The sequence below is a fragment of the Cajanus cajan genome, chromosome 5, assembly GCF_000230855.2.
Source record: "Cajanus cajan strain Asha chromosome 5, NIPB_CcT2T_4, whole genome shotgun sequence".
Lineage (NCBI taxonomy): Eukaryota > Viridiplantae > Streptophyta > Magnoliopsida > Fabales > Fabaceae > Cajanus > Cajanus cajan.
Genome location: NC_138521.1, coordinates 15,062,690 through 15,134,778, shown reverse-complemented (window position 1 = coordinate 15,134,778; position 72,089 = coordinate 15,062,690). Strand labels below are relative to the sequence as shown.

Sequence of the window (72,089 nt, the reverse complement as noted above, 5' to 3'; positions counted from 1 at the left end):
CAATCTCTCTAAAGAATATCTAATATTAATAAGGGTAAAGTGAGCCACCTTGGTGAGTTTATCCACTATAACCCAAAAAGAATAAAATTTCTTAAGCATCTTAAGGCAAAACTACAACTAAGTTCATAGATACAGAGTCTCACTTCCAAAATGGGACGTCCAAAGGCTGCAAAATTTCTAAAGACTTCTAGCATACTAAACACGAGTACAGAAATTACTCTACTCCTCTCTTCACCTTAGGCCACTACGCTTCCCTTGCTCCACTCTGATACATCTTAGTAGCTCCTAAATGAATGCTAAGAGTACTCTTACGTCCTTCCTCTAAGATCATCTTCCTTAATTTGGGATTACTAGGCACATAGATTCTATCCTTGAACCCCCAAAACACCATCAACTTCCACTCGTAAGGCTTGTAGACACCCAAATTCGTCCGGGGGCATACAAACAAGGAAATGGACCTCTGTTATGGAGGGAAGGAGCTCCTGAAGCATGCAAACAACAAGACAGGACTTTAGAAGGCCCAAAACCCAAACAAGCTGATTTTAGAAAACTAGAACGGGCTGTTCCAAAATCGGAACGGGCCGTTCCCAAATTGGAACGGGCCATTCCAAGTTTCTAAAATGGCCATAAACCCTAAATTGGAACGGGCCGTTCCAAGATTGGAACGGGCCATTCCAAGATCGGAACAGGCCGTTCCAAGCTTATAAAAAGTGGGTTAAAACCTTTACTGGAACGGGCCGTTCCCAAACTGGAACGGGCCATTCCAGGTTAAGAAAAAGGCCTAAAAACCCTTCTTTGGAATGGCTGTTCCAGTCTACCAAAGGATGTGTTAATTTTATCCCTGGAACGGGCCGTTCCAATTTTAGAACAGGTCGTTCCAGTTACAAAATTAACACAGAACGACCATATCCAGAACGAGCCGTTCTGATTTTGGAACGGGCCGTTCTAGACCCCTTTTGAAGTCTATAAATAGACAGCTTGGGCTCATTTCTCAAGACTCCAAAATTTTGTCCAAACTCCTTAGAGCTCGAAATTTCTCTCTTTTTCTCTCTCTCTCCCTCTTTTGTATTTTTTGAGATTTTGTGAGGCATTGTAGTGTGAAAGGTTGCCACAAAGCACCTAAATTCTTCCTATGTTGAAGATTCAATAGAGCTCATTCAAGAGGTATTTCAGTTAATCTCTTTCTCTCTTTTTTATTTCTTATCTATAATAAATATTGTTATAATAAAAATAATCATGTAGACATTTTAGGGTTCATTGTATAATTTAAATTTCAAGCATGTAAATAATTATTAATAAAAGGGGATTTAATATTTCTATTATTATAATTTATAATGCTAACTTCATCATCGGGTACCGATTAAGGGCGTTGTAGGGGTGCTTAATACCTTCCCTACACGTAACCGACCCCCGAACCCAATTCTGGTTATCAAGGCCATTATTGGACTTTCAAAAACCTTTCCTTTTTCCAATGTTTTGAGTAAAATATTGGTGGCGACTCCATGAACTCATTTTTCAAAACTATTAGTTAAGGATTAGTCTGGTGTCCGGGCATTCCTTAATTGATGAGACTTTCAAAAGGATGTCTAAGCCATAGGTCGCGAGATCGAAAATTTTCAGGTTGCGACAGATGGCGACTCCACAGGGGACGTTTTAAGAGGGTCAGACCCATTTAATTGATGAAGTTAATAAAATAAAAATAATAATTTAAATATTTTTCCCCTTTACTTTAATAAAGATCTTATTTGTTTGGTTTGAATATCTGTTTGTTTGTTTAAATTCTGCACCTGTTTGAATAAAATTGTACACAATCCTTTGCACACAACAGTTCCCCCTACACCCGGGGGCATGAGGGTAATAAACATAGGGAGTGGTTGACGTACAACGGCCCAAGTTTGGCCTTGGAGCTTGCGAGCCTTGTCGGAAATCACACTCAAGGTGATAACCGGTTATTCTAGCCCGAAATACTGCGACAGACCTTAGAGTTTGCCAGGTGACGGCGACAGAGATACTGGGTCCCTATAATGGGGGCACCTTGGGGGCCTTAAGACCAGTGAGATTAGAACTTTCCTATACAATGCACTTTTCTTGCAGGGACCACAGACCAAGGATTTAAATGTAACTGTTCACGGGTGTACATTTGTTTGAGCATATGTGTTGCATTTGTTTGTGTTTATTTATTTCAAATGGATAAGAATTACAAACAAATAGATATTAATAAATAAAAAAAATGATAAAAAAAATTTAACTCCCTTCTATATACCCAAACCTCAAAGCATCATATAGGATAGTTTATTTCAAAAAATAAAAAATAAAAAAATATATAGCAAAAATCATGCATCATTCCCCTTTAGTAAAAAAAATGATAAAATTTAGGCAGAAAACAAATATCATGCATCTTTTAGTTTAGCATATACATTCATTAGAAAATGGAAGGCACATAGTATGCAAAGATTTTTGAGAAATGAGAACATTCTAAAGTACAAGAATTGTGTGCCCTTATACTAAGGAGGCCTACTAGACTTTGGACTCTCGTCATCCTTTCAACAGAAGGCAAAGTCTACATCTTCTCAGACTTCTTCCAATCTAGAAAGACATCATTCCTCAAATCAAATAGGAGATTATTTGAAATTTCGAAAAGGAGGCACGCAAAAAAGGAAATTAAAGCAAAAAAAAAAGAGAAAAAGAATTTGCTTCAAAAGAACATAGTTTGGGAAGCTAAAGAAAACTTCGCTGATGAACGAGAAATCATGAACCTAGGGAGCCTAAAAAAATTTGATAATAAGCTCCCTTACACCTCCAATTCATTATCAAATCACTCCAAACTGCATATTTCTTCTCTGACTCATCAACCTTGTCAATAAAGATGAAAATTTTGGCAATCACCAAAATAGTGTGGAACTCGAAGATCCTATTGACGGTTACTTCTGATGGGAATAGCAAGAAAAGAATCTGAGAAGAAACGAAGACCAATTGCAAATCAACAAATGAGCAAGCATGTCTATTGGGACATCATTCAAGCATGAGCTTCTATAGCCTGCAACAACATCATCAAAGTGCACCGAAAGATCTTGTACAAAGAATGTTCTCCAAATAAACAAATCAATGAGAATGATATTTGTTGAATTTCTCAATTACCTTTGCATTCTATTTTGCACTTCATATAGATAATATGTTTTCCTTGTAAATAATAAATAAGAATAAAAAAAGGAAACCTAACTTGTGCGTGTTAATCAAATAATGAGATCACTGGTAATCAAGTGCAAACTCGATACATCAAATCGGAAGCACTTAAAAACCAGTAATTGTGCAAGAAGACTGGGGACCATAACACGCCCAAATTGACGATTCAAACATCGAGAGTTTCCCATGCAAAAATGACAACTGTTGGGATAAGAGGAATGATCAAGAATGAATGAATCCTTGCTTCTAGGGAATTACGACAAAACTTAATTGAAGAATAAAGGCATTGCATGACAAAAACCCGCTAGGACGAAAACCCGTAAAGGGCGTCCTAGGCAAAAATTAGGGTAAAAAAAATAAAAATCCCGATAAGATACGTCCTATGCAAAAGTTAGGGATATATAAAAATATGAAATGTCTATCTGAGTTGAAACCGAAAGGTGACTCGAGTATTCCCTTTGAAAGCAAGAATTCATAAAGGTTTCATTCCGAAGTCGAAACACCCACATTCAAGCAAATGGGAATGTGTTCCTAACGTAGTTCAACCAATCGTCAACCATGCCTCTCTAGGGGGCAACCTTGGTTAATCTCTCTGTGTACGAATCACGAACTCGGGGCATGCCCAGGCCTTTGAGCTTTGCTAAAAGGGCACGTGTAAATTGGAAATACTGTTTTAAATGCCATAACATTCTTTCGTTTCTCTTCTCCATTTAAATATTCACTCTAGGCCTCATCCATCAACCCTTAATAAACAAAATGTATTTGCGACAAAGATTTTACTCAATAATAGCATGAAAAGAATAACAAAGGAACAATCAGGAGTCCAATCATGACTGGGTGTCCCATACAAATGTTGCAAAAATGAAAGCCAGGTAGAAACCCACTAAGGGGGGCTACGCAAAATTAGGGCAAGATCCGCTAGGGGCTCACATTCGAAAAGGGCAATCTAGGCAAAAGTAAAAAAAAATGTCTGCTAGGAAACACATCCAAAATGACCTAGGCAAAAGTTATGACGTTAAAGCAGCAACCTGAGTTGAAAACTGAAAGGCGGCTCAGGAGGGATCATTTAATCAGAGCACGACCCCAAGTCATCACTCCATTTTCCAAAAAGGCTAAAACACAATGATAGCTTCTTTGTAGCAAATATGCTTTGTTTAATAACCCTAAACACCAAAGCCCTCCTTGGCCAGCCATTCTTCTAAAAAATTCTTTTGGAAAAAGCATCCATTCTAACAACCCTTCTAAAAAAAAATACAAACATCCATTATTCTAAAAAACCCTTTTGGGAAAAACATCCATTCTAACAACCCTTTTGAAAAAATACAAACATCCCTTCTTTCTTTTCTCTTAGCCCTTATGGCATTAAAATGGTACTGAAAATATACACGGAGAATGCACAGTGAATACTCACAGAGGAAAGATCGAGATGTCCTCGAACGGAGTTGGGAGACACTTGACTACACATTGACTAAATAATCAAGGAGTCACTGAAACCTTGAGTTCAAAAGAACATATCCCGACGATAATCACAAACGGCATGGATAGAAATGAATCGTCAACATTAACCTTAACGCGCACAGGTTAATTTCCTGACATTAAAAAAAAATTGAATTGCATGTTTAGGACTAAACACATGAGCATAAACTACATCACATGCATATGACGTAGGGGCATATGGAAGGGCGTTACACAAAAAAAATGAATCATGCCTGTCTTGCATTTTCATTGCATCCATGCATCCATGCATGCTACTTGCTATGGGTCAGAAGAAATCATCAGGACGAAGCACAAGCTAAATAGCCAACCATGAGCCAAGTAGTGACAAACGGCAACACCAAGTGATTCTATGTGCCCACTAAGCAAAGACATATCAACAGTGGAATAGGATAGAATCAACCAAACAAGCAAGTTTGTAAGCATGAAGAGGCCATCGCACCCTGCTCTTCACCAAATGAAGGATAATCCAAGAGAATGCCAAGATTAGGAATGGTTTCCTCACCAAAGCTAGGAGTGGCTTCCAAAATAATACTCATCAATAAAGATTCAGCAAATAGCATCATCATGGAATAGATCCCTCCACCAATGATGACAATAAAAAAGCAAAAACAACATGAGAAAGAGGCAAGCTTCGTAAATGTTGAAAAAGCCGAAGCATTAAAAAAAATAGTAGCAAAAAAAAGGCAAGCTTCAAACATGAAAGAGCCGAAGCTAAATAAAAATGAAATTCAAAAAAAAAAATCTACCAAAAGCAGGCACCTGGAGAGGCATCACAATACTCAAGCGGTATAGGCAACATTGAAATCTCTGCCAACCATCCACTTCTTTGCCCACCAACACAGGGGCACATCAAACATCTCCTGCCCATTCACCTGGGGGCAGTCTTTCATCTCACAACACCAACAAAAAGATATCAAGTACAAGATCAAAGTGAGTTACCTAACCTTAGAGGAGGCCGGCTGAAGCCTTAGAATATCAGTCCAGCTTGGAGAGGCTGAGCTACGAAACTACTTCAACAACAAAGTGGGTTGCCTGACCTTAGCAAAAGGGTTGCTAGATCCCCAAAACTAGTACAAAGTGGGTTACCTGACCTTAGTGAAAGGGTTGCTAGATCCTCAAAACTAGTACAAATTAGGTTACCTGACCTTAGAGGAGGCCGACTGAAGCCTTAAAATATTAGTCCAGCTTGGAGAGGCTGAGCTACGAAACTACTTCAACAACAAAATGGGTTACCTGACCTTAGAGGAGGCCGGCTGAAGCCTTAAAATATCAGTCCAGCTTGGAGAGGCTGAGCTACGAAACTACTTCAACAACAAAATGGGTTACCTGACCTTAGAGGAGGCCGGCTGAAGCCTTAAAATATCAGTCCAGCTTGGAGAGGCTGAGCTACGAAACTACTTCAACGACAAAGTGGGTTACCTGACCTTAGTAAAAGGGTTGCTAGATCCCCAAAACTAGTACAAAGTGGGTTACCTGACCTTAGTGAAAGGGTTACCTAACCTCAGAGTGAAAGAAGCTACAAATAAAGCTACACATTATCACAAGGGAAACACCGCAGAAGCACCAAAGAGACGAAGAGAAGACCCGGACGAAATGTCTACGCCTGTCCTTACCTTTGGAAAAGCAACACATTAGTATTCCAAAGGACAAGTAAAGAGGGGCAGCTGTAGACACCCAATTTCGTCCAGGGGCATACAAACAAGGAAATGGACCTCTGTTATGGAGGGAAGGAGCTCCCGAAACATGTAAACAACAAGACAGGACTTTAGAAGGCCCAAAGCCCAAACAAGCTGATTTTAGAAGACTGGAACGGGTTATTCCAAAACTGGAACGGGCCGTTCCAAGTTTCTAAAATGGCCAAAAACCCTAAATTGGAATGGGTCGTTCCTAAATTGGAACGGGCCGTTCCAAGATTGGAACAGGCCATTCCAAGATCGGAACAGGCCGTTCCAAGCTTATAAAAAGTGGGTTAAAACCTTTACTGGAATGGGCCCTTCCCAAACTGGAACGAGCCGTTCCAGGTTAAGAAAAAGGCCTAAAAACCCTTCATTAGAACGACCGTTCCAGTCTACCAAAAGATGTGTTAATTTTATCCCTGGAACGGGCCGTTCCAATTTCAGAACAGGCCGTTCCAGTTACAAAATTAACACAGAACGGCCATATCCAGAACGGGCCGTTTCGATTTTGGAACGGGCCGTTCTGGACCCCTTTTGAAGTCTATAAATAGACAGCTTGGGCTCATTTCTCAAGACTCCAAAATTTTGTCCAGACTCCTTAGAACTCGAAATTTCTCTCTTTTTCTCTCTCTCTCTCTCCCTCTTTTGTATTTTTTGAGATTTTGTGAGGCATTGTAGTGTGAAAGGTTGTCACAAAGCACCTAAGTTCTTCCTATGTTGAAGATTCAATAAAGCTCATTCAAGAGGTATTTCAGTTAATCTCTTTCTCTCTTTTTTATTTCTTATCTATAATAAATATTGTTATAATAAAAATAATCATGTAGACATTTTAGGGTTAATTGTATAATTTAAATTTCAAGCATGTAAATAATTATTAATAAAAGGGGATTTAATATTTCTATTATTATAATTTATAATGCTAACTTCATCATAGGGTACTGATTAAGGGCGTTGTAGGGGTGCTTAATACCTTCCCTACACGTAACCGACCCCCGAACCCAATACTGGTTATCAAGGCCATTATTGGACTTTCAAAAACCTTTCCTTTTTCCAATGTTTTGAGTAAAATATTAGTGGCGACTCCATGAACTCATTTTTCAAAACCATTAATTAAGGATTAGTCTGATGTCTGGGCATTCCTTAATTGATGAGACTTTCAAAAGAATGTCTAAACCATAGGTCACGAGATCGAAAATTTTTGGGTTGCGACAAGGCTATCTATACCTCTACCAATCCTCTCCACTTGGTTCACTAAGAAAGGATCTAACTCCTGGGCTTCTCTAATCTCATCCATTAATCTATTAGTCCTTTTCAACATACTCAATCCAATGCTCTTAAGGGTGAGCTCACACATCACGCTTAAGTCTCTAACCTCCTCAATTAAACCCAACCCTTAAATCATCAAAGATGATAGGTGAATGGTCATCCTAATTAAGGCATCTGCCACAATATTAGTTTTACTTCTATGACTCTCTCCAAAAATCAAGTGCTTAAGCATAAGTTCACTAGTTACACATACTCGGTCTCAAAGTCTTACCACTCCATCTATACTTAAGGCAACTCTTATCCATTACCATGTCCTATAGCCTCATATCTTGTCACCAAAATGAATCAACTAATTATACTTCTCCAATTTCTTTCAACGATCCACTTGTTACTCGAGTCATACCTAGTTTCACATTACTAAGAGTAATCTCACAAGTCTAACTTAAATCCTTAGATCGAGCCAAAAGGTTCAACTTTTTAATCATAAAGGAAGATAAATGTAGACGTTTCCTACTCAAAACATCAACCACCACATTAGCTTTGCCTAAATAACAAATAAGATCAAAATCTTATTCCTTAAGAAATTTCAACTATCTCCTTTGTCTCATATTCAACTCCTCTGGTCAAAAGATATTTAAGACTCTTATGATCACGAAATACCTTAAGCTTTGAACCATACAAATAATGTCTCCAAATCTTAAGTGTAAATATTACAACCGCTAACTCAATTCCTCTCATGAATTTTCAATTTCCTAAAAACATAAGCTACTATCTTTTCTTCTTGCATCAACACTCCACCCAAACCCATCTTAGAAACATCAACATATACCATAAAAGACTTACTAAAATTCGGTAATATTAACCTTGACACACTAGTCAATCTTTCCTTAAAAGTTTGGAAACTACTCTCACACTTACTATCCCACATAAAGGCAATTCTGTCTTCCTGGTCAATCCAGTCAAAGGTAATGTTATCTTAGAAATTTCCTCAATAAATCTCCAATAACAAAAAACTAACCCAAGAAAACTCTTAACCTCACTAATTGACTTAAGTATCTCCCACTTAAGCACAACTTCTACCATAGGTAGATCTACGTTATACCTCCGCTAAAAATTATAGGGCCTAGAAAGCTAATCTCATACAATAAAAAATCACACATAGATAACTTAGCATAAAGTTGTCTTGGATATATTTTCACCCTCAACTCCAATATGATGATATCACATCCTAAGGTCAATCTCACTAAACACACAAACATTCACTAATTGATATATATAAGGTCATTTATCCTCACATCAACATACATGCATATCAAATCATATTAGAATACCTACTTTAAACCTTCATATATACCATCCCTAAGCATGTACGAATCAATCATCGTTTACTCCATATAGCATGTACATGAACCAACTTTACCACATAGCATCATACAACCTTAAACAACCTTTCAATTCATATGACAAGGCCTCAGAATATCATATCCAAATCAGTTTTTATCCTTGCATTGCCTAACAACTCAAAACATCATGACATAGTACATATCCCATAAACAATTGGTAAAGAAAATGATACCTAGAGAGTTATACTCATCCGAATAATCTCAACCCTATCTCAAAAGAAAGCTAAGAGAATAAGCTATAACTCTTATGAAGACATGAGATTCTAAAAAGATCATCTTCTTAGCTAAAAATTAAAAAATCACAACAAATATATTCAGCGCTTACAACTAGACTTCTGATCACTAAAGCAACTATAACTGAAGTTCTAGACCTTCGTTTTACCTGATTCTAGTTCCAGTAGAAAGATAACGTCCAAGGCTACAACTTTTATAAAGACCACAAAATCTAATTCTGTCAATATAACACTTGTACTGGAAAAGTAAAACTACAGTGCAAACATCCCCTACATCAGACAGCAATAGTGTATCAACACCTAAGCCCACGAAAATATCTCAATCCTTCCAAACCCACTCCTTTCCACCTCAAACTCATATCCAAGCTTTCCACTACAATCCTAAACCAAAACAACTCACATATTCATCACAAAAGACTTAGAAAATAAAACTCACATGCTACCTAAACCATAAAAGGTTAACGTGCAAACACAAACACTCAAGGAAATTACCAACGTTCCAATCTCTCATCAAGAGTACCAAAACTTCAATTCTCAACATACAACCTCCTTGGATTCAATCGCTACAACTATAGATTTCAAAAACTCCACCAATCGTAAACTCTTAATACACTTGACAAATCAATGTCTCACCCACATCCAAGGTTCTAATAGTTCTAGTTGGTTAGCACAAGGCTTCGTCCACTACTACTGGCACATATGCTCGCAACACGAGCGATACCACTCAACCACTACTTCTTACGTAAACAAAAAGTATCAAAACAAATAAGCAATCATGAATAGCATCAACTAAGCTATATCATGTCTTTCAACCAAATTATGAGAAAATAATACACAAGTAAGCACAACACTAACAAAACAAGGGAAACATCATCATCATCATCATTATCCTCATCATTGTAGACACCCAATTTTGTCCGGGGGGCATACAAACAAGGACATGGACCTCTGTTACGAAGGGAAGGAGCTCCCGAAGCATGCCAACAAGAAGATAGGACTTTAGAGGGCCCAAAAGCACAAATTCAATATTTGTGCTGGCCCGGAACGGGTCGTTCCAGAATCGGAACGAGCCGTTCCAAGGTCCAGAACGGGCCGTTCCGAGGCTCCCAAAAGGCCAAAAACCCTCATTTGGAACGGGCTATTCTGAAATTAGAACAGGCCGTTCCAAGATTGGAACGGGCCGTTCCAAACTCCTCAAAAAGGGCTCAAATGGTTAATTGGAACGGGGCTGGAACGGGCCGTTCCTAAACCGGAACGGGTCGTTCCCAAATCTGGAATGGGCCGTTCCAAGGCCGTTCCGGTGTAAGAAATCACATGTTATTCTCACTACTGGAACGGGCCGTTCCGATTTCAGAACGGGCCGTTCCAGTATACGAATTTTACATGCAACGGCCATATCCAGAACGGCCGTTCCGATTTTGGAACGGGCCGTTCTGGACCCCCTTCCCGAAGTCTATAAATAGACAGCTGGGGCTCATTTTTCCGGACCCCCAAAATTTCGTCCAGACTCCTTAGAACACGAAATTTCTCTCTTTTTCTCTCTCCCCTCTCTTTTGTATTTCTTGAGATTTTTGTGAGGCATTGTAGTGTGAAGGGTTGCCACAAAGCACCTAAAATCTTCCTGTTTTGAAGATTCAATAGAGCTCATTCAAGAGGTATTTCAGTTAATCTTTTTCTCCCTTTTTTATTTATTTCTTCTCTATAATAAATATTATTATAATAAAAATAATCATGTAGACATTTTAAGATTAATTGTATAATTTAAATTTCAAGCATGTAAATAATTACTAATAAAAGGGGATTCAATATTTATATTATTATCCTTTATAATGTTATCTTCATCATAGGGTACCGATTTAGGGCGTTGTAGGGGTGCTTAATACCTTCCCTACACGTAACTGACCCCCGAACCCAATTTTGGTTATCAAGACCATTATTGGACTTTTAAAAACCTTTTCTTTTTCCAATGTTTTGAGTAAAATATTGGTGGCGACTCCATGAACTCATTTTTCAAAACCATTAATTAAGGATTAGTCTAGCATCCGGGCATTCCTTAATTGATGAGATTTTTAAAAGGATGTCTAAACCATTAGTCGCTAGATCGGAAATTTTCGGGTTGCGACAATCATAAAGCAAAACATTGTTAGAGTACACACAATTAAATAACAACAAACATAATCAATCATCATACTAGCATATTAATAAGTTCCACAATCAATTCATTCCATCAGCCATCTACCAAACAAGCATAGTAGACTCATAACTCACGGTCAATTGGACCGATGTGCTCTGATACCACTAAATGTGACACTCTTACTACCCCAACACATATATTATAATAATGTAAATAAACTAAGGAAATAAATTTTTCAACTCGATAAAAGGGTTCACATAAAAACCTTTAGAAACATTCTTCAATATCCAAAATATTTTAAAAATGAAACTTGGAAAATAAAACATAAGAGGTTACAAAATGTTTTCAAAATAATAAGTACAACTCCATATACAAATAAAATCCATGTCCTAGAAATCCTCTGCCTCGATGTCACAATATCAGAGCATACCCATAATTCAACTGTTGGCATTCTAGATGCTGCTCATAGCCGGATCTTCCTCACTTAAAACAACCAAAAATTATACGGTGAGAAAATAAAACATCTATATGTAAAGCACATAAGGAAAAACACAACATAATTTCATCATAACTCATCAATTAATGAAGTCTTTACAAGCATATCCATACATTCTAATTCTATCAATCATGCATCATATTCATATCACAATTTCACAATCACACCAATCTATCACAAATCTTGTAGTTAACATTATGCCAATGGTCACGCCACCTCAAGGTCGTGCCACTCTAGACATAAGTGATACGTATTAATGTCGCCACCGGCCCGAAACGGGCTTTCGGCATTCGCGAAGGATGGTTGGACTCTTTTATTTGTTTAAAAATATGGATTGCTAGAGTGACTTATTCTCAAACTGAGACCTTGTCAAACGAGCAATTTTATTAAAAGGCTCACCAATCCATGTTAATCCCAAGCGGGACCCTCCATGGATTAGCGGTTTTCATAAAAAGGAAGGGTTCATGGAGTCGCCACCAATGTTTTACTCAAAACATTGGAAAAAGAAGTTTAAGGCAATCGATTCAAAAATCGACTTCGGCCATTACAACCAGAGTCGGGTAAGGGAGTCGGTTACGCGTGGGGAAGGTGTTAGCACCCCACAGCGCCCCTTTCGGGTTCCCTATGACAGATTATTTAAAAATAATAGTGCGAAATTACTAAATTACCCCTATTTATTCTAAGCAATTATAAATTAACTATCTACATGATGACAGTTTAAATATGTACACACAGAAAGCGGTAAAAGAAAGGACTTTAAAGAGATAAACCTTTGAAGCGTGCTTTCTTATATATCTTGACAGAAATTGGGAAGCGTTTTGGCGTTCCCTCCCTCTACAAGACCGCTCGCTCCCTCCTATAAAATTTTAACTATGGAAATCCGGAGGATTTCCCTTCGACTAGGTTCGAGACTCAAGCAAATGGCTCGTGACTCAAGAACTTCGTCGGATCAACTCTCCGAGTGATTTCTAGGCAGAGCACTGCTCAAAAAAAACCCAGAATACTCAAGAAGAGGGTTAAAACTCAGTGAAAAAGTGTAGAATGACGTCCAATTGACGTCATATTTATAGGGATGAGGCGCAATACGGCCTCTGGGGGTCAATACGGTCCGTATTGAAGTTTTGAACTACAATACGGCCGTATTGAATTCAATACGGCCGTATTGAAGTTCAAAAAACCTCAATACGGCCGTATTGAAGTTCAGTGCAGCCGTATTGAAGTTCAGTGCAGCCGTATTGAATTCAATGCAGCCGTATTGAAGTTCAGAAACTTCAATACGGCCGTATTGAGTTCAGTGCGGCCGTATTGTAGTTTAAAATGTTCAATACGGCCGTACTGAACTTTTGGGAGGCCGTATTGGGCTTCATTCCCTCCACTTTCTTATTTTTTGCTACTCTAAGACCTCTAAACCTACAGATTGTCATCCTAGGGTCTTCCAGGGTCTTCCAGGAGTCCTTCCGGCTGACTTTCCTTTGGTCTTCGAGAGTCTTCAAGCTTTATTTCCGACCCGGACAATTTTAGGGGTCTACAGCTGCCCCCCCTTTACTTAGTCAAACGGCCTTTTGGTGTACCGTTTGATAAGTAAAGGAGTTGACCCAATTGTCCGGGGAATGTGCCATCCTTCTGACTTGTAGTGTCTTCAGGTGGGAAAATTGTTGAGTAGCCTCTCCAGGTTAGTGCATACCTCCGCGCTTCTAGTCACTTTGGTAGCATGAGTCTTGCCCTCTTCAGGGTGAGTTTGCCCTCTCCAGGGTGGCTGAGTTTGCCCTCTCCAGGGTGAGTTTGCCCTCTCCAGGGTGGCTGAGTTTGCCCTCTCCAGGGTGGCTGAGTTTGCCCTCTCCAGGGTGGCTGAGTTTGCCCTCTCTAGGGTGAGTTTGCCCTCTCCAGGGTCTGCGGTTTGCCCTCCCGAGGGTGAGTTTGCCCTCTCCAGGGTCTGCGATTTGCCCTCCCCAGGGTGAGTTTGCCCTCTCCAGGGTCTGCGGTTTGCCCTCCCCAGGGTGAGTTTGCCCTCTCCAGGGTCTGCGGTTTGCCCTCCCCAGGGTGAGTTTGCCCTCTCCAGGGTCTGCGGTTTGCCCTCCCCAGGGTGAGTTTGCCCTCTCCAGGGTGAGTTTGCCCTCTCCAGGGTGAGTTTGCCCTCTCCAGGGTCTGCGGTTTGCCCTCCCCAGGGTGAGTTTGCCCTCTCCAGGGTGAGTTTGCCCTCTCCAGGGTCTGCGGTTTGCCCTCCCCAGGGTCTGCCTCCGTGTTCTTGACGACATTGGCAATGTGAGTTTGCCCTCTCCAGGGATCTGTGATGGTTTTGTCTCCACAGTCCACGATGCTGCTTCGACGATCTGTTTTTGATTTTGGTGCCACTGAGGGCTGGATAACGCAGGGATCCGCCTCGGGGATGTGCAGTTACTCATAGGTTCTTGTGTCCCAACTTTCCATTGCGTAGTTGGTACCCATTGAGGAATTTCTGTTTCCTTGGGGTGTAGACACGAAGATGCTCTTTCTGATGTGAGCGATGCCTTATGTTTGGCTGACGTCCTTTGACGTTGGTGGAGTATCCCGGTTATCCTTATTCGGGTGACTCTTTTTGATTTTTGGATTTTGTTGCCTCTGTGTAGGCTGTTATCCGCTGGGGATTCTGGATGTTGATTTTGATTAGCCTCTTTTGTTAGGCATATCATCTTGATGTTCAATGATTGGCTGAAAAGCCAAATTCCGCTTGGGGAATTGTTATTGATCTTTTGGATTTTTATTTTTTTTGAAAGAGTGCCTCTGAGTAGGCGAATTATCTTGATGTTTGGTGTTCGGCTGAGTGCCGGATTCCGCTTGGGGAATGATTATTTGTCTTTTGTGATTTTTCTTGAGGGGGTGCCTCTGAGTAGGCGAGTGGGGATTTAAAGTTTATATATCCCAGAGTATTATTTAGAAAGCCTCTTCAGGCTTAGCTTCACTCATCGCTTGAGTTGGAAAGCTACCTTCCACTGAGGAGGTTTAAGTCCTTTCGACTTGGATATTCTGTTTAGATGATCAAGCCTCTCTTGGGGAATTTTGCTGATCTTGGTTTGATAGCTTTCACTGGGGAATTTGGCCCGTGAGTGGAAGCTGAGATATCTCTGGGGAGTATTATTTCGGCGAGCCTCTCCAGGCTCATTTATTCTGTACAGTCGGGGAGTATTATTTCAGCAAGCCTCTCCAGGCTCAATTATTTTAAGAAGGAGTATTGTTTCGGCAAGCCTCTCCAGGCTCAATTATTCTGAGAGAGTATTATTTCAGCAAGCCTCTCCAGGCTCAGTTATTCTGAAGGAGTATTATTTCGGCAAGCCTCTCCAGGCTCAATTATTCTGATGAGGGAGTATTATTTCGGCGAGCCTCTCCAGGCTCAATTTATTCTGAGAGAGTATTATTTCGGCGAGCCTCTCCAGGCTCAATTATTCTGAAGGAGTATTATTTCGACAAGCCTCTCCAGGCTCAGTTATTCTGAAGGAGTATTATTTCGGTAAGCCTCTCCAGGCTCAATTATTCTGTATGAAGAATTGGTTTTTTGTTCAGCCCAAGAATGCGAGCTGAGACGTCTTTTGGAGAGTATTATTTCGGCAAGCCTCTCCAGGCTTAATTATTTTGTGGGAGTATTATTTCAGCAAGCCTCTCCAGGCTCAGTTATTCTGTGGGAGTATTATTTCGGCAAGCCTCTCCAGGCTCAGTTATTCTGTATGAGTATTATTTCGGCAAGCCTCTCCAGGCTCAGTTATTCTGTACGATGAGTTGCTTTTCCTGTTCAGCCCAAGAATGCAAGATGAGATGTCTTTTGGAGAGTATTATTTTGGCAAGCCTCTCCAGGCTCAGTTATTCTGTATAATTTGTTGGATTTTCTGTATTTTGCCTTTTTGTTGATTTTGGCTTTTTCTGTGTTTTTTGCCTTTTTTGTTGATTTTGGCTTTTTCTGTTTTTTTTTTTTTGCCTTTTTTGTTGATTTCGGCTTTTTCTGTATTTTTTGTTGATTTTGGCTTTTTCTGTATTTTTGCCTTTTTTGTTGGTTTTGGCTTTTTCTGTACAGAAATGTCTCTGAGGAGTATTATTTTGGCAAGCCTCTTCAGGCTCAGTTATTCTGAGAGAGTATTATTTCGGCGAGCCTCTCCAGGCTCAATTATTCTGTGAGAGTATTATTTCGGCGAGCCTCTCCAGGCTCAGTTATTCTGAGAGAGTATTATTTCGGCGAGCCTCTCCAGGCTCAATTATTCTGAGAGAGTATTATTTCGGCAAGCCTCTCCAGGCTCAGTTATTCTGTACGTTTTATTGATTTTCTGAATTTCTACATTTTGTTTGCTGCTGTCATACACAAGCAATTTTTCTATTTTTTCTATTTTATGCGACTGCCTCATGATGAGGTCTTTGAATATTTCTTTGTGGCCAATACGGCCATATCTATTTCAGTATGCCCGTACTGAGTTGAAAATTTGTTCATAACCCTGTTTTTAGTACGGGTGTACTGAACATGATACGGGCGCATTGTTTTTTCTGAAGTTTATATTTTTTGTTTTTTTTTCAATAAACAGAGAATAAGTGATCTTCCATTACACCTATCATCTGTATGCATGTATGCAGTATGATGCACCTAATTCTATTTGATTTACTTTTCAAAAGAATTAACCGATGCGTTTCTCTGTTTGGATTTTTGCCATTCCTCTAGACAGGCTGTGTGCTGCCGATTTCTGTAACCGAGGAATGATGCATGTTATATTGAGATTTGGTGTCATCAACCAAATGATTTTCCTTTCCTTTAGAAGATGTGTCAACCCTCCTATTGACTACTATATCTCCATGTTTCCACTAGATTATTCAAAAATCGTTTGGGACAAGAGAGAAAAGAAGGAAAGGATATTTTTTTTCGAAAGTTTGTGTTTTAGAGGGGATTATTTATTTTTTGAAAAATGGATTTTGTAAGAATGGCTTGGCCAATGGTAGGCTTAAGTGTTTAGGCTTGTTTGATTAAACACTTATGAAGTTAAGCACGTCTTGGTTATTAACGTTTGTGTTTTGACAACTTGGATAGCTTTTCTTGAGCCCCTTTGTTGAATTCAGTTGGTGGTACCATCATGGATTTATTCTGTTTTTCGATTGCCCTAACTTTGCCTAAAACACCCACTTGTGGAGTTTTAGCGGGCTTTTGTTTTTGTTCATTATTTTGTAACCCTAATTTTTGCCTAGGTCACCCTTTTGTGGGATTCCTAGCGGGTCTTTTGCTCTTATTTTTGGGCAGCCCCCTTTTTGGGTTTCCTGCCGAGCTTCTTTTATTTTAAAGGATTTATTTTTATCCATGATGGCACTTGTCGAAGCCAAGGAAAGGTGCTCCAAGTTGTCGTGCACACTTCCACACAAAATGATGTGGGTTTATTGATTATTAAGACGATTTTAACCTCACTTATGTTCATTCAAACAGGGTTAAATAATGTGGTTTAGAATTTTATTGCAAGCAAGAAAAGAAGCAATAAGAAATAATGATGAATGATTTTATTATAATCATAGTGGAAAACATGTGCCCTATCGAGGCTCGGGGGTCGGGCTGTCCCCGAGGAGTAATCTCTAATAGTCATCAGGCCTATACATCTCTATCGGAAGGAGAAGAGCACTTGATGACGACGACCGGCCTTGACGCTTGCCTTCCTGAAGATCTGGCTTAAAGAACGTCGAGAAGGATCTTGGTTTCTCTTCGTCCTTTGATCTTTATAAGGGTTGTATCCTAACCCTTGTTTCCCCGGATTATCCTTGATAATGGGTAGCTCCGGGATTCCTTGGGAGTCCTTGCCTAATCCTTGTCCTGGCAAGTATCCGTTCTTAGTGAGCATATGGGCTACCTTCTTCATTTCTCGGAGAAACGTCTCAACATTGGCAATTTCCAATGCTTGGAAGGCGGTTTCCAAAGCTTCCTCTGCTGCATCCACATAAGGTATGGTGGATGGCTTGCTGATGAGTATGTCATCTTCAGCTTGTACGGTCACCAGTTTGTCATCCACTATGAATTTGACTTTCTGGTGGAGCGTAGAGGGAACAGCTTTCGCATCATGAATCCAAGGTCGGCCGAGGAGACAGCTATATGCGGGAGAAATGTCCATCACTTGGAATTCGACATTTAAAGATGGTGGGTCCAATTTAGATTGGAAGATTGATCTCTCCCACCACTTCTCTTTTAGAACCGTCGAAAGCTCGAACGATCATGTTGCTCGGGCGCATTTGGACTCCCTTGATTGTCATTTGGTCGAACGTTCTCTTTGGCATTACGTTCAAGGAAGATCCATTATCCACCAAGACCTTTGCGATGTGATACTCCTTGCACTTTACAGAGGTGTGCAAGGGCTTGTTGTGGTTCGGTCCCTCAGCGGGGATCTCTTCATCGGTGAAAGAGAGGTGATCATTAGCCGTGATGTGACTAACAATCCCCTCAAATTTGTCTTGGGAGATAGTATGCGACACATATGCCTCGTTCAAGACTTTCAACAGAGCTTGCAGATGCGGTTCGGAGCTTAGGATCAACGACAACAAAGTGATCTTTGCTGGTGTCTTGTGAAGTTGATCCACAATGGAATACTCGCTTTGTTTGATGATTTTTAACAGCTCATCAGTCTCCTCCTCGGATTCTCTATCTTCCTCGATTTTCTCCTTTTCTTTTCCTTTATTCTTGGGAGCTTTGTCGTGCAGATCTTCGGGAGTGTAGATCCTTCCACTCCTAGTCATGCCCCCAAGTCCAGCGATGTTGGAGATATCGCTGTCGGCAGAAGAATGGATGTCGTATATCCATGGCACAGCCTTATTTGATTTGTAGGGAAAAGGTCTTGGAGTAGTGATCCTTAACGGTGTTAGACCTTCCCCTTTGTTCGTCTTGATTACCAACAACGGAGTTGACGTGTGTTCGCTTGGCACGGTTGTTGGCTTACACTTAATAACAAATGGCGTGCGATCCATCTTGAACATACGCATCGATTATTTCTTTCTTTTATTAATGTTTATTAATGATTTATTGGGAGGGATGTATGAAATGCAAACCTAGATCCCTCCATGATCTTTGATAAGAATGCATGACATGAGATGATGACGTTGAATATGCATGCATTGTGTTTATTCAACTAAGCATTATCATGTTTTCGGGATGTTCCTAAGATGATGCATGATATTGCTTGGTTTGGATAAATAACCCTTTTTTCTTTTTTGGGTATTTTTATTATATATTTTTTTTTGTATTTTTAGGGTGAAAAGGGAAACTACCTATATGAATGTGATGAAGGTAGATGTTAACACCATGTAATGGAAGATTCTTATTTCTATTTATTCTTATTATTTAAAAAAGAATGTTGTATGTTTAAAAGGTGCAATGTATGCTCATACAATGTCACATAAAAATGCACAAACAATTCACTCATCCACGAACAGTCACGAGCGAATCACGAGGTAGGGGTTTCCTGCAGAAAGGTGCATATTCAAGGTGGTTCTAACTGTTCTCACCGGTCTGAGGCCCCCAAGGTGCCCCCATTATAGGGACCCAATTCCTCTCGTCGTAAGTCGATGGAAAGCTCCAACGCACTGTCGGACTCGAGTTCATGGTTATCACCTTGAGTGATGCTTTCCGACAACGGTCTACGGGCACCTATAGACCCATTCGACAACCGGCCGTACTAACATCCACTCCCTATGGCTTACCACTCATGCCCCCGGGTATAGAGGGAACTGTTGTGTGCAAAGGTTTGTGTGTAGTTTTTATTTCAAACAATTGCAAAAATTTAAACATACAACAGTTATTTAAAGCCAAATAGATAAAGCATGTTATCATACACGCAAAGGGGTAATAAAGTAATTTTAAACTATTATTTTGAAAATAATCTGTCACTAAATGGGACTGACTCTCGAGGCTTCCCCAGTGGAGTCGCCATCTGTCGCCACCGGCCCGAAACGGGCTTTCGGCATTCGCGAAGGATGGTTGGACTCTTTTATTTGTTTAAAAATATGGATTGCTAGAGTGACTTATTCTCAAACTGAGACCTTGTCAAACGAGCAATTTTATTAAAAGGCTCACCAATCCATGTTAATCCCAAGCGGGACCCTCCATGGATTAGCGGTTTTCATAAAAAGGAAGGGTTCATGGAGTCGCCACCAATGTTTTACTCAAAACATTGGAAAAAGAAGTTTAAGGCAATCGATTCAAAAATCGACTTCGGCCATTACAACCAGAGTCGGGTAAGGGAGTCGGTTACGCGTGGGGAAGGTGTTAGCACCCCACAGCGCCCCTTTCGGGTTCCCTATGACAGATTATTTAAAAATAATAGTGCGAAATTACTAAATTACCCCTATTTATTCTAAGCAATTATAAATTAACTATCTACATGATGACAGTTTAAATATGTACACACAGAAAGCGGTAAAAGAAAGGACTTTAAAGAGATAAACCTTTGAAGCGTGCTTTCTTATATATCTTGACAGAAATTGGGAAGCGTTTTGGCGTTCCCTCCCTCTACAAGACCGCTCGCTCCCTCCTATAAAATTTTAACTATGGAAATCCGGAGGATTTCCCTTCGACTAGGTTCGAGACTCAAGCAAATGGCTCGTGACTCAAGAACTTCATCGGATCAACTCTCCGAGTGATTTCTAGGCAGAGCACTGCTCAAAAAAACCCAGAATACTCAAGAAGAGGGTTAAAACTCAGTGAAAAAGTGTAGAATGACGTCCAATTGACGTCATATTTATAGGGATGAGGCGCAATACGGCCTCTGGGGGTCAATACGGTCCGTATTGAAGTTTTGAACTACAATACGGCCGTATTGAATTCAATACGGCCGTATTGAAGTTCAAAAAACCTCAATACGGCCGTATTGAAGTTCAGTGCAGCCGTATTGAAGTTCAGTGCAGCCGTATTGAATTCAATGCAGCCGTATTGAAGTTCAGAAACTTCAATACGGCCGTATTGAGTTCAGTGCGGCCGTATTGTAGTTTAAAATGTTCAATACGGCCGTACTGAACTTTTGGGAGGCCGTATTGGGCTTCATTCCCTCCACTTTCTTATTTTTTGCTACTCTCAGACCTCTAAACCTACAGATTGTCATCCTAGGGTCTTCCAGGGTCTTCCAGGAGTCCTTCCGGCTGACTTTCCTTTGGTCTTCGAGAGTCTTCAAGCTTTATTTCCGACCCGGACAATTTTAGGGGTCTACAATTAATTGCCTCAATCATCCCACACTATGCCAGGGGCACGCCATCCCTATAGCATCACTTACCCAAGGTCGTCTCATCCCTGGTCATATGTGTGAGGAACCACAATCACATCACAATCACAATCACAATCATCACAAATCTTACAATTAACACTATGCCAATGGTCACACCGCCTCAAGGTCGTGCCACTCTAGACATAAGTGATATGTGTCAATTGCCTCACTCATCCCACACTATGCCAGGGGCACGCCATCCCTGTAGCATCACGTACCCAGGGTCGTCTCATCCATGGTCATATGTGTGAGGAGCCACAATCATATCACATCAACATCTTATTTCATGTCAACATACTCACATCATGTTATCAATTCAATATTAAAACAGTAGATATAATGTATACATTTGTACGAAGGCAGCACACCACATTCCATAACTAGATCATCAATTTTACCAAATAATGTAATAATAATATTTATAAATTAATATAAAACCTAATAGAATCATCAATATAGTAGAATCTTAACTCAAATAGTAAAACTCCCAATTTTCCAAAACCTAACTCACAGGCACTTTTCTACGATTTCGTTCTCTCTTCCAGAGCATCATTTTTACAAATTAATCATATATTCATAATCCTAAACACATACAGAATCGCATAATACCAATAATTCTCCAAACAGAAATAATTATAAATATTAAAAATTTCACAGGAACTCTTCTCCACCCATTCCCTCATGTAACTCTACACATAAATCTCCCTTTTTCCCCCGTACCTCGATAAACAGTAGCTGAAACTAGAGCAAGATCTGGTTGGTCTTCTCCTCTGGGTTTCCCTCGATCTTCAGAGAATGTAAAAGGAAAAGAAGTCAGAACTGAAAGAAGTCAGAACTAAAAGGTGTCCTTTTTTGGGAGTGTTAGGGCGCTCTATTTATAGGCATCAGGAGTGGCCGGAACAGCCCGTTTCCAATTCGGAATGGCCCGTTCTGGTCTCTTCGTCATGTGTAAAATTTAGATCTAGAATGGTCTGTTCTAAAACCAGAATGGCCCATTTTGGGGTTACATGTTAACCCATAACGGCCATGTTTGGAACGGCCCATTCCAATTTGGGAACGACCCGTTCTAGGCTACCAAAAATAGGTCTTTTTAGTAGTTTGGAACGACCTGTTTCAGTTTGGGAATGACTCGTTCTGGGCTACTAAATCATCCATATTGGGCTTTTGGGTCTTCGTACAATCTGTGAGAATTGGGTTATTACAGCCATAGCAAAAATAACATCATTCATTGTATTTTGCTTTAGCCTGTTCCTTCTCTTTCTATGGACTTAAAACAAATGCAAGGACAAATATGATAAACAAGTAGTAGACTACTAATTCTATTCTATAAATATATTTTAATTCCACTTAACTTACCATCTTAAAGGAACTCCAATGATACTTATATCCGGAGGATCTACATGTCAATTTTAATACACAAATGAAATTTTTTTTGGAGTTCTGGATGCTCATCACTATAAGATTCCTACCGATCTACTGTTTGCTTTAAATTAATTGGTTTGGTGGCGAAGAGACAACCAAAATATTTAGCTCATTTTTAAAAATCATCAATTTGAACATCAGTCAAAGTTTGTTCATCCTAATCCTTCACCATCCTTGTTTGACATTCCATTAAACCTTGTTTCATTCCAAATCAACTTTAAATCCAAGACAATAATGCATTTGAGGGTTAGGAAAATAACTTGCAGCATGCAAATGCAAACGCTTGTGAAGTTGTTTGTCCCACCTTTCATCAATGATGTTCCACAATGACAAATAATTAAACCAAAATATATTACATTGAGTTTCAATTTCAAAACCACTAGCTAAATAAATAAATATATCAATAGTTAGATACCTTTTTTTGACAGTATTGAAAGTCTTTTATATCTTCTCCTTAGTTTGGTCCATTACTTTATAAATGAATCCTATGACTGGCTTTTGATTTATATTTGAATGTTCTAAGAAAGTGGTTTAGAGTTTGTCTAGCTTATAAAGTAAGGATTTTTCCCCACTTATATATACTAGTATGGTCATCTCACTAATCGATGTGAGATCTTTGACATACCTTCTCATGTTGAGAATTAAACATCTTAAACATAAAATTTGTAAGATTAAATATTAATGAGTGGTCTAATAATAACCCAATAATAACATGATTAGCCTAACAACAATCAATAATTGTTCAGATAAGATGAGGACTACTCCTCACTTACATACACTAGTATAACTAATTCACTAGTCTATTTGAGATCTCTAATATTCTCCCTTCATATTGAATTAAAAAAAATATATTCTTTTAGATATTTATCTTTATTTAATGATTCTAATTGAAAACTTGTTTTATTGGGTTTATTGCCTACTTGTAGGGAAAATGAATCTGGGTCAACTCATCAAGAATAAATTAGCTACATTCACACATTGATTGTAATTAGGCCTTTTGATTTATTTATAGTTACGTAACAATAGTTATAATTAGGAACTAGTATTTTATGTTGTATGTCGTATATTGCATAGTTAAATATTTATTATATTTACAATTTATATTTATATAAATGGAATAGATATTTTAATAATTACCTTTTATTTTTATTTTTTTTATCTTTTACCCTTCATACAAACTCTTTTGGTTTAAAACTATAATCGCACAGTTCACTTAACCAACCAATAGAACTCATTAATTACATGCAATTTTGTTTTCTTCTTCTTTCTTATAAAAATATTTTTAATATAAATATATAGAGGCACCGAGTGTAACTATATATTTATGTTGAAAAAAAATATTTTTTTTCTTCTTATTTTTTACACAATTCACCTAACCAATCATTAAAAATATTAAATGATAATTCATAATTAAATATAATAAATAAATATTTAAATTAGACAATAAATTAAAGATTAAATTATGTTTTTGGTTTCTCTATTTTTTTAATTTCACAATTTTGGTTTGTTGGAGAAAAAGATACGCACTAGAGAGGCGTTGAATAATGTATATAAAAAAACTCACTCTTTTCGCAATGAAATAATAAAAATGCAAATGGATGAAGTACTGAAGGGTGATCAAACGAAGCACTTAGAAGTAGACGAAATGGTACAAGTGTTTTTATACTGGTTCATCTCCAGTTTAGATACTACATCCAGTTCTCAATCTAACCAAATTGAGTTTCACTATCTCTAATAAGATACAAGTATTCTTCACAAGTCACTTCTGGCTAAACACCAAATATTCTTTACAAGCCACTCCTGGCTAAACCCAAGTATTCTTTACAAGTCACTCCTAACTAAACACTAAGTATTCTTTACAAGTCACTATTGTCTGAAACCCAAGTATTTTCTTTAACTAGTCTCTCTACGCTCAACCCTTACAAATAAATTTGACAAGAGTTACAAGAATAGTTTCATCTCTTTTAGATGTGATGCTATACAATTTTAGTACATGTAGTCTACAAAGAACTAGATATAGGATTAGCTATGAAGATCTTCTTCGTAGAGCTTTAGCTTTGTAATTCTTTCTGCGTGAGTTTGTTTTGTGTGTTGTTTTGCTTACACACTCTTCTTACTTTATCATTCATATTGTATCCATTATCATTCACATTGTGCATTCACACCTTTTGTTGTTTGAGGGCTTGACCTTTAAATAGTAGATTTAGAGAAGATGATCATTGCAGTAACATTCAAATTTCAACGTCCATATATCTTTAAGTGTTACTTTGTCTATCTTCTTGGTTGATCATAGGGATTACCATTGGTGCAATTAATGCAAGCATTTAATGATGATCAGAGATGCATGTATTTCCTATCCGATCTGGGCAGCTACTTATCACGTTTTCCCTCTATTTTGAGAATGGTAGAGTAGTGTCAGCGTAAAGCAGTTGGGGCTGGTGCAGAGCAGTTGGGGCTGGTACAGAGCAGTCATTTTTAGTGTGTTGTCTGTGATATCTGGGATTTTCTCTTTCCATCCTGACATAATGATTCGACATTCCCTTTTTGAAAGCTTTCATTCTCTTCGAGGAAGATTTCCGTTTGATCCGGTAAGGAATAAAGTATTAATGCTTCTTAAAGTATAATCAGACTCTTTAACAAGAAATAAATATAATATTAATCCAGATCATGCACTTTGTCTAGTACATTTCGTCTTACAGACGAAATATAACATCTACGTCGTCTAAAATTGTCTCTTTTAGAGAAACTCATGACTTCTTAGTGTTTGACATAAAAGGTGTTTTATAAAACTCTAATCTATTTAGAAAAAATGTTTGTTATCATAAAAACTTATAACACTTCAAATGATTTAGAAATGTCTTTTGATTCTTTAGACTTCATTTTGATCTTACATGATTTCTCTAATTTAAACTAGAGACATTTAGTTTTTTATTTTAAAAATGTGAAATTTCGGTCCTCTTAGCAAATTGACATAAGTTAATAGTTAAGTTTAACATTTATTCATACTTAAATGAAATGACATTTAATGACATAACATTTAGTGATAAAAAATTTTAAAAATATAAACAAGATTTATTAATAAAATAAATATTAATTACTCATTAAAATAAATATAATGAAGATATTTTGTACATTATCTTTTTTAATTTTTATTATTGAATTCCACGTTACTAAATGATGTTAAAATCTATCAATGAATATTAAATTGACATAGGACCAAAATTTTATATTTTTAAAAATAAGAAGACCAAATATCTTTATTTTAAAACAGAAAAATTAAAATTGCAAATAGACAAAAATAGAAGAAAGAGTACAATTTAGCCTAAATCAAAGAATAACTCTTAAAAACACTATCACTGTTGGGTATCAGAAAGAATGAGCGGAATGCGGAAGCACCGGATCAAGTTAATTAGAGATAGAGAGAAGTAAGTAGAGAGACAAGAAAAATAAATACACACCAAGTTTACGTGGAAACTCCAAAGACGGAGAAAAAACCACGGGCGATCAAGAGCAAGATAATTCCACTATGTAGAAATAGGAGAGTACAAGAAGTTCTCTAATATCATGAGAACAAAGAGATAATCTCTCAAATATAGACTAAAAAATACTCTCTTGAATCTTTCCTCTCTATGTATGATTTTTCTCAAGTGTGTAGATTGCTGAATCAATTGCAATTTGCTCCAAATGCTTGATGCCTTATATAGGCATTGAGAAGAAGCGTATGCACCCAGAATAAGGAAACCTGGAACAAAACAAGGAGCAGAAAAGAGGAAACCATGCATGGAATCATGGCCTAAAATCAAGGAAACGTGTTTTCCTTAAAACAGGAAATATGGAAGAAATTTGTGCCATAACTTTACAATCACACAAAATAGATTTTTGTGTTTAATATATAGGAGTTGATTTAATAAATCTAATTAACCTTATATATTAAAATGAACCTCTATCTTGCACGATAATTTTTTTGAAGGTTATTTTTTTCAACATAACAGTTTGTATGTGTATTGACCGTACTGCGAAGCCGAGCTCCGAGCTCGGCATCACAACGCAAGATGACCTCGAGCACGCGCTACACGACGTCAGCTCGGCATTTAAGTAGATCATAACTGATCTCAAGGGATCTCGCTCCAGACGAGATCCCTTATCTAATCTTATCATCCCTTATCTAATCTTATCATCCCTTATCTAATCTTATCATATCTTATCACAAGATCTTATCATATCTTATCTCAAGATCTTATCATATCTTATCTCAGGCCCAAGGCCCAAAGCAACCCTAATTCACACTAAGGTACGTGCATTATTTATACGAGATTCATACTCCCACAAAAACTAACTTTAGCATCGGACCAGTGAAGGAGGTTCACCGATCTTACTGGACGGATCACCTCTACGACCAAATTCCGGTAAAAACAGTATGAATTTATTTTTTTTAACTTCTTATCTAATTTAATTTTTATTTATCATAATTATTTATAGGTTATATATTAATGCTTTAAAATAAATTATCAATAAATAAAAATATTTTTTTGTTACAATACAAATTTTTATCATAAATTTAAAAATTATTTATATATTAATTTTAAATATAATTATATATTTAAATATAATATTTATTTATGTATATAATTTATTATAAATTTTAGTTATACATAATATACATGTGTATATATTTTATAGACTAAAACTATAAGGGGTTCTATTTTCTTATATACATTATCTATTCTTAATCAAATTAAATAAAAATCTTATTAAAATTTCAAAATTAAATATGGAGATATAAAAATCAAACTCAACCCCTCCGTTCAACACGTTTCATAATCCAATAGAAATATAAAGCTTAATAGACAAAACTTAAGTATAGGTTTTTTAAGTTATAGTACTAACTATTCTTAAATAATTGGATCTAAATTTTGTCTTATTAATTGAATTAGTAATGGTGGAGATTTGACTAACCCACCACGGATCTTTTACATCCAATTCTCCTTACAACTACCATCATCCAAAATCTGAGCCATTAATTGGTCATTGCAACACAGTCAAAGAAGGCAAATAATGCAATCAACGGTTTAAATTTTTCATCCAATGAATTCGTTGAAAATGAGGCACCTTCTTCTAATTAATAATATTTAAATAAAGATTGTGGCCTCTATATATTAATAACGTTGTTGGGTCAAGAGTCTTATTCCGCACCTCAAACAACACGGTCCAAGAATCATGGTTTCTTCCAACACAGTTGAGCTGGTGAGGGAGGAGATACCAGTGAAGCAACAACCTCTGACTTTGTCTCCAGACATCAAAACGGGCCTCGTCCTCGTAGACGTTGTAAATGGTTTCTGCACCGTTGGAGCTGGCAATTTGGTAAATACAATCTCATTTCAGCATTTTGTTCTTTTCTAACTTGGCCACACCCTCCCTTTGTCTCTTTCGTTGGCATTTTTTGATGCGCTTGTTCTCTACTATTGTTATTATTATTGTTATATTCATGCACTTTGTTTATAATAATGTTAGGCGCCGAAAGAAGCAGATGCGCGAATTTCCCAGATGGTGGAGGAATCAGTGAGGCTTTCCAAAGCGTTTTCTGAGAGAAAGTGGCCAATTTTCGCTTTCATTGATTGCCATCACCCGGACAAGCCCGAACACCCTTATCCACCACACTGCCTTATAGGATCACATGAAGCAAAATTGGTTCCTGGTAACTATTTTCTTTTTAAATTTAATTAAAATGTATAGACACATGAAGGATAAAATTTAGTTGCAGTTCTTTATGTGTAATGGGTGTTGTTCTTTAATCAGAATTGGACTTTTACTTCGGTGATATATATATGTACATTTAATGAATGTATATTATTGATGTATGCAATAGTTGTAAATGAATATTACTGAACTAAAATTCTAATTCTGATCAGAGAACACTAACCACACCTAAGGAACTATATCTAAGTTTTGTCTTAGGGAAATCGCAACAAAAGTCAATACTTTTTTCTTTCTTTCTCTTTAATATGGTTTGAGTTCATTAAAACTATTGGGTTGGTTTGAGGATATGTGCTTATTTGTTTTGTTTGGTTTGGGTTTCTCTGAATTGAAGAACTCCTGTGGTTGGAAAATGATCCAAATGCAACACTCAGGGAAAAAGAATGCATTGATGGATTCCTTGGGGCAGTTGAGAAAGATGGCTCTAATGTCTTCATTGATTGGGTGAAAAATAATCAGATAAAACAAGTAAGCATTTCCTTTCAATTTGGTTTTTCTGTTAGTGTAGAAACTTTAAGCAGGAAATGGTACACTATTGGAGTAACAATGATTACAGTAGAAGCATTTGATTTTTGAAACAGGTGTGGTGGGGTGTATGGCACTGGGTTGGTAGATTTGGTGTTATAATTTTTACTTTTTACTCATCAATTTATAAGTTATTTATATTTTCTTCACGGGTATAAATTCCTAACAGTAACCGATATCATAATAAGTTAAACTACAACAACCAATTTTTATATTTGTTATAAAATATAAGAACAATTTTTTTTTATCAGCAGGAAATATTATAAAAAGACGGCAACGAAGTAACATTTACTTTTTGAATTTTAATATATAGAAAGTAGAAACTATAGAAATTAAAACATACATATGAAAAATATAAGAATTAATACTTACTGGTAGGGAAGAAATTAAATAAATAAAAGTACAGGACTAAAACCCCAAAAAATATTAAAGTTACCAAAACTCTAATTATAAACTCGGATTAATTTTTTCTCTAAATCAACATATTAAAATATTTTACTCTGTTACTATTCAAAATTTGAATATTTTCCATCTCATTTTATCAAAATTGTCTAGACTTGTTCATGGCATAGGTTGAATGATTTTTGGATATTATTTTTTTCAAGGTTCTTAGGGTCTGGGTTTTTCTTGTTACAGATTTTGGTTGCTGGGATATGCACTGATATATGTGTGCTGGATTTTGTCTGTTCTGCCTTGTCTGCAAGAAACCGTGGTTTCATTCCTCCTCTGGAAAATGTGATCGTGTCTTCCCAGGCTTCTGCTACTTATGATTTGCCTTTACATGTGGCTAAAACCAACAAGGAACTTGTGTCCCATCCGCAGGTACCCTTGATTATCTTAATGTTGCTTTGCTTGAATTTTATATCTTAATAGCCTAGACTTCAGCACTCAGAGTCAGAAGACAATTCTGCTTCTCTTCCTACTGTTGGCTATAAACATATGAGTATGAGTAAATTACATTGATACCGCTTTGATGTTTCATATTGCACGTACAAGCTTACTTTTTTTACCCATACACTATTTTTTTAATTGTTTGAGAAATATTACACTGATACTCCTTAAATCTTATATTAATTCCCTTAATTGTTTGAAAAACATTACATTGGAATCTCCTACAAGAAAGATTGCTGTAAATGTTAAGAGATCAAGAGAGAGTTGTACACAATTTCACAAAATTTCATGGAGTGTTAGTGTTATTTACTCTATGATTATTGCAGATCTTGATAGTATCTATTGTTTTAAGAGTCGACTTTGTAGTACAGAAATGATAAACATAATCTCAATATTAATAGCCTGGAAGTAGATATAATAAACATAATCTCAAAAAGTTTTTGCGATGGTAACTCAACTGACATTAAGAATCACTGTTATATATAAGAAAAATGACTTATGCTGGGAAACATGTATCCGTACCCTCTTACTATAGGACAATGAACACTTCACAATAACCTCTGTTGTCATGAGCTCTGATACTTTCATCGGATCTTGTCTTTGCTGACATTTGTGCTGTATCTAGATTCTAGGTAAGTTTAAACACATGACTTGGCTGTATCTGGACTATTTTCATTCTTAGCAATAGGACACTATAACATAAAAAACTTCTATTGCCATTACCCAGGACCTTCATAAAGGATGAAAATAAACTTAACCTCAAGAAATTTTTAGGCAAATGTTATCTGCTACTAGTGCCAACCCTTCAGAAAATTTTGTGCTTTCTTTTTTAAGCTTATAACCGATATATTGTATTCCTATTGGTAAACAAAAATTCCGAGCTTATCCCCATGAGATGTAGTGCTAGGGAATACTTTTGTGTCAGCACTAACATGGTTTGTGGCTTTGTGACTGTTTAATTACAAGCAATTATCATGCTGGTCTAACATGATAAATTTAAAAAATTCAAACAAACATTTGTGATATAATAGATGATTTTTTTTCAGTTTATTTAATTATTATTCTTGCTTTCTATACTGTAGGAGTTGATGCATCACATTGGCCTTTACATAGCCTGTGGAAGGGGAGCCCATATAGCTTCAGAGGTGTTATTTGAATAATCGAGGGGTGTTATTGAAATGATCGAAACAGCGTAGCTATATATAAGCAATTGAGGATTGGAATAATCGAAAGAGCATCAAGTGTTGTATATAAGAGTACTTGAAAATGTACCTAAACAAAAAACGTGTAATTGATTTGCTATTATCATTAAATGTCTGTTTTAGATTTTATTACAAAGGATTCATTTCAGATAGAATTAGTTTTAGATTATCATCTGAAAAATATATGTTTAAAATAATCTTAACTACATATTTTTTAATTAAAAAATTCTCAAAAGTAATTTTAAATTTGTATTCAAACAAATAATAATAATAATACAGTAGAGGTATTCTCAATGGATTTTTAAGTAAATTATGTAATGATCCGACACGTCATTACACTTGTTAATAATTATCTATTATGTAACAGAAAATTAACATGTATCAGAAAGATAATTTATAATACAATCAGTACTAATATCAAGTACACACATGTTATAAATAAAATATCGTATTAAGAGTAAAATAAACCTAAGTTTTGGTCGACATTTATACAAAACATGACTACATTAGAGTAGCCATCAACAAAATTTAGCCACTTCCAACGTAACTACTGCCAATAGCACAAGTCATTCCACTAATCTCGTCTCATTCTCATACCAAATATGATCATTGTAATTCTAACTACAAGAAAAACATAGGATAAGCTTGTGAAAAGAATTCAACATAACAACTTATAAATAATGTAATCATAGAAAAAAATATTTTAAATTACAACAGGACAACATCATCAATGTAACAACTCAACATCTTATAGCATGTTCAACATAACGATGTATACATCACATCTGATACGTCATCACGCATATTCACTATGGAGATCTCTTACAACATAGGGTGAATAGTCTAAGTGGGAACCACAATGATTGGTATAATACTAGAAAACAACAGCTAACACTACAATCAAAAAATAATAGCTAGCACAAGGCTAGAAACGACTATCATAAGTTAGATTGATTTCTCATGTTTCCCCATTTAAACTAGAAAGTATGGTACTATGTCAAGGAAAAACAGTTTGGGTATAAGCCTACCATGATATTAGCCTGCAACACTAAGTCACCTATGAGATTAGCTTACTGACTACCCTCCAAATACCACAACCCTCCAATGCTAGGTTAGAGAGTAAGTTCCCGACCCGATACTTTACTCGGTTGATCGCTTTATACATGTGTATCTCAACTTTTCCCACACACAGATACTACATAGAACCTACAATAGACAACTAAAAATAACGTATCCATTCAAAAGTCAACTTACTTACTGAAGGGTTTAACACAATGTATATCCACACAAAGAAATATTAAAGTTCGAAAACATCTTTAACCCTCTTCTAGTTTCTATGTATCATAGTTAAGACATGTATCTAACCCACATATCTATAACTTATCAATTTAACAACTTTATCAACATTCAACATATAACTTATCAGTTTAAACAACTTAAACATCATACATTTTTACAACATGAACAACTTTAAGAGAGTAACATCAAAATAACTGAAGCAACTTAAAACAATTCACAATTTTACATGTTCAATTTACTGCATATTAAAACATCATCTTACAACATCACTTATAAAAATTATTCATCATCAATCAACTATTAAAACAACTTAATAAAGACATAACTTTTCATCATATGACTCACACTCAGCGTCATTCACTCGGTACTCGATATTATTGAAACATGGAGCTCCCTATCTCACCCATGCTCGACGTCATACCACTTGTGCCTGACATGATTGAGGTAGAAAATGTCCCACACTTCCATGCCTGGCGTGGCAACCCCCACACTCGACCCTAGTTAGGTAGAGAGCTTTCTATCTAACTCATGCTTGAGGCCACACACTCTAGCGCATAGTGTGAACCCAAGCAAGGACAAGTTTCTCTCCTCTCGCGGCGGCGCCATTCAACCCATGTCCAACGTGATTTTAACCTGAGATGAGTTTCTCTTCTCATGTTTGGCCCCACCGATCCTACGTATGACGTGAGTAAGACAGAGACTTCCCTTTGGAATCACGCCCGACGTCCTAAAGACACGTTTGACACAATATCAAGTTTTGAACTTGTGCATAAACCGATTTCATGCAATCTCCTAAAAATCAACAATCCCAACAACGTGCAATGTACAAAAATACATTTATACAACTTGTACAACATGATTTCATCATCATAAACAACATGAAACTACAATCAATCAAGAATGAACTCGACTTCTCATACTTTACTTCAAAGTCACAAAACCCTCTCAACTTCGTCGTTTAATCACTCAACACCTTCAACCAACTCCTTCCAATCATCACAACCACAAAATACACACCTAAATTCGAAATCACAACTTCCCTTACCTCTCAAAGAATCAATCTACAAGAGGAAAAGAAGAATAAGCAACCCCTACACGACTCCGACTTGAATCTTCCACTTCCACAAGCTTATATTCCAACACACAACTAGAACTTCAGCTGCAAGAAGTAAGAAAAGGAAGGTTTTTTCAAAAGGATTGTGGAGAAGAAAAGGATTTGAGTTATCTAGCTTTTCTCTAGAGTTTTTGAAAGATATGAATTATGAATCTCCTTTTGAAAAATTTTCTTTGTATACCTATTTGAGTTGACTCTCCTATCTCTAGCCCGACTGTCTAGAGATCAACTGTTCTTAAGGTCTCTCAATATCAAAATTCTCAACCGCATTTGTGAATTAAACAACACAAGTCATGAAATTGATAGTATTACAAACTCAAAGCCTAGTGTATGATTTAACACAACCATAGTCATATACACTAATACAAGCCACGAAATTCATTTTAGATTATCAATCTGATTGAAATATATGTTTAAAATAATCTTGACTATATATTTTTAAGTAGATAAATATTTAAAATCATTTTTAAATTTGTATCTTAACAACCTTTAAATAAAGTTGAGGTACTCAAGAGACTTTTACTATTAGTGCATAACACACAAATAGTGATAGACATTAATACAAACGACGGAAATAGTAATTTTTTGGGTTATATATGTTGCCAAACTCTCTGTTTAATTATATTTTTTGTCTATACAATTTCATTAATTTTAATTTTTTATTTTTATAGTTAAAAATAGTTTAACCCTTGTACATACAATTATTTTATTTCTTTTTAATCTATATTGTTTAATTCTATAGGGACTAAAAGATAGTTTATGAAATTATAAAAATTAAAAAGAAATAAAAATAATATGTATAGAGACTAAAATAAAATATTTTTAATTAGAGACTAAAAGATAAAATTGATAAAACTATCAAAATTAAAAGGGTAACTAAACATAATTTATTTTGTTGCTCAAATTTATAATTAATCTTTTTTATTCTTAATATTTAAAAATATATATTTTTTATCCATCAATATTACAATTTATACTACCCAAGTCCTCCACCATTAGGGCGACCCTAGTGGTTAGGAATGGTAAAATGGGTTCTAACCTGCGGGCCGGCCTGTTGGCCCGCCAATCCAATATTTCAACTTGCTAGCCCGCTGGACCAAATAGCGGGCTAGCTTGTCACAACTCGCCAGCTCGCATACTTTAATTTTTTTTATATTTAATTTTTTATGTTTAATTTATTTATCTTTCAAGGGAGCTTCTAATGTTCTTGAAATAGAAAGTTAAAGTTGATTAATTATTTTTGGACTTGTTTTGTGGACTATCAAAAAGTTAGTTTATTAGTTATTTGTAAGTTTATAATTTGGTTTTGATTTTGGTGTAAGTGGACTAATTTCTATTTAATTTTGTTATAAGTTTCTAAGTTGTTTTTGTTGAACATATATTATGTATAATATGTATGTATTTTTAATTTCATATAGTTATATTTATTTATTTGTACCAGTTTTTTTTTATTTGAACATAAATTTTTTTTTTGTAATATTTTTTTTTGTGGTATGCGGGCTAGCCCGCCGACCTGCTAGCCCGTCCTTAGGCGAGGCGGGCCAACTATCCCAACCCATTTTCTATTGGCGGGCTGGCCCAGCCTGACCCGTTTTTGGCGGGCCGGGCTAGCCCATTTTGCCACCCCTACTAGTGGTTATGAAAAAAGTCTATTTGAATACTGTTAGTGCATCTATGATGTAAAATTTATCTATTGTTTATTTATCATTGTAAGTGATGTTACTGACAATCTAATGATCAAAATAAAGTCTTAGATTATCATTTTATTTTATATCATTGAAAAAAAATCCTAAATATGATTTTAGTTCTTATAAAAAGATTTCCTTGTTTTTAATCCTCTAAAATTTAAAAATGTTATTTTAGTCTCCAGTATTATGTAATTGTTTTTAAAAACGTATTTGATTATCAAAAGATTAAGTGACTATATTAGGTACTACCTACAATTATTAATGATACCGTGTTAGTGTATGACACTTACAAAAAAAAATTATAGATCCTTAAGATAAATGTTACTCATGTACCTTAAAATCATTGTTAGGAACAAAAATTAATGATTTTAGATTCCAGAGGAATGAAATTCAAAGAAAAATATATTGTAGGGATTAAAATCAAAATTTACTCATTTTACAAGAATCAAATATTTTTTATGAGGACAAAGAACAATGTTTACAAATTTTTTAAACATGAAAAATAAATAAAATATTTTACATGGACCAAAATATAAACCAACTCATTTTAGACTTAAAAACATATTTAAGCAAAAAAAAAAAAAGTTCAAAATAAGCTTTGATTTTAAATTATATTAACTATGGTTCTTAGGGGAGTGGGAGGAATTGAAGGGAAAATGATGGAATAGATGAGAAATGATTTGATAGGAAATAGGTAAGAAATAAAGTAGTGTGGAGAAAAGATAAATACTAAAAGGGAGTTGGATAGTATGTATTAAAAACTCGCACATTTTTCTTAGTGAAGTAGTAACGTTATTTAGATGAAGTGCAAAGAGTAATCAGATGAAAAACTAAGTATTTTTATACTGGTTCATCTTAATTACCGAGACTATGTCCAGTTTTCAATCCAAGTAGATTGAGTTCCACTATCTTTCAACAAAAATACAAGTATTCTTTCAGCAAGCCACTTATGACTCAACCTTAAATATTCTTTAACTTGCCTTTTCAAACAACTACTTAAGTATTCTTTTAATAACAACCCTCTCTAGGCTTAACAACCAAGTAATCTTTTCAACCAAACTTCTTCAAACTCAAACAAATATTATTTTATAAACTAGCCTCTTCAGGCTCAACCAAATATTATTTTACAGACAAGCTTCTCCAAACTCAACCTTATAACAATGGTTATAAAGGTTACAAAGATGTTGTGTTCACTTCACTTAGACGTTATACAACCAGTATAGTGTAATAAACTTTTACCAGAAAGAGTGAGTTCATTTTACAAAGATTATATGTTTCTATATACAACTGTGTCTTCTATTTTCGTTGTATTCTCTTTCTTTCTTGAGCTTCAAATCTTTTTATATAGTAGCTTGGAGAAGATGACCGATGCAACACTTTGAGTCTAGCTCACAAGTTTGTTTCATCTATCTTCAGCATATTTCCTTAAGATGGGAGGGAACCGTCGATTCATTTAATGCAAGTATTAAATGCATTTTACTAAATGATACCTCTTATCTGATTAAAGAAGCTACTTATTAATTTTTCAAACCAAACGAAGCTTGTAGAAATAATGTTAGTATAGAGCAGCAATAGTGACTTTATTTGTTTTTCTCTACAATTTTAGGGATCTTTGTCCTTGATTCTGACCGAAGACATGATCTTATTCTCTTTAACATATTTGTGAGTTTCAAGATGATTTTCTAGTTTAATCGGTTAAGAAATGAAGCATTCAAAACAAATTTTGTCATTAGTATTAATAAATAATGAACATTTAATGAATATGAGAAGACCTACATGCTTCATCTGATTTACATCGTCTTATAGACAATCTGCGTCTTACAGACGATCTGCATCTTATAAATAATATGCATCTTATAGATGATCTGCGTCTTACAAATGATCTACATCTTTCGTAAATAAATAATATATATATATATATATATATATATATAGTTACGATTTTATGTTTCTCTCTTTATCCATGTCTGTTTCTTTGTACTGTTTTTGTTGTATGAGCATAATACATTACCCACCATATTGGAATATGGTAATTTTCATGTTGGAAGATAGTAGCCATTGGAATATGGGCATAATGCATTACCTATTTTACCATAATGCATTATTCATACTAGCAAGTCATGGGTGCATAAAAAACATAGGACATAGAGTTAGAGGGTTATTATTGTCATTTCTAGAGAATTCCATGACAATCCTCTCATTTTGGGGGGTAATTTTTTAACTTGTGGGACCCACTTTCATTTTCACACAAATCCACCCTCCAAAGCATGGATACTTTCCTAAATGAGAAATCTTAGTAATATACTCTCTAACACTCATTTAAATACACTTTCTCTAGTTGGTTGAAATTTATTGGAATACAAAAAAATTGGTGGATCCTACATCCTATTTAATAACTTTCTTCTTATTTTGTAATTTTTAATAAATTATAACCAATGAGAATAAGTGTGTTAAAATGAGTGTACTAGAGAACGTATTACTAGCATTCCTCTTTCCTTAATACTCTCTAATTCATTCCCTCCCCTCAAATTCAGTCTAAATCTACCTCCAAGCACAACGTAAAAGATTAATTTTAAATTTTGAAATTATATTAACTAAAATAAACTTTAATCAAATTTGAGAGGTTAAGAGCCTAAGGTTTCCTTCATTACTTCATAAGTTTGCATATCACTGAAAGAATTAAAATTGTTTGAAGTTACATGCTCCATTGCTTCCAGTTTTGGTGCATTCCTTTTCAGCTCTCTATCACTTGTTTGTTTGTCTTTGCCGGTACAGACGCCTTGTCTGAGCTTCTGTTAATAAATGATGAAATTCTATGCTAACTAGTTTTTAAAGGGGAAAAAAAAGGAAGCTGTTCCAACCATAAGTTTGTTGTCCTTCCTTTAGCGCCAATGTTTTGATCAAGTTCTCTGAACTCGTTTAGGTCACTCTGTCCGAGGTGTTATTTGTTTTGGCGCAAGTTAAGTTATCATAATTTTATCTTTAAAAAAGTGCATTTATAAGTTAAGGAATGAAAGTGTCTATAAATTATCCTTAACCTCGACTTTTAAGTGATGTAGAATTTTTAGACATGACGGAACAAAAACAAATGTGGAACTGATGAGTGAATAATTTTAAAGGTTCCAATTTTAAGAATGAACCAACCAACCGAAAAATTGATATTCTGTTCAATCATGTGATGGAGATATTGTAGAATAGAAATTAAGAACAGAAGGAAACAAATGTGGAACTGATGAGTAAATAATTTAACAGGTTCCAATTTTGAGAATGGACCAACCAACCGAAAAATTGATATTCTGTTCAATCATGTGATGGAGATATTGTAGAATAGAAATTAAGAACAGAAGGAAACAAATGCGGAACTGATGAGTAAATAATTTAACAAGTTCCAATTTTGAGAATGGATCAACCAAGCGAAAAATTGATATTCTGTTCAATCATGTGATGGAGAGATTGAAGCATAGAAATTAAGAACAGAAGTCCTTCAGTATATACACACCTTGAATGATATCAATAAGAAACATATCAGAATGTTACTGCACACCGAAAGCCTTTCATTTCCTTCATAGGAAGTTTGGTACTTAGAAGGCAACATTATTTTTTTTTTTTTTGACTCATGGAAGACAACATTTCTAACACACAACAAGGAGTGATTGATATATATGATGAGAAAGACTCAAAATACAAAGGGCAAACCGGAGCCTACATTTGGTGATACTTTCTGCCAATTTATAGACAAGCACAAAAGGCACACTCAAATCTCAATGCACTATCTAATGAAACCAATATAGAAGTTTTGTAGAAGATGATAAAAACTGTAGAAATGCAGTATAAACATTTTACATATGGCTTTATCCTCTATAACCACGGTATTTCCTATTCATTCCAGGGGTCATGCAGGAGAAGATTGATTGTTTTTGTTTCTTTGGTTTGACACCGAAGATAAATGACCTCAGAGGAACCGAATTCTGGGAATCTGAAGGTCTCTGGCTTTTCGTAGAACTTGAGAGCCCGAATCGCTCATTCAACTTTGCAAGAGCCTTCTCACCATCAAGTTGGAGAGTTGTTACTAGATCTAGACCTGCTTGAAGTTCATCAGCAACTCTGTGGTTCTCTTGCTTCATGTTCAAAACCTCTCCTTGGAACTTTGCTGCTTGATAGCTGGTGAACTTGAAGTCATCATCTTCAGCACTGGCTTTCAGTGCTGTAGTTATCTCTTCTTGGATTTTACACAAGGACGTGAATCTACATTGAAGTTCTTCCTTCAACAATGCACTGTTTTCCAACCACATTGTTAGTTCATTTAGAATCTCTGAAAGGTGTTTAGAAAGTGGTCTTGCATCAGATTTCAAAGAATATTTTGCACTACTACTGCCTTCTGATGATTTCCATTTTTCCTCAATTCTTTTTACCTCAGACAGCAAATCCTTTATAGTGGTTTCAAATTTCTGTATCCCTGTAAAAGAAGTACTGAATTTTAACCAGAAGTCTAGATTCTCCTCTAGAAGCTCATCAATGCTCATCCGGAAGTTCTCTTCAATGGCTGATGTTGTAGATTCAGGTTCTTCAATTTTTAAAAGTTCTTCAATGTCATTTGGCTCTGGGGGTGGCTGCACTGAAGTTAAGTCTCTCAAATCCTCCGTTCCCTCCTTTCCCTCCAAGCTTTTCTGCAGGAAGCCTAGTTTCTGACGTAGGAGTCTAATTTCTTCATCTTTCAAGGCATTAGCAGTCTTCAGTTCTTTCAACTGCAAAGATGACTCAAAGAGGACATCTTGATTTTTCTTCTCTATTTCAGCTAGTTTGTTCTTCATTTCATCATAATTTTGGAGAGCATTATTATACTCTGCCAGCAGAGTTTGTTCCCTATCCCTCATTCCATTCAACAATTCCTGCCAATCATATTCATCTTCTCGTGTCCTTCTCTGTTCCTGAGAATCACCTTTAAGATCAGTCACTGTCCCAGGTGAAAGTTGCGTAGAATCATTTTTTTGCTGATCCTGGGAATCACCTTTATGATCAGTCACTGTCTCAGCTGAAATTTGCTTAGAATCATTTTCTTGCTGTTGAGCAGTCACTGTCTCAGCTGAAACTTGCTTAGAATCATTTTCTTGCTGTTGAGCGGTCACTGTCTCAGCTGAAACTTGCTTAGAATCATTTTCTTGTTGTTTTACAGAACTCTCTTCCTTTGTACTTGCCTGGTCAGCAGTAGTTCTCAAAGCATCTGCTGATTTTCTGATATCGCTATTGCTAGAATTTTCTTTCAACTCTATTGGAGATTTGTTTTCCAACGGAGTTTCCTCTTTCATTTCCAGTGAATTGGTGGCCTTAACTTCATTTTCCAGTGAACCTGTGACTGTAGGCTTGTTATCTGGAATTACAGTGTCTTTTACCACTTCAGCAACCTTATCTGAATTTACAACATCTTCTGTCACAGCAGTGACCTTATGCTCCTTATTGGACTTTTCATCCTTCAATAACTCACTGTCTTGATTCAATGCATCTTGTCCATTAAGACAATGTTCAGATTCAGCATCTCTTGATGAAATCCTTTCGTTTAGTGATGTTTCCCTGACCTCATCCTCCTCATCTGGCTTCCCCTTTTGGACATTCTCAGAGAGATGATCAAGATTACAATGTGCTTCAGTGAAATGGGTTTGGAGGTTGGTATTCTGGTTCTCAACAATTTGGTTTAGATTCTGTACCTCACGCAGCTTTTCATCCATTTCTCTCAGTTGGTCATTCAATTTAGCTTTATCATTGATCAAACTTTCCTTATCACCTTCTAGGGCTTGAACCAGGGAATTAAGTTCATTGGTTTCTGCATTTAATCTCTTTACAAGAGCTGTCTGGGAAGAAACTGCAGTTTCTAAGCTGACAACTTTGTTCACAAGTGAATCAATCTTTTCTGCCATATCTTTTACTGTTAGATTTGAATAGGATCCAGCGTCGAAATGTTCTTTTATTTTCTCCTGCAATGACAGCAACTCCTGTCTCTGCTGAGTCATTTCTTCCATATCTTCACCCAAGTCCTTTGTTCCTTGTATTTCTTTGACATCCTTTTTGGCCCTTGGCTCTTTCAAATTGGTGTTATCATACTTGGCTTCATTCATGAGAGAACTTAACTTTTCCCTCACTTCCTTTACCCTTTTGGATTCAATTTTGGTCTCATTAAGTGATATGGCCTGTTTCACTTCCAACTGTGATAATGTATCTTGACATGACTTAAGAGCTGCTTCTGCCATCAAACGCCGCGCTTCCTCGTCATCAATAGCAATGCCTTCTCCAAGTTCATCTTGCAAATTGGACACTTTCTCTTGCAATGCCTTGATCTGATTCTCAGTGTCCCAGTACTTGGCAATGGCATTATCATAAGAACTCTTCACAAACTCTTTCACAGTTTGTAATCCCAGAATCTCTTTCTGCATCCTGTCAATCTCTTTAAGTGCCTCCTTTCTGCTCAATCCAGATTTTGGAACTTTAGAAGCTGCAGCCGCGGGGGCTACCTTCTTGGGGTTGAGTTTCTTTGTGGCTGTTGTTATGACAGTTTTTAAATCTCTAAGTGGAGGCTTTGGAACCTTTGGAATATTTACTTTGGCCCCTTCTGCAGACTTTTTTTTTGGAGTCTTTGGTCTAGGTGATGGCTCCTCATCATCCTCATCCATATAAGGTACTTGATCTGGGCACACAGATGCAATGGTGTTGTTGGCATTTTGCAACTCTGTTGAAATGTGATCATACCTATCAGCTAAAGAACGGTATGCTCTGAATGATTCTTCCACAAAGTTTATCAGCTCTGGTCTCCTTTTGTAGTACATTTCTGCTCTCTTGGCAAAGGAATCTCCCTCTTCCTCTAGCAGCTTCAAAACAGCGTGCACCTTTTCCTCCATATCTGGAGTTTTTTCTTATAAATTTTAGTTTGACAAGCACATAGATATATTACAATGGGATGTGTTCATCATAAAATGCCATTTAAGTTAAGCCATTGCATGTTGTCAATTGTTAAAGGAAATTTTCATTTTCATTTTCATTTCTAGTAAACAAATAAACGTCCATCATCAAGGTTTTAAGTAGCAGTGATAGCCACAGCCACATCAAGTCATGATTACAGACCACATTGGCCACATCATCAATGAATATTCTGACCATAGTCTAATTGCGCGTGAGGAAAACATAACTAAGTTTCAATTCAATAATTGAACAACACATATCAAACCATGTAACACTGGCTAGCAGATATTGTGGTATTAAGATCAAACCAAACAATGAAATTACATTATGAATTGATAAGTTGAATTGAAGCAATTCATCCCTTGTTTGAATGCAAGCAAGAAAATGAGAAAAAGCTGACCTTGGAGGTTTTGCTCCATCCATTTTGATTGCTTTGTTCTGATGTGGCTAGCCCACCACCATGAATATGCATTGCTTGCAGCTCTCTGCAACATATTGGTTTGTTTCCTCTTCCTATTCTTGTTATCCCTTGCCCCTTATAGTTGTTGATGTTGGGATAAAACAATGAGAATAAAAACATGCAAACCCTCTATGTATATATCCCTATCTACTCTCTCTATATGTCTAGAGAGGGAGAAGATATAAATTTCATTACAAGACCAAGACAAGAAAGCAAAAAAAAAAAATGAAAAAAAAGTTTCATTCAGCAATGAGAAACAGATTTTAAGTTGTGTGTGAGAAAAGAGAGAACGTGGAACTAATAAGTTCTAATTATGGGATCATGGAAGGGAGGAAATTTCGCCCGAACTTAATGTCCCAACCCTCCTTTTTTCAAAAGGTATAGCCAATGAACTGTGCGCACGTGTCACTCTCATGCTCCTCCAACAGGAGCAATACCTACCACTTTTGCTCTATTACTATAAACCAGCTCGTGTAACCTTAGTTTCTAAATTTTGGTAATTTAAAAAATACAAATAAAATATTTAACTCATGTAAAATTAAAGAACATTTTAGGAATTAAAATTATGAAAATATACATAATTAATTTACTTAAATTTATTTATTTTATTCAATAACCCTGCATCAAATTTCAAAAATCAAATCATTAAAATTAAATTTCTTAATGCATAAATCAAATTTATAAATTTTTTAAAAATTTGAAAAGTATTTGATACTTCTTTTTATTAATTCAAATTGACTGATTATCATAAAAGTATTTTATACGTTAATTTGAATTAATCAAACCAAATATCAAATAATTTTTTATTTTTTTAAAAATTTGTAGACTTAATTTATGCATTAAGAACTTTAAATTCAACTATCGAATTATTGAAATTTGATATAAAATATGAGTTATTGAATATAGTAAATCTAAGTAGACTTACTTCTAGATAAACACATCATTTCTCTCTATATATAACATAATATAAAAAAATGTAAAAATAATAAAATTTAAATGTATTTTTATTATTATTTTTTGTTTAAATAATCTTTTTCATTATCAATTACTAAAAAAAAATTTGAAAAAAATTTATATTCAGCTGGTTTTATGAATTATATGTTCTAAATATCCATTATAATTTAGTTAAGTTTGTTGGAAAATAAGTTTCCTTAGGTGTAAATAATTTAAAAATTCATTTAGTGGTTATCAAATTTGCAAAATACGGTCCCAATTTTGAAATATTAAAATTAAAAACATTGTTGACATCATAAAATTTATATAAATCTTTCCATGATACAAAATCATTGACTAAGTATATGAGTTCCTTGTCTAGCAATCACTTTATGAGAGTGTCTAATTAATATATAAAAGACCAAAAAAAAAAAAACTCATACTCCTCTTTAATTGTTGACACACTAACTCCATATCACTAAACATTTAAATACTCTTTTACATCGATTCATCCGCGTAAAAATCCATATAACATGAGTAAACGAATCATTTAGTGATAATAATAATATTATTATTATTATTTATATTAAAAATTTATTATTATTATTATATATTAAAAATTATTTTTATGCATAAATGCTAAATGGAGAATCACTTTTGATTAGGGTAAAATGGGTTTAAATATAACAACAACAAAAACAAAAATTAACCTTACAAGTTACCAACTCTCTAGTTAGATTGTTTTGTCTTGTTTCCCATGTTCAGTTTAGCTTTTACATTTAAGTATGCATTTTACATATCTTAATGAGTGTGTTTATTGATTTTACCCAAATCACAAATTAAGAATTTGATTGTGTATGAGTTAATGTGGATATTTCTTATTTATTTTCCAAAGAAAGCATATGCCAATTTTTTTATTTAAAGATAATTTAAATTTAAAATAATACATTTTTTTGAACGTTTGCATGTATTTTTTAACTGATAAAGAAATAAGGATATAAGAAATTTACTACTTTAAATAATGGGATGAATGCATTTAAAAATGAAAATGGAGAAAGAAAGGTTTTTCCATTATATGCAATTTAAATAGATATTAATCACTTTCTCAAAGAAAAAATTGAATTCAAACGTATAACATACCGGGTCTCTTAAAATTGAAATTGAGATGCCTTCCATTTAATTATAATACCTCGGATTTTTATAGTATTTACTTAAATCAATGGAAAATTAATATTATTATTATTTAATAAAAGTATTAACCCAAAAAATAACAAAAAGAACACTTCACCTTGACGTTTCACTACAATATTTTTTATATTAGGCAACGAGTTTTTAGGCAACGTCTAAAAAAGTGTTCTCGAAATATGGAATAGACAACAATTTTGTAAACTGTTGGAACTTTATTTAACAACAATCATAAAACCGTTCCCAAAAGCACATATAGGCAACACTTGATCAAAGCGTGCACTATTCTCTTTTCAATATTAACAAAATTGTTCTTGAAATATGAAACAAGCAACAAATTTCTAATCGTGGTCACTTCTCTACCCAACAGTTTAAAAACCGTTCTTAAAATTGATATTAGGCAACAATTTATAAATTATTGCTTATTTTATATCATGCAACACAATAAAAAATGTTCCCAAAATATATTATTAACCATGTTTATTATTAAAATGGAACGCTCACCCTCTGGAACGCTCTCTCTCGCACACTTAAAACCTAAAACCTAAAATGCTTTCTACCAGGCGCACTCCAAGCTCTCCCGCCGCGGACGCCTCCCGGAGTCCCTCGCGACTACTTCACCATCACCGACCCCTCCCTCCCCGGCCACCCCATCTTCTTCGCCAGCCCCGCCTTCCTCAAGCTCACCGGCTACACGCGCCGCGAGGTCCTCGGCCGCACCGCCGCCCTTTTCCAGGGCCCCCACACCTCCCGCGCCTCCCTTCTCCAAATCCGCGAAGCCGTCAGAGACGAACGAACCATTTTGGATGCTCTTCCGCGTCTCCCCCATCTTTGCAAGAGAAGGAAAATTGGATTTTTCGGGGAACATTTGGTTATTAGGGTTTTGATACTTTTGTTTTGTACGAGTTGCCTCAGAGTCACTCAGCATTCAGCAATGGAAGCAATCACCGAGGGAGTGAATAACATCAACATCTCTGATTCTTATAAGAAAAATCGCATTCAGGTTTCCAACACCAAAAAGCCCCTTTTTTCTACGTTAATCTCGCCAAGGTAGCCATTTTCCTTTCGATTTCAAACACGTTAACTTTTCCCACTTATGAGCCATTTCTAATTGGTGCGCGCACGTTGGATTTTGTGTGATTTTGTTGTTATTTGTTTCAGAGGTATATGCAACAGCATAATGAGGTTGAGCTCTCATCACTAGGAATGGGTATCAAATCTTGCAACTAATTATTATTTATTCATTTACTGCATACCTTTTAATCGTTTTGAGACTTGTATCCAAACTCCCTTGCTCCTTGAAGCCGGGTTCGTAACACCAATCTCCTCTTTTGTTTTTTCTCTTTTCAACAAAATTAAACAACGATTCAAATTCATTTGTTGCTTTTTCATTCTAAAAGATATTTTAGTATGATGAATGAAAGGATTTTGTTGATCAGGCCTATTTTTTATAGCACTTTGAACATGTCTTTGGAATTTTTCCAACACAAAGGAATGAACTAGAGATCTTAGTAGTTACTACCTTAAGCCTAAAAAGGGCTTTGTCGTTTGAAAAGGATGGATAGTCAAGTCTCCCTTTGATCTGGACAGTGAATTGCAAAACACTTTTCTTAATCTCCATATTTTCCACTGCCAATGGATTCCACATGCCTTTATAAAAAATTTAAATTTTGACCGAATTTTGGTTCATTGTCTCTTGCTGGTCTTGATCTGTTAGGAACTCATTATCTACTTGAGATTAAATTATTTATAAATCTAAACTCATTAGTACCTGAATTTAAGTTGCAACTGGTCTGGTTTTACATTTCACACGAGTAATCTGCTTTAACATAAACTGGCAATGAATACTTTTCCTTGGATCAAGATATTTAGGCTTCCTTTGCCTTGAACTTTGAATGCCGATTTTTCATTCAATATTGCTGCAGATCAGGAGAAAAAAACGTACGATTCATCCAATCTTCATTCCACTATTTTGATTACTTGATTGTGTGAATGATGTGCGACATGTTTTTCGACCGAAAAATTATTTTACAATCCTGTTTATTTAGTTTTACATGATATACAATCAAGTATTTTTATATAAATTAAAAAATTCAAATACATTTCGTATAAAAATTATTACAACTATAGAAATTTGCTATCCTACACTACTTAATGGTCTCCTGTAACTGTAAGCAATGTGGATTCATTTGAAACAAAGCTCAATCAGCAATGATAATTAATTTTATTTCTTTGGTTTTTGTTAACGTTGCAGGGAATGAAACGTTTGAGAGGTTGGCAGTGTTTGGTTTATTTCCGAACTTTATGGTGTATTTGACAAGAGAACTTCACTTGGACCAAGTTTATGCTGCTAACATTGTTAGTATATGGTTTGGTGTCACAAACTTTGCTCCTCTTTTTGGTGCCTTCATTTCTGACGCCTATATTGGTCGCTTCTGTACCATAGCTTTGGCATCCTTTGCTACCCTTTCGGTAAGGACTTATCTCTCCCTTCAGTCAAATTTATCAATTGCATTTTTAATTAGTATAAAAAATTCAGAATTAAATAATTTTTTTAGTTTTGTCAATTTTTTTTTAAAAAAATAGCAACTTTTATTAATTTTAATTTCTGAAAATTTCACTGATTTTGACTTTTAATTCTTAAATTTTTGTTTTGTTAATATTTTGGTCATTTATGTAAAAAAAAAACTTAGAGAAAAACCTTAAAAATTAAGATTAAATAAAATTTATTTAGGACCCAATTCTTAACAAATGTTTGTAAGGTTTATTAACATACATTTCAAGAAATACCATTTCCAGTGGCATAAATTACTTGTAACTTTAACTATTGTGGAAATTGAGAAATAATAGATCAACAGAGCCTGTATTAAGGAGTCACTTGTTTGATTCGGAATTTGATTGGAATGAGATGGAGTTTTTGATAAAATGGAAAGGGCAGTTTCATTTGCGCTAGTATTAAGTATGTTTTCTACTATCTTTTGTATTTTATTAGGCAATAACCATTTTCTACGTTTAAGGTTTGAAAATCATTGAGTTTCATCAATGACCTTTGTTAGGTTTTATTTCTTACTTTTAAGAACTATGGGTGAGTTCTATGACATCTACCTGAATATATACCCAGAATGGTCATTGATATGTGACTCGGGATTTTTTATGATCTTGATGTATAAAATGAATTTTGTTTATTCCAATGTTGATTTACGTGAGAAACTTATCCAAAAGACATAGTGGCATGCTATGCTGAATCTCTGAGTCTTTCTAATCAAAACAAAAAACAATTAAAGTATCTTTGATTGCTTTGGCTACTGTTATCATTCATCTGTGGTCTGCTGGCCTTTACTATAGTTTCCTGGCAGCCATGATTTTTTTTTTAAAATACACAACTATTTATCCTTGAAGTTAAGCTTATAATTTTGTTTGTTTTTTCTCCCTATTTAATATATGAATTGTGGGGTATAATATCTCGGCCTCTAAATTATATTTTAATTCATTTCATTTACATATACCAAACTAGTTACGAAAGTTTTCTTGTGCATAACTAGCTTTAACTCATGTTAATTGTTGGACATTGATTGGGGATTAATTCTATAAGTTTTCTAAGTGAAAAAATATATTTATATGTAGGAAAGACTTGATAATGAAGATCAGTCTTATGATGATGAAGAGACTGAATGATAGCTTCGAACGACTGAAAATAGGATTTGATTAAAAACAATATGTAATAGATGAAATTTTAGTAAACTTACCATACTCATTACTCAATAACTTATATTTTATATTAAATTTTAACGATTTAATTGTTAAATTAAATTTTTTTAATACATAAATCAAGTCTATAATGTTTTAAAATTTTGTAGACTTAATTTATGCACTAAAAACTTTTAATTTAAATAATTAAAATTTGATATAGAATATATGTGATTGAGTGAAGTAAGTTTATCAAGACTTACTCTTGGAGAAAGCAGATCCCTCTTCCATCTCTCTCTCTTTATATTTATATATATATATATATATATATATATATATATATGTATGTATATATATACACGTTACGTCATGTTCTACATCAAGTATTAACGATTTAAAAATTATTTGATACTTCACTTAATTAATTAAAATTGATGGATAAACATAAAAGCATATAATGGTAAAATGAAGAGAAATCAAATTTAGATTTGATCCATTTTATCCCTTAATTGCCCTAATTTCCTTCTTTTTTAAATTTTCCTTGTTTGTTGTGCACTTAATAAAAGAAGTGAAGTATTGTCAAAGATATAACATTAATTTTAGGCAAATTAAAACAACAATGAATATCAAATTATTATGAAACATTTTGATGGTTTAATATGGCCCATGCTCTTTTGGCATTGTCTAGGCATTTTTGCAACTTAGTGAGAATGACATTGTTCGCTACTTATGCTTAACCATTGGATTGTGGTTGTTTTACCAACATGAATCAATGTTTGATGTCGAAGTTAGCTATGAACTTGTTGAGCTTCTGGTTAGTGGATTACAAATCATTATTTGTTATGATGGCATATGAAATGTTGAAGCGGGTGATTACATTCTTCTATAGGAATTTTTGGACATTTTGAGCTGAAATGGTAGCTAATGGCTCAACCTCAATCCACTTGGTGAAATAATCCACTACTAGTAGTAGAAATTTGTATTGTCCTTTAGCAAGTGGAAACAGTCCCAAAAATATCCATTCCTCACAAGGCAAATGGCCAGGGAGAGTTGATACCATGGAGCTCAATGATCGAAGCATGTATGATGTTGTCGTGTTTCTAGCATTGTAGGCATTTCTTAACGAATTCAGAATAATCAATCTTGAGAGTAGGCCAATAACAAGTGACCCTTAGAACTTTGGTCGCGAGTGTTCATCCATAAGAGTGTGATCTACAAATCTCCTCGTGGATTTCCTACATTACGTAGTTGGCTTGGTCGAAGTCTAAACATTTTAACAATAGTGTATAAAAACCTCTTTCGTACAACCCTCCTCCTATTATGAAATATCTTGCAGCTTGTTCATGTCCTTTTGGCCTTTATTGGTTTTTTCGCTATGGTACCATTGGTGACCGATCATCTTGTTCCTCTTTGTTCTATACTTGGGGTAGAAAGCTCTTGTTGGATCAAAGTGTGAAGTTGTCTCACTTGTGGTTGTTGGCAAGTTGAGAAAGCTAATCAGTTGTTCGTTGTTATTGTGCAACGTATGTGAACTTTAACTTTGTTAAAATGTTGGAGCATCCCTCGAAAGATGTGGTAATATTTTAGCAATTAAGTGTTTTTGACTTGGTAGTTATCGTTCACCTATTTAACTATTACTTTGGAATCAGTCTAATAGAACAACTTTTTGACACCTACTTCTTGTGCGAGTCTCAAGCATGCCAAGAGTGCCTTATTCAACTTGATTATTTGAGGATTGAAAGTTGAAGTGTAGCGATTGTTCAAGGGTTAAGCCATTGAGTCCTTTAAAGATAACTCTGATGCCACTCCCTTGGTTATTAGAGGAGCCATCAATGTGAAATGTCCACATGTTAGTCTTAAAGTGTCCTATTGGGTGTAATTTGTTGATGAATTCGACTAGGTTATATGCCTTGATTGGTCCTTAGGGTTCAAATCAAATATCAAACTCAGAAAGCTTAATTAACCAAGCTATCATCCTCCTTGTGAGCTTTGGCTTTTGTAATGCCTTGGTAATAGGATAGTCAGTTCGTACTATTACTCAATGGCTTTGAAAGTATTGGTATAGGTGCCTAGTAGTATGTACTAGACAAAGTGTCATCCTCTCAAGGAGTTGGTATCGTGTCTCGAAGTCATGTAGTATTCAGCTAATGAAGTAAATGGGAACTTGTGCCTTTTCTTTTTCTTATATTGTCATCATGTTCATTGCCTCTCTCGACACTGAGAGGTATATAATCAGTTCTAATGTAGTGTTTGGATTGGAGAGGTTTGGTAGGGAAGATAATGTTTGCTTGAATAGGTTGAAAACATTTTCACATTTTTTCAACTAGTGGAAGCCTTTAACTTTCTTCAAAAGTTGCATGATAGGTTTATCCTTTTCGGCCATCCAAGGGAGGAATCATGAGAGAGATGCTAGCCTTTAAAAGTTGATGGTGCAAGAGCTTGTTTGCTTAGTAAAAACCCTTGTTTGGTAAAAAAGGAAAATGTAGGAAAAATAATGCATTACCTAGTTTCACGAGTTTAATTGAAGTAGTGCTTTGAGCGGGTGTTATTCCATGTTATTTAAATAGGCTTTGCTCCTAGTTCTTTGAGCTAATATGCTCTATTATTTAGGATGCCAGTGATGTAGAAAGGACATTCCTAGATCAGGACGAGCTTGCCTCATTACTTCGTGTCATGCTTCCATCACCAAAAAGAGATCTCTTGGATGGAAAGTTTAGCTTCGAGTTTGTTAAATCAAAAGACGATCTTGAATCCCCCAAGTTTTATAATTTTAATGGAAACAAACAAAATATTTTTATAAGAGAAAATATCTTAAAAAAACGTCTTCAAAAACATCTTTGAAAATGCTTATCAAACAAAGTGTAAGACATTGATCGTTTGTAAGACGATGTAAATTAGACGAAGCATACATCATGTCTCATGTTCATTAAATGTTCATTATTTATTGAGACTAACGATAAAATTTGTTTTGAATGCTTTATTCTTTAACAGATCAAACTAAAAAATCATTTGGGAACTCACAAATCTATTAAAGAGAACGAGATCATGCTCTTCATCAAGACCAAGGACAAAGATCCCTAAAATCACGGAGAAAAGTAGATAAAGTCATTGATGTTGTTGCACCTCATTGACATTACTTTTGCAAGCTTTGTTTGGTATGAAAAGTTGATAAGTAGCTTCCTTGATCAAATAAGAGGTACCATTTGGTGAATTACATTGAATGATTGCATTAAATGAGTCAAATGGTCACTTGTCATCACAAGGAAAGACGATGAAGACAAACGAAGAAAACTTGTGAGTTGGAGTCAAAGTGTTGCAATGGTTATCTTCTCCAAGCTACTATATAAGAAGATTTAAAACTCAAGAAAAGAGATATGCATAATATATAGAAAATACTTATACATAAATACATACAATGAAACACTCTTTGTAGTTCATACTTATTCTTTCTTATAAAATCTTACTACTCTATACCGATTGTATAACGGTTAAGTGAGACGAATTTAACATCTGCATAACCTTTGTAACCATTGTTGTAAAGTTGAGCTTAAAGAGGCTTATCTGTAAAATAATACTTGTTTTGAGCCTAGAAAGGTTTGTATATAAAAGAATACATGATTTGAGCCTATGAAGGCTTGTAAAAGAATACTTAGTTGTTAAACTTGAAAAGGCTTGTTGTTGAAAGAATACTTGGATAGTTGCTTGAAGAAGAAAGTCAAAGAATACTTAGGATTGAGTTATAAGTGACTTGTTGAAAGAATACTTGTAACTTAGTTGAAGGATATTGGAACTCAATCTAGTTGGATTGAGAACTAGACATAATCTCGGTGGTTGAGACTAACTAGTATAAAAATATCCAATGTTCTATTTGATTGCTCTTTGCACTTCATCTGACTAGTATTATACTACTTCACTATGCAAATCATGCGAGTTTTTGATACACATTATTCAACCTCATTCTAGTGTTTATCTTTTTCTACAGAATTGTAGTTACGTGTTACTTTCTATTTGAATGTCTCGTTGTTGATTCTTGTTGTTCTCTTGCTTCATCAATGAGGTCGAGCTCGATACTCATATTCTCAACATTTGTTGTGGGTTGATATCATGGTGTTTGTACCAAATCAATTAAATATTTTTTGCCTAAGAAAACAAAAAAACAAAAATTTCAACATATAGTTGCAATTACAAAATTATATTAATTTTTGTTTGACATAAATCTAAAATAGAGTAAAAATTATATAAATATCAAATAAAATTTTAAAAAATAAATAAATTAGGTTTCTCGAAATTTAAAATGGGTACATGTATAGGGTGGGTAAGAATATACTCATCCCCGTTGTCGTACTTGATTTAATAAATTTGGTATTGTGATACCCTCTACCCCAACATACATATATAGTAATTATAAAAATAAAATTCTTCATCATTAAAAACCAAATCTCCAACCACATAAGGGTAAAGAGTTCACATTCATAAACTTAATCCAAATAACATGTCAGTGAAATTACAAAGAAATAAAACTGAGTTTTTAAATAGTTTAATGAAAATAACATCCTAAACTAAGCCTAGCTATGCCCCGATATCACATATCCTATCAGAGCATGCCCAACTGAAGCCTAAGCCTCATCACCAACATCCCCATGCTGATGATCACCTGTAACACAATTTAAACACATACAAAGAACAACAAGAGAGTGAGAAACATCTCACTCGATTTCAGGTGTAGAAATAACAATTAGGCAACACACACAAAAATCATACAAGCACAGTCATAGCTACTCATTAATCAGGTGCAAATTCAAAATTCACATATAACAGTAACACATACACAGTCATTCATCATGCAATGATTTCATGGACTCGACTCATAGATGCATGCATATGGCGCCAGTCACGTGTCTTATAATCATATATCACTGTATGCTGCCTAAACAACACACCTAGGGTAGTCTAGGAGTACATGTAGGGAGCTACCCATACACTCTCAACTAGAGGGATGTATTGCTAGGGTCTGGTCGAGATAGAGAAGTTGCGCAAGTTATGTCTCATGCTCACAAACGGGCGAAATCGAGACATCCAAACCGCATTATCCCCTAGCACTCCCCCAAGCTTTTACACAAGGAAGGCCTTCCCTAACAATTTACTCCACATCGTACCCTTCACATAGATGCATATGATGCATGTCACACATTCACAAACTCATGGACTCATCACTTTACTTGTCTTGGCATTTCATGTTTTATCTCATTTCATCACGTTTCACATTCTCAAAGTCATAGTGCTCACAATAGCATGTCATTCACATCATGTCTCATGTCATTTGTTCATATTTCACATAGTCATACTCATAAGATTATCATTTGGAGATTCTTATCATCATCATGTCATATTCACTTTTCACGTTGCCTCATAATCATATTCATAATTGTTCTTCATAGGGTTTCACACAAGAACCCACAAAACATTCTAATTCATATCAAAACATGTTCAAATTCAAAATTAAGTATACATTCATGCTCAACATTTAGCAAGAAACACAATAGAATACTTAGAATTCAAAACAGAAAACATCTAAAATTTGCCTGTTTCTCTTAGGGTTTCCCGTAGGAACCATAGAGCACTCTAATTCATATCAAAACATATTTATTCTCAAAATTAATCACATATTCACACATCACATCCAACAAGGAACACAACAGAATAATTAGAAGGCGAAACATAAAACATTCATATTTTGCTTATTCCTAGAAGCATGCATCAGGCAAGGGATTAGGGGTCAATCCAGCTATCCAACAATTATTCACACACCCCCGAGCGAGGTTTCTCACTCCCCTCTTACCTGGATAAGCAGAAGACCAAGCTAGAGCGGAATCTGGTTGATCTTCTCCTCTTGGTTCTCCTTGGTCTTCAAAGAGTGTGTCTAGAAGCAGTGCTAGAGTCTGCTATTTATAGATGTCAAAAGTCGCTAGAATGACCCGTTTCGAATTTGGAACGGCTCATTCTGGATCCTTTCATCATGTGTTAAATTCACATCTGGAATAGCCCGTTCTGGAGTTGAGTTTAACTCATAACGGCCATGTTTGGAACGGCCCATCCCAGTTTGGGAACGGCCCGTTCCATTTTGGGAATGACTTGTTCTTGGCTACTAAAACACCCTTATTGAGCTTTGGGCCTTTTGATTTCATATCATGTTGTTTCCATACTTTGGGAGCTCCTTTTCTTTGATAATAGAAGTCCATTCCCTTAATCTAAGGTATGAAAACTAGGGTGTTACAGGTACTACCTATATTCGAGTTTGATTAAAAACCAATTATTCTCCATTAAAGACAGGCGAGTTCAAGTATTACCCATGAGTACAATTTATTTACCATACCTAGTGGAAACAGTGGCAATCCTATATATCGTTGAGGTGGTGCATCTGCATCCTTAACTTTAGGGATAATATGTGTATGTGTCTTGAAATATGGGATTTTTGTCTCTAAATATATATATTGTGAATTCACTGTCTTTAATTTTTCAATTATTATTTTTATTGATTAGTTTCTTTTTTATATTTTAATCTTTTTTAAGCTCACTTTTCATTTTTAATGAGTGTTTTTTTTTTTTGTTATGTAATATATATGTATTTATTTACACACATATATTCACTTAATATATATATATATATATATATATATATATATATATATATATATATATATATATATATATATATATATATATATAAATGAGGGATTTACTTACCCCGCTCAATAACTTATGTTTTACATCAAATTTCAATAATCCAACTATTAAATTAAAAGTTTTTAATACATAGATCAAATTTGTAAATTTTAAAAAATTTAAAGATTATTTGATACTCTATTTCATTAATTCAAACCAATGTATAAAATATTTTTATGATTATCTATCAATTTGAATTAAAGAAAAAATATATATCAAATCATTTTTTAAAAAAAAGTTATGAGGAGGGATCCACTTACTCTTCTAATAAGTCAATCTAGACTTACACCACTTAATAACTTATATTTTATATCAAATTTCAATAATTAAACTGTTAAATTAAAATTTTTTAATGTATAAATCAAGTTGACAAATTTTTAAAAACTTTGAAAATTATTTGAAGCTTCATTTCATTAATTCAAATCGATGGATAAATAAAAAATCATTTTATACGTTGATTTAAATTTATATAACGAAGTATCAAATGACTTTCAAATGTATTTAAAATTTTTTAGACTTGATATATGGATTAATAACTTTTAATTTAACTATTAGATCATTAAAAATTGATGTAGAACATGAGTTATTGAGTGGAGTGTCTGTAAGTAAACTTACTTTTAGAGTAAGTCAGTCTCTTATTCTATACATACATACATACATACATACATACATACATACATACATACATACATATATATATATATATATATATATATATATATATATATATATTATCTTTTAAAATAAAACTTTTTCCATTTAAAATAAACTTTTTCCACTACCATAAGGTCCAATGTTTGCCTCTAGTGGGAGATATGTGGGTATATTTGGTAGATAAGAAACAAAAATATGATAAATAGAGTAAAGAAAGTAGAAAAGAGATAAATATGCTAGTTAAAAATTGATTTAAGAGAAATACAAAAGAAATGGAAGAGAAATAATATATGATAAAAAAAAAAAAAAAAAAGTAAGAAATCAACCTTGGATAAGAGTATTTTTAGGAGTATTCTTTAACATGAGCATTTGTAGATTTGTAGAGATTCTTTTAATGTTTGATGTAATTTAATTTTTTTAACTTATTATATTTATTTATAAATTAAATCAACCTTCAACTTTAACACCAACGGCTAACTTGTATGAGAATATTTGTAGAAATTTTTTTTACCTTTTAGAGTTTTTTTTTTAACTTTTTATCTAATACAGTTATGGTACTTATTTATGGATTAAATTTTAATACTTTAAAATAAATTATCGATAACTAAAAATAATTTTGCATCACAATATATAGATTATTTATCTTAAATCTAAAATATAATTTATATTTTTAAAATATCTAATTATATAAAATTTATATAATTTAAATATTAAAACATAACATTTATTTGCATACATAATTTTTGATAAATTTTATTTATATATACAGTCTAAAATACTAGTATAATATATGCTAAATTACACTTTTAGTCATCTTATAGTATATAATCTACAATTTTGGTCACTTAATTCTCAATTTCGCAAGTTTTGTTCTTCAATTTTATAAAATGCATAAATTTGATTCCCTTACTAAAATTTCATTTGTTGGTCGTGAACTAATATTGGATAAATGTCATTATAATTAATATTTATAATATTTAAGCTTAATTATATTTTTATCTTATTTTCATCTAATTTTACCACTTTTATTTATGAGATAAAAATGGGACTCAAAAGTGAAATGTAACATAAACATAAATTGTTACTCTTTTATTTAATATCATATTATGATCAATGGATACAAATGTGATGAGAAAACTAAAATTGTGTATTTAAAAAAAATTGAGGAACTATAATTGTAAAATTAAAAATAAAAAAACCAAAATTACAGATTGCATATTATAAGCGGATTAAAAGTGCATTTTATCCTTATGTCAAAAAAATTTATTTTACCCTAAGGTGACGTTTGGTACACAGAAATTTTTTACTTTTTGAAGAATCTTATATCAAGAATGTTAATTCTCCACATTTGGTTTGTTATTTAAAAAATAACATGGAAACTTTGTTTCAAAAATGATTTTTGTATAGGTTGCACAAAATTATTCCTATGAGAAGGTGGAAAACTAAATTTCTCATGGTAAAAATAAAATTTTAATACATTAAATATGTCTTATTATATTTATTTAATATAGTAAAAATCTTTGATTTTTAAATAATATTTAAAAACATTTATAATCAACCAAACATTTAATGATTCTTAGAATACATTTTCAAGAATCATGATTTCCAGATACTAAAATTTGTTTTATATCAAGCACCTTAGAAAATATATAAAAATAGAGAAGAAGAAAAAAATCATGAAGAACTATGAATAGTAACTTAAAGTTGTGATAAATGATTTAATAGATTGCGTAAAATACTAATCGATTAAAAGCTGCAATTAGAATTAGAACTGTAACCAGCATAACAATAACTTTCTAAAGCAAATTTAATTGATTATATAATAATTTAATCGATTAAATTTTGTACAGTAGTATTTCTTGGTTATTCACGTTCAGTCTAGAGTAAAAATAAAAGAGTGGTGAGTCCACTACTTTTTATATTCCTCACCACCTAATTTTATACCCATTACACAACTCAACTCAACTTATTTCTACACTCCTTACAATTTCTTCTTTATTTCCATGCTACGAAAGGAAACCACGTTATGTCATTTTTTGGGCTAAACGACTATTATAGTGTAGTTTTACAAACAAAATACTAAAATAGGGCTGTTTTGAAACATTTTACACCTTTGGGGTAGTTTTCATGGGTGTCGCTATGGGCCATAGCGACACCCATGACATGTGGTTTTTTTTTTTTTTTGCTTGGTTGGGCTGGACCACTGTCGCTATAGGCTGAAGCACCACACCTGATGGGCTAAAAAAATTATATAGCCCATAGCGACACTAAGCAAAGAAAAAAAAATACGAAATTAATAATAATGTAGAATAAATATAATAAACTGAAAGTTATTATTATATAATTATAAAAAGAAAACAAATTTTTATAAAAAAGTAATTTTAAATAAATAATATGTATTTTTTTAAACTGACGCTGGCGCCCCAAATTTATTTTTTTTATTCATTTTTAAATAATTTTTACATTATTTACTTCTTTTTTCAAATTTACATTATTTATTATTTGAATTATTTTATTCCCTTTTATCTGTTAATTTTTTATAAGTTTGTAAACAATTTTTGTATTTATAAAATAATATATATAATTTCCTTAACTGGCGCTATGGGCCACAGCGCCTGAGTGGAGTTGTGGCCCACAACGCCCCAAATTTTTTTTTTTTTTTCATTTTTGAATTATTTTTTCATTATATTACTTATTTTTTCAAATTTACATTTTATATTATATGAATTAATTTTTTCCCTTTTATCTGTTGATTTTTGATAAATTTGTAAACAATTTTTGTATTTATAAAATAATATATATATTTTCCTTAACTGGCGCTATGGGCCACAGCGCCTCAGTGGAGCTGTGGCCCATAGCACCCCAAATTTTAATTTTTTTTTTTCGTTTTTGAATTATTTTTTTACATTATATTACTTATTTTTTTCAAATTTACATTTTATATTATATGAATTAATTTTTTCCCTTTTATCTGTTGATTTTTGATAAATTTGTAAACAATTTTTGTATTTATAAAATAATATATATATTTTCCTTAACTGGCGCTATGGGCCACAGCGCCTGAGTGGAGCTGTGGCCCATAGCGCCCCAAATTTTATTTTATTTTTTTCGTTTAGGAATTATTTTTTTACATTATATTACTTTTTTTTTAAATTTACATTTTATATTAAATGAATTTTTATTTTCCCTTTTATCTGTTAATTTTTGATAAATTTGTAAACAATTTTTGTATTTATAAAATAATATATATATTTTTTAACTGGAGCTATGGCCCATAGCGACTTGAAATTTTTTAAATTTTTATTAAATAATTTATGCAGATGTCGCTATAGGTGATGGAGACTCTTGTAGTATATATACCCCCCTTTCGTTCTATTTAATCACATCGAAATCTCTACTTCATTTGTTGTTTTTGTTACTGTATTTGTTATTTATCCACTAAATCAGTCTGGTTGGTTCTTTGCTCCTGTTAAGTTGAGTTTTAAAATGTTATTTATGATTGAAATATTTTGTAGTTTAAATAAGTTGTATGTATTTGTACTAATATTTTAATTTTTCTGCAGATATTATGGATCAAATTATCGCTTATATTTACACTGGAAGGATGTATGACAGTCCAGAATGTGGTGTAACATTTGAGGGACCAAAAAAAGGGATGTATATTAAACGAGGTTTAACTTTGGATATATTAAAGAGAAGGATTCACAACAAATTTCATCTTAAGTCAAATCAAGTTATATTATCTGTAACTTACAGATTTGTTGTTTCACAGCATGGTGAGAGCAGATATTCTTCATTGGAATTGAGTGACGATGATGATGTACAATGCATGATAGAAGCTTTTATGAGTCAGAATGTGATGCCAATAATGGAATTACATGCTGAAATAGGTAACTTAGAATCTTCAACAATTTCGTTAGAAAATTTGTCAATTCAACGATCACCGGTGATGACAAGAGACGAAGATGAAGATGACGAAGATGATGAAGACTATCATGTTTCATTGTCATATGAAAGCAATGATGAATCAAATGAAGATGAAATCGATAATTGTGAAGTATCTGATAGTGACGTGGAGTCAGATGCTATTGTTGAAAGTCCAATGGTTGAACCAATTTCAATGTATCCATCTACTGAAGGTAACATTTGAAAATTAAATTTGTCAACAATTTGTGTTATTTGTTTAAAAAATTTTGTTTAAATTAGGTGGAAGTGAATTTTGGGGTAATTTACCTCACTATACTAATATCAATTGGAGTCATCCCGATGAAGAAGAAATCCCAGGGATGGATGTGGCTAATAATTGGTCTATTGGCAAAGATTTATATGCTGGATTGGAGTTTGAGAATAAAGATGCAGTAAAAAATGCAGTAAAGCAAAATGCAATGAGAATGCATCAGAGTTTTTATGTAGTTGAATCGAAAACGACAAAGTGGGTTGTTAGATGTCCAAATGCGCATGATGGATGTCCATGGTACATGAGAGCTATTGAGTCAAGGAAATCTGACAAGTGGAAAGTGACTCAATGGGGTGGACGTCATACATGTTTGAACATGTCTTTGTCACAAGATCATAATAAGTTGGATTCTGAGCTAATTGCATCATTTATACAAGGTAAGTTCTGCAACTGCAACTTATAATATTATATTAATAATAATTTATATCACTGATTTTGAATATTTAATATGTAGGAATGGTTAACCAAGATCCAACAATCAAGATTAGCCTTATCCAAGAAAGAATAACATCTCAAACTGGGTTTAAGATATCATATAGGAAGACTTGGATGGCTAAACAAAAAGCAATTGTTAAAATATTTGGTGATTGGGAAGAATCTTATGCTTTTTTACCCCGGTGGCTTAAATACATGAAGGAAATTGCGTCTGGATCTTTTTATGATCTGTGTCATGATGAGTTTTTTGTTGGTAATCGTTGTCACCGTGGTTATCGTCAGTTTCACAGGTTATTTTGGACATTCAAGTCGTGTTGTGATGCATTTGATTATTGTAAACCCTTGATACAAGTTGATGGCACTCATCTGTATGGGAAGTATCGAGGCACACTGCTTATTGCCACAACACAGGATGGTAATAACAATGTTCTTCCTCTAGCATTTGCTGTGGTGGAAGGAGAAACATTACTTGCGTGGTCGTGGTTTTTGGCTCATTTGCGGCTACATGTTACAAATAAACAAGGAATATGCTTAATTTCTGATCGACATCGTAGCATTAAATCGGCCATTGACAACGAGGCACTTGGTTGGAGACCGCCAAATGCATATCACAAGTACTGCATTAGGCACATTGCAAGTAATTTTAATACTCGATTCAAGGATGCCAAGCTAAAACAACAACTTGTGAAGTTAGGTAAGGAAAATTATTTTAAAATTATTCGTAATTTCATTATTCTAATTGTTCATCATTCATAATTTGTATGCAGGGTATACACCATGTAAACACATTTTTGATCGTAATCTGGAAAAGTTTTGTCAATCTAGCCCTGATGTTCAAAGGTGGATAGGAGGAGTATCAAAAGAAAAATGGAGCATGGCATACGATGCAGATGGTCGGAGATACGGTCACATGACAACTTGTCTGAATGTGTTAATAAAGTTTTAAAGGACTGTAGAAATCTGCCTATCACTGCATTAGTGCGATCGACTTATACGAGGTGCGCTGAGTATTTCAGTACTCGTGGTAGTCGTGCTTTATCTGAAGTTTCATCAGGGAAAGTTTTCGTTTCTAAATTGGTTGAGGCTTTGCAAAAAAATCAAGAAGAGGCTTGTTCCTACCAAGTTTGTAGATATGACATTCAAGCTTCAAAATTTGAGGTTGAAGAGGCATTTGATCCAGCGAGACAAACAGGGGGAAAGAAATGGGTAGTTAATCTAAACGAACGATACTGTCAATGCGGAAAGTTTACAGCATTTCACTATCCTTGTTCTCATGTTATAGTTGCATGTGGTGTCGTTAGCATTGATTACTACCAGTTTATAGATCCAGTTTATACAACTGATTATGTTTTAAGAGCCTATTCTGGTCTTTGGGAACCAATCGGAAATGAAGACTTAATCCCTCCAAGTGATGAGGACTGGATACTTGTCCCAGATCCAACATCTGTGCGTGGGAAAGGCCGACCAAAATCAACCAGAATTAGAAACGAAATGGACTGGGTTGAAAGCTCAACGCGACGACAAAAATGTGGTATATGTAAACAAGAAGGTCACAACAGGCACAATTGTCCGAGAATATGTAACCGTGATGAATAGTGTTTAATTTTTTTTCGATGATTACAATTTTTTAAAGTTAATCAAATAGTTCATAAATATACAATGTCTAATCATCATCCTCCTCATCCTCCTCATCTTCCTCCTCATGATGACCAACACCTCTAACAGTACCAGGAGTGAGAATGCATCATCGTCGTCTTTCTCTTGTCGCCCTTTGAGGATTTCTACGAACATGTCGCTCCGGTGGATGACTAGCCTCAGCTGAAAACTGTGGTCGCAAATCAACCCCTGTAACATCAAATTTAAATTATTAATAATAAATAAAATAATAAAATAATAGACAAATTAATTAAATTTTATATTACCTGATGTATAAGCATGAGTGATATAAGCATCATCATATGGAATATGATATGGGGCTTGCTGACTATGTTGCGTGTCATCCTGTGGCCCACTTGGTTGTGGAGTTGCAAAAGGAGATTGCCCAAATATGGCCATCATTTCTGACGAAATGAAGGGCTCGGGTGATGCTGCGGGCCTGTGCTCAGGTGATCCTGTGGGCGACTCTTCTAAACCAAGTGTTTGACAAATATTTGTCGTCGTAATCGGAACCGATGTCTCAAAACCTGGTGGGCGCGGTGGATGGTACCAATATGTGTTCTGGGAGACGGAAGGATAAGTGAAATCCTGTGAAGGAACATAATAAATCCCTTCCGGTCTGTCTGGCACGGCAGGGTATATCTGGTCGACAGCCTCAATTGGCGTTCTTCGTCGTCCTAATCCTGCTGCCTCCCTAGAGGATGGAGGAACATTGAATGTCCCCATCTCATATGACTCTGAAGGAGGGGGTGCTTCCTCAGCTGGCTCAACGACACGGGCGAGATAGTCATCAGATATCGATAAAAATCGATTAGTTTGCTCTGTGACTGCCTCCAACGAAAAGTCATCTCTGCCAGTAGGGGAAGTCAAGTATGCCAGACATTCAACTACATCTCCCTACATATACAACAAATGTCATAAGAACTTTATATTTAGACAAAATATTGTATTTAAATATAATTACTAAACGACACATACCAAAACTGACTCTTTAACTTCATCTGGATCAATGTGCGGCTTCCCTTTCCTCCGGTACCATCTCATATATTCTGAATTCGGACCTAATAGTCCGACCTGTGGAGGAGTAGGTGTGAAGTGATATTCATATCGATGACCCCAATGTTGTAATGCTGGACTTAATATTGTAGCCCAATCATCGTCTACCTTGCTGCGTAAGGTCAATGCATGCACATTTGCAGGAGTCATTGGAGGATGTGGAATTGGTTGTTGGCAACCAAATTGCCTCATCACCCTGTCCGGCTGATGCCATTCACAAATACACATACAAAGTAAGGGAATTACAGAACCCCAAATCTGCATCCCCTGTGTGCAGTCAGCGGGCATCTGTTCAGCAGGGGGATATGGCTGCCAAATTATCTGTAAAATAAAGTTTTTAATTAGAAAATTAAAATACAATAAATATTTATAAAGTTTTTTTAAAAATAACAAAATGTTAATTACTTACTGATTTCCTAGTAGTACGATCAAAGTATTTGCGATAATATTTTATATCATCGCTCATACTTATTTTGGTCCTTGTGTTTGACCACCTGAAAAAAACATGTTGTAAATAATTAAATAATGTTTTAATAACTGATTAATTGTCAAAATACAAAGTTCCAAATTTGCTCGTACCTTAAACCAATTGGACTGGCTGGAGGAATAGGTGGAAATGGTGAAGAGATAATGGTTGGGAATCGTTCCCATGCCCATAACTGTAATAAAAGAGTAAATCCACCACAGCTTGGGGTTTTGTAATCGGTTGAGGTGCATAAATTCCGATACAAATATCCAAGCACAGCTGCACCCCATGCAAAACCCCTAATAATGTCAAAATCGCGCAAAAACAACAACCATCGTAAGGACACATACGTTGAAGATCTATCCGGAACAAGCACTCCTCCTAGATAACGTAATATCCAGGCTCTAGCATAACGAGCCAAGACATGTACATCATCTATGTCATCAGCAATGTCCCCAAAGATTGCTGCCAACCAAGATAGCCTAACGCGATGTCCTTTTATTTCAGACTGTGGTGGAACAACCCCTAACAGCTCCTCAGCTGCATAAAATCAAACCAAAAAATTAACTATTATTAATATTAACAATATACTATAAATTTACGAATAATTTAAAGTTAACTTATAATTACCTAATTCCAATATATTTGGATCGCGTCGAGATACTATCGGTTCACCGTCAACCGAAAGACCAACAAGCATGCCAATGTCTTGAAGAGTAATTGTGCACTCTCCGAATGGCATGTGAAATGTATGTGTTTCTGGTCTCCATCGCTCTACCAAAGCCGTTAGCAAACCAGGACTAACTTTAATATAATTTAGACGCGCTATCCATCCGAAACCAGCTTGATCTAGCAACGGAATTATTTGTGGTGGAACTCCTGCAATTCCACTGCGCGACGGAGCAGCACGTCGTGCTGCTAGTCTCCTGTCTTCATCTCTGTTCCAAACATGCTGTGACACATGCATATTTTGCAACGATAATAAATCATCGTCGACTGGTCCACATGTCACACGCATACCCGTAGAAGATGATGATGATGCCATCTATAACAAAATGTAATAAAATTAATTATTTTAAAACATATAATTTATTTTTTAAATTTCATTAACATTAATATACCAAAATAATAAATAATGACACACTAACATCATATATAATTTTCAAATAAATCACAATAATAAATAAATTCAATAAATAATTTGATAAAGCTTATACCAACTACTTAATTTTAAGAGAAAAACAAATATTTAAACTAAAAATAATAAATACCTGAGATGAAGAAATACAGCAACAAATCCAAATAAACCAACAATAATCTGAAAAAAATAATAAAAATTAACAGTTATAACAAATGTCAAATAAATTATTTAATATCCAAAAATTTAATTTATTTTTTTTACAATAATTTATTTTATAAACATTATATTTTCACTATAAACAAATAAATAAAACAATTTAATAATTTAAATAAATAATTATAATCATAATCCAAATAAATAACACAATATCCAAATCAATAATTTATATATTAAATAAGGTATATTTAAATATTTAGGGAATTAATTAAAATAAAACTTCAAATATTTTGTTAAATTAAAAAATGACATTCAAATATTTGGTCATATTAAATAAGGTATATTTGAATATTTGTTAATTATCTAGTTTTAGTTTAAAAAACGTATCTTCATAAATGTTCTCAAACCAATTTAAAATAAAAATATAAATAAATATATTTTTTAAATAAAAAAAATAACACAGAAATAAATTAATAAATTAAAAATTAAAATAAACTGTAATTAAATGAAAATAACACAGAATTAAATTAAATAAATTTAATTATGAAATAAATATAAATCACACAGAAATAAATTAAATCATTTTCAAATTTAAAATTAACTTTCTTTTAAATAAATATAAATTACACAAAATTAAATTAAACCAATTTATATTTTAAATACAATTATTTACGAAAAAAATTTATCTTAAACAGAAATAAAATAAAGCAATTTCAAATATAAATAAATAAAAATTACACAGAAATCAATTTATCAATTTAAAATTTAAATATATTTCTTATTTTAATTAATCTCAATTATACTGCGATAAATCAAATCAATTAACAATTTAAATATAATTAATTTTCATATATATATTATTGACACAGAATTAAGTTTATTCAATTTAATATATAATTCACAATTACAGTAAAAAATTGACTTACAACTAAAATTCTAAAAAACACATATTTAAAACCAAATAAATTGCAGAAAATTACAAAATTTAAAACATAATAAATCATAAATACCTCGTATGATATAATATCCCAAAAAAAACACCAACAACCTGAAATAACATAAATATATTATTACATAAAATTTTTAAATTAAATAAAAATCAAAATAATTAATTTTAAATAACAGTTATAACACTTATAAATATCCTATAGCGACTTCTAAATCAATTATAATCAGAAAAAATTAATTAAATATCCTATAGCGACTTTTAAATATTATGAAAAAAAATATAACCTCAAAATATAAAATTTACCTGAAACGAACAACAGCCACAGAACAGATCCAAATAAATTAATACCTATTTCAAACGTTTAAATTATTGTTTACCTAAACATAAAATAAATATAAAATATTTAATAAAATAAAATTATGAAAACGAAAAAATTAACAGAACAGAAACTTACCCGAAGAAGAAGGAACGTGAAAGTGAAAGTGGGGGAGGGGACCATCTGTTTCATTTTATAACTGTAAAATTAAATTTTTTTACCCGAACTGCAACATGTGTCACCATCCTATTGGCCACGCCTGCGGTGAATTTGAAAAGGCTGGGCCACGTGTCACGTTGTAACTGGTGGCGCTATCAGCCACAGCGCCTGTAAGGCGCTACAAGCCACAGCGCCCCCTTTTTTTTTTTTTTTTTTCCTTTTTATTATTTTTTTCCACATTACATTACTTTTTTTTTAAATAACTAAATTTTTTCTTATTTCAGTTCTTTTTTCCGCTTTTTTATCCGAATTTTTTTTAATTAATTTATCAATTCTTATTTTTATAAAATATTTTAAATAAATTATATTTTTTGGTTTTTTTATTTTTAAAGGAGGCGCTATCGGCCACTGCGCCTGTAAGGCGCTACAACCCAGCGCCCCTTTTTTAATTTTTTTTTTGGTTTTTATTATTTTTTTCCACATTACATTACTTTTTAAAAAAAAACTAAATTTTTTCTTATTTCAGTTCTTTTTTCTGCTTTTTTATCCGAAATTTTTTTATATATTAATTTATCAATTCTTATTTTTATAAAATATTTTAAATAAATTATATTTTTTGGTTTATTTATTTTTAAAGCAGGCGCTACAAGCCCCAGCGCCCCGTTTTTTAATTATTTTTTTTTGGTTTTTATTAATTTTTTCCACATTACATTACTTTTTTTTTAAAAAATGTTATTTTTTCTTATTTCAGTTCTTTTTTTCGCTTTTCCTGGAAATTTTTTTATAATTCATTTATCAATTTTTATATTTAACAATTATTATAAAAAAATTTTAAAAATGCGCTGTGACTCATAGCGTCTTTGGGGCGCTTGGAGCCACAGCGCCTCATATTTTGTTTTTTTATTTTTTCGTTTTTTAATTTTTATTCACATAATATTTGTTCATTTTTAATTTTTTTTTCTTATATATTACATTAAGTTATTTTTATTCCTTTTTCTTCACATAAAATTTTCTATTTTTAAAAATTTATTATATAAATGGGGTAGCCAAGTGAAGTCGCTGTAGCCTATAGCGACTTCTAAGGATTGCCACCAGCTACAGCGCCTCCTTTAATATGGCGTTCATGGCTTAGAAGCAGACTCAAAATTGCCACGTGTCATCGGTATCGCTATGGCGACACCCAGTTAAAGAGCCCCAAAGGTGTAATATATTTCAAAACAGTCCCATTTTAATATTTTGTTTGTAAAACTGTATTATAATGATCGTTTAGCTCATTTTTTGTTATCAAGTGCACGTGGAGTGAAAATGATGATGCACACACAGAATCTAAACCGCTAGGCACCAACTGAGTGAGACCTCGGGCGCATAACAGGAGCGAACCTCTTCGGTTACAACTCGCTTTCAGCCAGCAAAGTGTCACCAATCTAACTTTGCTTTCATTCAAGCCTCACTGCTGTTTCCTCCCAAACAATTATTTAATTTAATATTTTATCATTTAAAGTAACTTTTTATAATTCAAAATAACATAATTATTTAATTCAATATTTATTAATTTAAATTAACTTTTTCTAATTTTGAACTTTCCACTGATTGTTTTTGAAGAATTAACATTTCCCTTATGGAAATCATAATCCCCATATATTTCATATTTTTATATACAAAATTCTTCAACTATATAATTTTTACTAATTACGAGTAAGATCAAAACATTCCGTATCTTTATATTTATTTAGAAATATTTAAAAATTATTAATATTTATTAAATCAATCGATATAATACTTAATTTTTAAATTTTAAAATCTTAAATATTATTTTTTATTATTTAAAAATTTAAAGATAAAATAGTCAAAATTTATATACACAAAAATAGAATATCCCTATTATAGTAGATATACAAAACCACTTCTAACTTATTAAAGTACATTTATTTCTCCTAACTTCTTTAATAACCACTTATTATATTATTTTTATCTTTATATTATTTTTAATTTTATAAAATATAGAGTATATCCATTTCACTAAAACGATTGTTGCCAAATTATATACATTTGGAAATACAAAGGATGAGAAAAAAAAGCCAGCAAATTTTATTTTAAGAGGAACTAAAATAATTAGCACTTATTGATGAATAAACGATATAAACGCCTACGAATTTCATCGGATGTCAATGGTTAAAGAATTAAATAAAGTCAAAAAAAAAAAAACTGCTATAAGCGTATAGATGTGAATGAATCCTTTCATTTAAAAGGGTTTTGCTGCCTTTTCTATTACTAATAAATATAGATATAGACAAGGGGCATCTCTACAGTGAAGAGACTAGACATTTGAACTTCCCTGCTGTAGTAACATGTCCTGCGAGATTAGACCCTATCAGTTCTTATAAGAACTCTTCATTAACTTTGTTCTATTTACTGGTAGCATTTTGCCTGAATGGTCCACAAGAACATGTAGTTTTCTTTCTACGCTTCAAAATTCTGAAGAGAAGCCAGCCATTGTTCTATGCAACTCTTCCCAGCTGCAAATATTTTTAAACAGAATATCAAAAATTAGTATGGATGACTCTTTTTTAGTCTCTTAAAAAGGCAGATGCAATTATCAACGCAACACTGATTCATACAGTTAACGAATGCAAATTCGATGGTCAGACACAATTATATATGGAGGAAAAAGCATCACCACCATTCAAAATTTCAAATTACAAGTTGTTAGTTGTTTTGATCTGTACAAATACCTAATTAAAATTGGCAGATTATACTATTTTAAATGCAATAATTTCCAAGTTTTACTCTCATAGTTTCATTCAAATTACAAGATCAACAGGATGAGCCCCTTTATGGCTCTAGGACTCGAGCATTGTGCTCAAGTATCAGCAACCCGATAAGAAATTTTAAAAAGAGAAAAAATAAAATAAAATGAAGTCTCTAAAGCTATATTGAGGACCACACATGCGACGCTTGGGATCAAATCAGTTCCTTTTGTCAAATTATTACTTTTTATTATTGAATTGTGGTGATAATTCACAAAGAGAAATCACGCCTGTAAGTTCAATAATACAGAATTTAAGGCGTTAAATCAAATTACGAAATTACTTTAGTGCAAAACTTTTCCTGTGTCATAAATGCAACATTTTGTAATTTATTGCCTGACCAAAATTTTCAGCCTGGGATTTTTTTTGATTTTTTGGAAAAATTGGAATTCTTTAGGAGAAGAAAATAAAGGCAGAAAGAGGCAGAGGATCAGGAATCCTGCTGGAATAAGAGAAAGGGACAACAAAGAAAATGAAAATCAACTTGAAAAAGCAAACCATGCCTTTGGAAATCAGAGAGGGAACACAACAAATAGAAAAAAGGAAACCAGAACCCAGTCCCATAAAAGCCAAATATCAAAATCAAACAATCATTTAATTAATTAACCAAATAAAGCCTTTGAGTACGATCATCAATTATAAAACGGGAAACGGAAGCCTTAAAATTCAAGACCATAGCACTTATATGTTACCGACTTACCAAGCACCAGTATATAACAAAAATAACAAGTCCAAGGTAACAAACAAAAATCACAACCCAGAAATAACTAGGATGAATATAACACATTTTCTTCATCACTCATCAGAAAAGAACCATCTACAATAAGGCAGAACCAACTCAAAATCACAAAGATGATGCTCAACATAATCTACATGCAGCAATACAACACAGATCCCTCTGAACAAAGTTGTTTGCCCTCAGAGCCAAGGTAAGTAACAAAGCTAATCAACCAATAAAACAAAAGGGAACAAAATTACATTGCTAAAAAAAGCAAGTGCAAAAAAACTTACCAGAAGAAAATCCATTGGAGAGGTTTTTGATGGCACTCAAAAGCGCCTTGTTTGAGGCCCCCACCTCCTTGCAGCTAGGTTTATAGCAAGGAACCAGCACTGCAAAACCATCACCATCAATATCATCACTCTGAAAGCCAGAGCCAAGAGGTTCCAACCACCCAATGGACCACTCTGAGTCATCGGATTCAGAACCGCACAAGCACCAACCACTACTGAAATCATCATCAAATGGCACCAACGTAACATCACCATACTCTCTATGCACTCTCCTCTCTTTCCTATGAGGTGGGGCCATCTTCTTTGTGTCATTAGCAATACCCCATTCAGAAGATGGTGAAGAATTCAGAGCAGAAACTTTAGAAACGGGCTTTTCCTCCTTTCCCCTCCCACCCCACACTGACCATGCCAAACGGGTCAAAGAGATAGTCATGTGTCCAACTCCAACACAGATTCAAAGTCTTTTTGGAAGCCAAAGAGTTTAGGGATAGAAATAAAACTCCAATAGTCGAAAGAGCGAGTGGTTCCTGCCAGTTGCAGTGACACCACTATATTAGGAAAATGATCAATTCAAAATAAGACACAGATCAATTAACCAAACTAAGAAACACACCTGTAGAAAAAATTAAAAAAAAAATAATAAAAAATTAACAAAAATCAAGCCTTTGAAAAAACAAAAACATGATTCAGCAGGCGTTGAAAGAAATAAATATCAAAACCAATCAATTCCAAAAAAGTATAAGTTAATCACTGGCCCATTTCCTAAAATTGAAATATATACAAATAATTTTTTGCGGAATTCACTGAACCAATTTCATCAATACGGCCAAAGATTGTCTCTTCAAGTTAAAACATATGGCATTTTCACAAGACCCTAAAAAATTATTTAAATGATTGATTATTGAAATTCAAAAAAAGTAATAAAAAAAAATTATCTTTATTTTTTCAGCAAATTCAAAAAAAAAAAAGAGAAATAAAACCCGTCTAGAAGGACTGAATCAAAGCCAATATAGCAAGTGGAATTTTTCAGTGAAGACTTTTGTGGTCAAAACCTAGTGATATAATCAGAGAATCGAATTATGTTCTCCTAGGTCACCGGAATACGGGAAAATCTCGCCGGAAAATGGAAAGACAATGAAAGGAGGGAGCGGAGCGTAGTTTTCTCCGGTGAAAGAGAGAAGACAAAAAACGGTGAAATTGACTGAGTGAGTTGAGTTTGAAACCCTAACTCGGTAACTCACTATCACTCCGTGATCGTCTTCCTCAGTTGCGCTGAGGAAAACCCAGTCAAAATTTTGTTGCATTTTTTCTGAATTTAAAGACCTTTGGCCTGTTTTCCTTTTTTTTTCACTCCTCATCTCGTTAGATCCAACGGTTGAGGTTTCTCTATCGTATGATCCTGTGCGGTGAGAGGAAATGTCTTACTGTGAGGCCCTAATCATGTATGTTATGCTGACGTGGCTGACCACGGCCCAATCATGTGGTGCATGTGTGATCCAACTTGTCGACACGTGAGAACAAGTCAGCCTTGAGATTCGGGAATGTGAAAATGATATGAACAGTCGTATTTGGTAACACAATTTTAATTTTAGTACATTTAAATGATCTGTTAAGTTTATAATTTATTTTTATAAATATTTGTTTCTTTTTAATAGATAACTTTTTATCAATAATTGTGAATTTTTTTACATTATGAAAGGAAAGACAAAAAAATAAAGAGAGCCTAAATTATTAATTAAAAAATCAACGGTCATTTATATATAGTGAATTTTTAAAACTTTATTTTATAAGAATTTGATTTTATAATAATTTTTATCATTGATTTTCTTATCAATAATTGTAAGTGTATTTTATACTTTAAAGTACACTTTCTCTTTTTCAATAACAAACTTCATTTTAAATTTTTTATGGTTTTTTTTGTTATTTTCCTTAATAAAAATATTTTTAATTTTTTTCAACATCTCATCTTTTAATTTTTTATTAAATTTTAATGTTTTGGTTAAATTGCACTTTTTGTTTATCTATTTTTGTTAATCCACAATTTTGACTCCTCTATTTAAAAATAGAAAAATTTACTTCTAATTTTAAAAACAC

The 72,089-nt window shown here is 33.9% G+C and overlaps 4 protein-coding genes across 4 annotated transcripts; 2 read left to right on the top strand and 2 right to left on the bottom strand.

The window, feature by feature from the left end:
- The first annotated feature begins 27,714 nt into the window (after positions 1-27,714).
- LOC109808839 (nicotinamidase 1) lies at positions 27,715-31,051 on the top strand. Its single transcript, XM_020371991.2, has 5 exons — positions 27,715-27,904; positions 28,055-28,238; positions 28,632-28,765; positions 29,459-29,644; positions 30,796-31,051. Exons 1-5 carry the CDS (start codon positions 27,761-27,763, stop codon positions 30,871-30,873), a joined length of 726 nt encoding a protein of 241 aa, XP_020227580.1. The 5' UTR covers positions 27,715-27,760; the 3' UTR covers positions 30,874-31,051.
- Positions 31,052-38,522: 7,471 nt separating this feature from the next.
- Positions 38,523-42,701, bottom strand: LOC109806967 (protein NETWORKED 2D). Its single transcript, XM_020369498.3, has 2 exons — positions 42,365-42,701; positions 38,523-41,905 (listed from the first exon to the last, which is right to left on the bottom strand). Exons 1-2 carry the CDS (start codon positions 42,456-42,458, stop codon positions 38,868-38,870), a joined length of 3,132 nt encoding a protein of 1,043 aa, XP_020225087.2. The 5' UTR covers positions 42,459-42,701; the 3' UTR covers positions 38,523-38,867.
- A 2,166-nt stretch (positions 42,702-44,867) lies between these two features.
- Positions 44,868-52,171, top strand: LOC145957728 (protein NRT1/ PTR FAMILY 2.13-like). Its single transcript, XM_083074145.1, has 4 exons — positions 44,868-45,592; positions 45,704-45,752; positions 46,797-47,014; positions 51,221-52,171. Exons 2-4 carry the CDS (start codon positions 45,710-45,712, stop codon positions 51,308-51,310), a joined length of 351 nt encoding a protein of 116 aa, XP_082930271.1. The 5' UTR covers positions 44,868-45,592; positions 45,704-45,709; the 3' UTR covers positions 51,311-52,171.
- A 16,225-nt stretch (positions 52,172-68,396) lies between these two features.
- Positions 68,397-71,296, bottom strand: LOC109808939 (uncharacterized). The gene is made up of 3 exons (XM_020372141.3): positions 71,048-71,296; positions 69,996-70,522; positions 68,397-68,693 (listed from the first exon to the last, which is right to left on the bottom strand). Exons 2-3 carry the CDS (start codon positions 70,426-70,428, stop codon positions 68,638-68,640), a joined length of 489 nt encoding a protein of 162 aa, XP_020227730.1. The 5' UTR covers positions 70,429-70,522; positions 71,048-71,296; the 3' UTR covers positions 68,397-68,637.
- Between the last annotated feature and the right edge of the window lie 793 nt (positions 71,297-72,089).

Excerpts from the sequence above, each read along its gene's own strand:
- LOC109808839 (XM_020371991.2), top strand. The coding sequence starts at position 27,761 with ATGGTTTCTTCCAACACAGTTGAGCTGGTGAGGGAGGAGATACCAGTG. Across the intron at positions 28,766-29,458 it reads AAAATAATCAGATAAAACAA|ATTTTGGTTGCTGGGATATG; the intron begins GTAAGCATTTCC and ends TTCTTGTTACAG. Across the intron at positions 29,645-30,795 it reads AACTTGTGTCCCATCCGCAG|GAGTTGATGCATCACATTGG; the intron begins GTACCCTTGATT and ends TCTATACTGTAG.
- LOC109806967 (XM_020369498.3), bottom strand. The coding sequence starts at position 42,458 with ATGTTGCAGAGAGCTGCAAGCAATGCATATTCATGGTGGTGGGCTAGC. Across the intron at positions 41,906-42,364 it reads GATGGAGCAAAACCTCCAAG|ATATGGAGGAAAAGGTGCAC; the intron begins GTCAGCTTTTTC and ends AAAAAACTCCAG.
- LOC145957728 (XM_083074145.1), top strand. The coding sequence starts at position 45,710 with ATGCAACAGCATAATGAGGTTGAGCTCTCATCACTAGGAATGG. Across the intron at positions 45,753-46,796 it reads GCTCTCATCACTAGGAATGG|GGAATGAAACGTTTGAGAGG; the intron begins GTATCAAATCTT and ends TTAACGTTGCAG. Across the intron at positions 47,015-51,220 it reads CATCCTTTGCTACCCTTTCG|ATCAAACTAAAAAATCATTT; the intron begins GTAAGGACTTAT and ends ATTCTTTAACAG.
- LOC109808939 (XM_020372141.3), bottom strand. The coding sequence starts at position 70,428 with ATGACTATCTCTTTGACCCGTTTGGCATGGTCAGTGTGGGGTGGGAGG. Across the intron at positions 68,694-69,995 it reads CTCCAATGGATTTTCTTCTG|CTGGGAAGAGTTGCATAGAA; the intron begins GTAAGTTTTTTT and ends AAATATTTGCAG.